The sequence below is a fragment of the Sciurus vulgaris genome, assembly GCF_902686455.1.
Source record: "Sciurus vulgaris genome assembly, chromosome: 15".
In the NCBI taxonomy this organism is placed as follows: Eukaryota; Metazoa; Chordata; class Mammalia; order Rodentia; family Sciuridae; genus Sciurus; species Sciurus vulgaris.
Window position 1 is genome coordinate 32,634,451 of NC_136476.1, and position 72,089 is coordinate 32,706,539.

Here is a 72,089-nt window from a genome sequence, read left to right on the forward strand (position 1 = left end):
AATGAGAGAAATGATGGATAAAATATAGCTGAAAACTTTTTTAAAATGCACGTTGGACTAATAAAAAGAAAGAAAGAAAAGTCCTTAGTATCAGAACTTAAGCATAATTTGAAGTCAGAGCTATAAACTCCTTGAAGACTTCCTAGTTGAAGAGGATAGTAGATCTGGAGGATAGTGAACCTGGATCTAGGCCTTGACAATTATGAAGTGTAGTTATCCACAAAGGAGATTATATGTGGCCTTGATCCCAAGTAAGTCCTAGGGCTGGAACTGAGCTTTTCATCAAACCAGGACACAATGGACTACACCTTCAGAGAAATTTCAAAAGAAGACACCCACCAAACAGACTTTAAGGAAGTTTTTTTTTTTTTTTTTTTTTTTTTTTTTTTCTTTATAGTCTGAAGCTCAGAATAGAAAACAAAACAAAGCACAAAGATTTCCAGAGGAAATTGAAACCCCCAAGTTTACTGCATGAGCAGGTACAGATTCTGAATTTGCTTTCTCCATACTGTGCGGGAAATTCTAAGACTTAAATTTGTTCTTGGATTGGAGAAATAAACCACTCATTAAGGAGAGAGGAATGAAATTACCATAAAATAAAACAACAACAATAAAAAATTATTAATGAAGAGGAGTTAACATACAAGAATTCCAAGCTATCTGAGATAATGATTCACTACAGGAAGAGTTAGCAAACTAAAACACAGTATAATTTAAATTCCAAGAACCTGAGATAATAAAAACTAAAGGTGACCATAAAAAGGTACAAAAGAAGTTATATAAATCATCACATAAGAATACCATATATTGTATTAAAAGAAATATAATTGGAAAAAGAACCAAAAAACTTTTGCAGAAGTAAAAATTAAACAATTGAAGTTAAAAAGCAAAACTCAAATGAATAACACAGTTCAGACCTACCTAATGAAAGAAATTCTTTTCTGTAAGAAAGGACTGAGGAGTCACCCAGATTAGGACCCAAAAGTATAAGGAGATAAAGATTGGAAATGTTAAGAGGTTAAAAGTCAGCAGAATGATTAGTCCAAGCATTTATATTTAGAAGGATTTAAAAAAGGAATAGAAAGAGTGGATAACCATATTCAAGCTGCCGAATGAGAAGTAGTTAATGGAGCAGATGAAAGACATGGACCTTTAGGTTCAAGGAGGACAAAATTCCTACATATTTCCAACTCTCACCATGAAGTAGTATTGTCCTCACATTTACACAAAAAATTACCATGAAGACTGAAAATACAGAAAAAAGTTCTGAAGACACTGAAAAATAAACAACAGAGGTGTAATTTAAGAGGCTATGATCCTAAAGGGAATGGAAGCTCTTGAAGTAAGCTCCAATTCCCTTCATATATATATATATATATAGAAGGGCATTTTCCAAGCCAAGCACGTAGAAAGAGACTTTCTATAGAAAGTGGAAGGTCTATTGTTCTGATGAGACAGTACAAAGAATCTGAAGCTGATAAAATGGATGAGATCTTAGGAATAAAATCCTCAAGAGCAGGATGTAATGTCTAGCTGTGTATTCAATTCACTTGGAGGGATTGGTCAACTTAGCTGGACATGACCATGCTAAGTATCCAAGAAAATAGCATGTGGGAGGCTGAAAAGTTGAGTAGGATTTCATCATTTTCATGTGCTAAGGAAGCACAGCTAAAACTCAAATCCCACTATGAGTAAAAACTCAAATCCTCAATGAATGACAAAAAACAAGAGAGTAAGAAGCATAGAGTGAACTGCAAAATTGTCTAACATGCATTTGAATAGCCTGGGCTATCAGATGAGAACCAGGGCAAGTGTCAAAAACAAGGGTCAGGCCTTAGGAATAAAGATTATGCTCAAAGGATAGAAATTGAAATAGGCCAGCCTTAACAAATTATTAACAAATTTAATATATTTCATGAATTTCTGATTTTTCTGTCAAAAGAAAAAAATAATTCTCCTTGGAATAAGACATCTCCAGCCAGAGTCTCAACAGTTATATTCAAAATATCCAAAATCCGATTCAAAATTTAAATGTATGCTGAAAACAGGATCAGATAAATGAAAATGAAGAGAAAAACTAGATAGCAAAGGCAAAACTGAAGGTGATCATGTTTCAGAGTTATGACAAATTTAAAAATAAATTTTTGATTATAATTTTCAAGGAAATAGCAGAAAGTTAAAAAAAAATTACTTTGTTCAACCAGTTATTTGAACTATTTAAAAGGGGAAAAGGACAATCTAGGACTGAGAAATTCAATCTCAAATTTAGAACTCATTGGATGACTTTAACAGATGAGAGGCAAAACAGAAAACAAAGTCAGCGAAAAGGAAAATTGTTCAATAAAAACAAACTGAAGCACAAAATAAAAATTAATGGAAAGAGATTAACAAAGAATAAGAAATATAGCATGAACAGATTAAAAGGTCTGACATGTTTTTGGAGGAGAGTTACCAAATAACAAGAGAAATTGGTACAAAAGTATTTCAAGAAATAATGACAAAAATTTTTCAATACAGATTAAAGTTATCAGGCAAGATTAAAAAAAATCTTACGAAACCCAGACAGTTTATACAGAGAAAATTACACTCTGGCACTTCATCAAACCACTAAGAATGAAATCAGAGAGAACTATCACAAAAATAGGCAAAGGAAAAAGACACGTTACTTTCAAAGGAATAAGACCAAATGGATTTTCAATAGAAAAATAAGAAAGGTACAAATTAAAAATTTAGTGTGCTCATATAAAAAATGAATATGCCAACTAGAATTCTATATGCAGCAAAAATATCTTTCAAAAAGAAAAATAAAAGGAACCAAATTTGAGACAAATAAAAATGAAATGAATTGATTGTATCCCCCTTGCCTCATTCCAATGCTAAAGGTCAAGTCTTTGGGAGAGAAGACCATCATCCGAAGTAGCACAGAACTGAAGGAAGGGAAGAAAAACAATGGACAGGACAACACAAGGGTAGATGCAAAATGATGTTGGCAACGTACAGTAAAAAGTAATATTTTTACGAGAATATACAGGAGTGAAATATATGTCAATGCCACAAACAAAGGAAGAGGGGAAATGGAAACATTCTTTGTAAGTTTCTTGCACTCATATAATGGTAGGATAATATTTGAAATAGAGCAGTGTGTCAGGGTTGCATACCATAAGTTGGGGACTAACAATTGAAAATATGAAAAACTGCAAATACAAATCTAGGAGGAAATCAATGAAAAGCAATTAAATAATCCAAAATTGAATTGTAAGAAAGAGAGAGTGAAAAAGACAGTCATAGGCTAAATGGAAAACAAATAGCTAGAAAGCAGATTTAAACTAAACTAGATAATTTAGTATGTTAAGTGAAGTGAAAGATATATGGCTGTATTAAAAAGAAAAAATAGACATATGTCCTGATTAAAAGAAATATTATTTACAAGGAAGAAAATATATAATGGAAATAGTAACCAAAATAAGTTTTATTATCTATAAAAATGTATATTATACTAAAATCAGATGAAGTTGACCTTTTCATTATTTTATTATAAAATGCATACAGCAAAATTCACTCATTTTACAGTACTATGTTATGCAAGTTATGACAAATACCTACAGATATGTAATCATCCTCACAATCAAGATAACAAGAGTTCCATCACCCCTGCCCTCTGCCAAACATGCCTAAGTTGCTATCTTGAGTTGGTCCATTTTTTCCACTCAGGTGGCAATCACTATTCATTGTATGTCTATACAAATTTTGACTGTTCCACAATGTCATATCTGTGGAATAATACAAGATGCAGTCTTTGAGTCTGACTTCTTTCACTTACACTAAAACACCCAAGATTCATTCAGACTATTTGTTGTTAGTTATTCGTTTGTTTCGTTCTGGTAGTATTTTATTGGATACATGTACAAAAGTATTTTTTCTTTTTTAACTAGTACCTAATTCAGATACCGAGATTGTTTCCATTAGGGACAATTACAAATAAAGCCACTGAAAACATTCACACATAATTTTTATGTGAACACATGATTGTCTTTCACTTGGAGTAAATACCTGGGAATGGGTTTGCACGTTTGGGTGGTAGGTGTAATTTTTTTAAATGCATCTACTTTATTTTTTAAACTATTTTTTTTTAATTTTTATAGACTACATTTTGATTCATTGTACACAAATTGGGTACATCTTTTCATTTCTATGGTTGTGCAAAATATAGATTCATACCATTCGTGCAATCATACATGTACATAGGCTAATGATGTCTGCCTAATTTCACCATTTTTCATACCCCCCTCCACTCCCTCTCATTTCCTTCTACGTAATCTAAAGTTCCTCCATTCTTCTCTTGCCCCCTACCCCCTAACCCCCATTATATATCATCATCTGCTTATCAGGGAAAACATTTGGCCTTTGGTTTTTTGGGGATTGGCTTATTTCACTTAGCATGATATTCTCCAATTCCATCCATTTATCTGCAAATGCCATAATATTATTCTTCTTTATGGCTGAATAATATTTGATTGTGCATATACACACCACAGTTTCTTTATCCATTCATCTGTTAAAGGGCATCTAGGTTGGTTCCACAATCTAGCTATTGTGAATTGAGCTGCTATAAACATTAATGTGGCTGCATTACTGTATTATGCTGATTTTAATTCCTTTGAATATAAATCAAAGAGTGGGATAATAGGTCAAAAGGTGGGTCCATTCCAAGTTTTCTAAGGAATCTCCACACTGCTTTCCAGAGTGGCTGCACCAACTTAAAACTCTACCAGCAATGTAAAAGTGTACCTTTCTAAAAAGAAACTGCCAAATCGTTTCTGAGTTTCTGCCTCAAATTGTAGTTCCACCAGTGATGTATGAAAGTTCTAGTAGTTGTGCATGCTTTCTGGGCAGCGATTACATAAAAACTTTGAAAGTTTATTCATTCATATAGGTGCACAGTAAAAAATCATCATGGCTTTAATTTGTATTTTCTTAATGACTAGCTTTCCTGATTTTCTCACCTGTCTCACTGCTACCCATAACTTTTTTCGCCTAATGTCTATTTTCTCCTTGTTTACATATTCTAGATACAGTCCCTTATCAGATATATGATTTATAAATGCTTTCTTGCAATCCATGGACTTTCTGTTATTCTCTTCATAGTATTTCTCAAGCAGTAGAAATTCTTAATCAAATTGATTTAGTTTTTCTTTTACAGCTTGTGTTTTTGTTGTCATACCTAAGAAATAATCGCAAATCCAAAACAAGAGTTGTTTTCGTAGATTTTTCTAGATTTTGGTTAGTAAAGATAATGTGGATAAGAAGATTCTAGGACTTTTAAAGTGCTACCATTATTCTGTTTCTTAACCTGGGTGGTAATTACATAGGTGTTTGCTTTATTATTATTCTTTTATTAACCATCTACCTGTGCATCTTTTTTTTATTGTAAACAAATGGGATACATGTTGTTTCTCTGTTTGTACATGGAGTCAAGGCATACCATTCGTGTAATCATAAATTTACACAGGGCAATGTTGTTTGATTCATTCTGCTATTTTGTCCCTTCCCCCCACCCCACCCATCCCTCTTTTCCCTCTATACAGTCCTTCCTTCCTCCATTCTTGCCCTCTTCCCTAACCCTTACACTAATCCTAAACCTAACCCTAACACTAACCCCTCCCACCCCCCATTATATGTCATCATCCGCTTATCAGCGAGATCATTCGTCCTTTGGTTTTTTGAGATTGGCTTATCTCACTTAGCATGATATTCTCCAATTTCATCCATTTGCCTGCAAATGCCATAAGTTCATCATTCTTTATACCTGAGTAATATTCCATTGTATATATATGCCACAGTTTCTTTATCCATTCATCAATTGAAAGACATCTAGGTTGGTTCCACAATCTGGCTATAGTGAATTGAGCAGCTATGAACATTGATGTGGCTGTATCTCTGTAGTATGCTGATTTTAAGTCCTTTGGGTATAGGCCGAGGAGGGGGATAGCTAGGTCAAATGGTGTTTCCATTCCAAGCTTTCTGAGGAATCTCCATACTGCTTTCCAGAGTGGCTGCACTAATTTGCAACCCCACCAGCAATGTATGAGTGTACCTTTTTCCCCACATCCTCGCCAACACCTATTGTTGCTTGTGTTCTTTTTTTTTTATTTTAATTAAAAATCATAAATTTACATAGGGCAATCTTGTTTGATTCATTCTGTTATTTTTTTCCCTTCCTCCCACCCCTCCCACCCCTCTTTTCCCTCTATACAGACCTTCCTTCCTCCATTCTTACCACCCTCCTTATCCCTAACCCTAAAACCAATCCTAACCCTAACGCTAACCCCTCCTACCCCCCCTTATATGTCCTCATCCACTTATCAGCGAGATCATTCATCCTTTAGTTTTTTGAGATTGGCTTAACTCACTTAGCATGATATTCTCCAATTTCATCCATTTGCCTGCAAATGCCATAATTTTATCGTTCTTCATGGCAGAGTAATATTCCATCGTATATATATATGCCACAGTTTCTTTATCCATTCATCAACTGAAGGGCATCTTGTGGTTCCACAATCTGGCTATAGTGAATTGAGCAGCTATGGACATTGATGTGGCTGTATCTCTGTAGTATGCTGATTTTAAGTCCTTTGGGTATAGGCCGAGGAGTGGGATAGCTGGGTCAAATGGTAGTTCCATTCCAAGCTTTCTGAGGAATCTCCATACTGCTTTCCAGAGTGGCTGCACTAATTTGCAACCCCACCATCAATGTATGAGTGTACCTTTTTCCCCACATCCTCGCCAACACCTATTTTGCTTGTGTTCTTGATAATCGCCATTCTAATTGGGGAGAGATGAAATCTTAGGGTAGTTTTGATTTGCATTTCTCTTATTACTAGAGATGTTGAACATTTTTTCATATATCTGTTGATTCCTTGTACATCTTCTTCTTTGAAGTGTCTGTTCATTTCCTTAGCCCACTTGTTGATTGGATTATTTGTATTCTTGGTGTAGAGTTTTTTGAGCTCTTTATATATTCTGGAAATTAGCGCTCTATCTGAAGTATGAGTGGCAAAGATATTCTCCCACTCTGTAGGCTCTTTCTTCGCATTGCTGATAGTTTCCTTTGCTGAGAGAAAGCTTTTTAGTTTGAATCTATCCCAGTGGTTGATTCTAGCTTTTATTTCTTGTGCTATGGGAGTCCTGTTAAGGAAGTCTGATCCTAGACCAACAAGGTGAAGATTTGGACCTACTTTTTCTTCTATAAGATGCAGGGTCTCTGGACTGATTCCGAGGTCCTTGATCCATTTTGAGTTGAGTTTTGTGCAGGGTGAGAGATAGGGGTTTAATTTCATTCTGTTGCATATGGATTTCATTTTCACAGCACCATTTGTTGAAGAGGCAATCTTTTCTCCATTGCATATTTTTGGCACCTTTGTCTAGTATGAGAAAATTGTATTTTTTGGGTTTGTGTCTATGTCCTCTATTCTATACCATTGATCTACCTGTCTATTTTGGTGCCAATACCATGCTGTTTTTGTTACTATTGCTTTGTAGTAGAGTTGAAGATCTGGTATTGTGATACCCCCTGCTACGCTCTTTCTGCTAAGGATTGCTTTAGCTATTCTGGGTTTCTTATTCTTCCAGATGAATTTCATGATTGCTTGCTCTATTTCTGTAAGATACACCATTGGGATTTTAATTGGAATTGCATTGAATCTGTATAGCACTTTTGGTAGTATGGCCAATTTGACAATATTAATTCTGCCTATCCAAGAACATGGGAGATCTTTCTATCTTCTAAGGTTTTCTTGAATTTCTTTCTTTAGTGTTCTGTAGTTCTCATTGTAGAGGTCTTTCACCTCTTTTGTGAGATTGATTCCCAAGTATTTTATTTTTTTTCAAGGTTATTGCGAATGGGGTAGTTTTCCTAATTACTCTTTCTGAATATTCATCACTTATGTATAAAAATACATTGGATTTATGAGCATTGATCTTGTAACCTGCTACTTTACTGAATTCACTTATGAGTTCTAAAAGTTTTCTGGTGGAATTTCCAGGTTTATCTAAATGTATAATCATGTCATCAGCGAACAGGGATAGTTTGAGTTCTTCTTTTCCTATTTGTATCCCTTTAATTTCTTTGGTCTGTCTAATTACTCTGGCTAGAGTTTCAAGGACAATGTTGAATAGAAGTGGTGAAAGAGGGCATCCCTGCCTTGTTCCAGTTTTTAGGGGGAATGCTTTCAGTTTTTCACCATTTAGAATGATATTGGCCATGGGCTTAACATAGATGGCCTTTACAATGTTAAGGAATGTTCCCACTATCCCTATTTCTTCTAGTGTTTTGAGCATGAAGGGATGCTGTATTTTATCGAATGCTTTTTCTGTGTCTATTCAAATAATCATGTGATTCTTAACTTTAAGTCTGTTGATATGGTGATTGACATTTATTGATTTCCGGATGTTGAACCAACCTTGCATTCCTGGGATAAAACCCACTTGATCCTGGTGCACTATCCTTTTAATATATTTTTTATGTGATTTGCTAAAATTTTGTTGAGAATTTTTGCATCGATGTTCATTAAGGATATTGGTCTGAAATTTTCTCTCCTCGATGTGTCTCTGGTTTAGGTGTCAGGGTGATATTGGCTTCATAGAATTAGTTTAGGAGGGTTCCCTCCTCTTCTATTTCATGGAATACTTTGAGAAGTATTGGAATGAGCTTTTCTTTAAAGATTTTGTAGAACTCGGCTGAGAATCTATCTGGTCCCGGACTTTTCTTTGTTGGTAGGCTTTTGATGACCACTTCTATTTCATTGCTTGAAATTGAATTTATTTAAGTTGTGTATTTCCTCCTTGTTCAGTTTAGGTAATTCATATGTCTCTAGAAACTTGTTGATGTCTTCGAGGTTTTCTGTTTTGTTGGAGTATAGATTTTCAAAATAGCTTCTAATTATGTTTTGTATTTCCCTCGTGTCTGTTGTGATATTTCCTTGTTCATTCTAAATTTTAGTAATTTGAGTTTTCTCTCTTTTTCTCTTTGTTAGTGTGGCTAAGGGTTTATCAATTTTGTTTATTTTTTTCAAAGAACCAAATATTTATTTTGTTAATTTTTCCGATTGTTTCTTTTGTTTCAATTTTGTTGATTTCGGCTCTGATTTTAACTATTTCCTGTCTTCTACTACTTTTGGTATTGGTCTGCTCTTCTTCTTCTAGGGCTTTTAGCTGTAGTGTTAAGTCATCTATTTGTTGATTTTTACTTCTTTTGTTGAATGTGCCCCATGAAATAAATCTTCCTCTAAGTACTGCTTTCATAGTGTCCCAGAGATTTTGATATGATGTGTCTTTGTTCTCGTTTACTTCTAAGAATTTTTTTATTTCCCTCCTGATGTCTTCTGTTATCCATTCATCATATAATAGCATATTATTTAATCTCCAGGTATTGGACAAATTTCTGTTTTTTATTCTGTCATTTATTTCTAATTTCAATCCATTACGATCTGATAGAATACAAGGTAGTATCTCTATCATCTTGTATTTGCTAACAGTAGCTTTGTGGCATAAAATATGGTCTATTTTAGAGAAGGATCCATGTGTTGCTGAGAAAAAAGTGTATTTGTTCTTTGTTGGATGGTATATTCTATATAAGTCGGTTAAGTCCAAAATGTTGATTGTGTTATTGAGATCTATGGTTTCTTTATTCAATTTTTGTTTGGACGATCTATACAGTGGTGAGAGAGGTGTGTTAAAATCGCCTATTATTATTGTGTGTGGTCTATTTGATTTCTGGAATTGAGAAGGATTTGTTTGACATACATGGATGAGCCAATGTTAGGGGCATAGATATTTATGATTGTTATGTCTTGCTGATTTATGGTTCCCTTAAGCAGTATGTAATGTCCTTCTTTATCCCTTCTGACTAGTTTTGGCTTGAAGTCCACATTATCTGAAATGAGGATGGATGTGTCCGTGTGCATGGTATTTTTTCCCCATCCTTTCACCTTTAGTCTATGGGTATCTCTTTCTATGAGATGAGTCTCTTGCAGGCAGCATATTGTTGGATTTTTCTTTTTAATCCAATCTGCCAGTCTATGTCTTTTGATTGATGAGTTCAGGCCATTAACATTCAGGGTTATTATTGTGATATGATTTGTATTCCCAGTCATTTGACTCATTTTGTTTTTTGACATGATTTGGTTTCTCCTTTATTTGGCTATTCCTTTAGGCTAGTTCCTCCCATTGCTGATTTGCATCATTGTTTTTCATCCCTTCCTCATGGAATATTTTGCTGAGAATGTTCTGTAATGCCAGATTTCTTTTTGTAAATTCTATTAGCTTTTGTTTATCATGGAAGGATTTTATTTCATCGTCAAATCTGAAAGTAAGTTTTGCTGGGTATGAGATTAATGGTTGGCATCCCTTTTCTTTCAGGGCTTGGTAAATGTTGTTCCAGGCCCTTCTAACTTTTAAGGTGTGAACTGAAAAATCTGCTGATATTCTTATTGGTTTCCCCCTGAATGTAATTTGATTCTTTTCTCTCGCGGCCTTAATAATTCTGTCTTTATTTTGTATGTTAGGTATTTTTATAATAATGTGCCTTGGTGTGAGTCTGTCGTAATTTTGTATATTTGGAGTCCTATGAGCCTCTTGTATCTGGTTTTCCATTTCATTCTTCAGATTTGGAAAATTTTCTGATATTATTTCATTGAATAGATTATTCATTCCTTTGGTTTATTTCTCTAAGCCTTCCTCAATCCCAATAATTCTTAAATTTGGCCTTTTCATGATATCCCATAATTCTTGTATATTCTGTTCATGATTTCTTACCATCTTCTCTGTTTGTTCAACTTTGTTTTCAAGATTAAATATTTTGTCTTCAATATCTGAGGTTCTGTGTTCCAGGTGTTCTATCCTATTGGTTATGCTTTCTGTGGAGTTTTTAACTTGGTTTATTGTTTCCTTCATTTCAAGGATTTCTGTTTGTTTTTTTTGTTTTTTTTTTTCAGTATCTCTAACTCTTTATTGAAATGATCTCTTGCTTCCTGTATTTGTTCTTTTAACTGTTGATTGGTGCGATCATTTAATGCCTGCATTTGCTCTTTCATCTCCTCATTTGCTTCCCTGATTGTTTTAATTATGTACATTCTGAACTCCCTTTCTGACATTTCTTCTGCTGTGCTGTCATTGGGTTTTATTGATTTAGTATCTAGGTTTTTTGGGGACATTTTCTTCCCTTGTTTTCTCATATTGGTCAGATATCAGTGGGACTCTGAGATATTGCAGATTTCCTCTTTGGCTTATAGTGTTCCTGTAGATTTCCAGTATATCACCTCCCAGCCTTCAGTAGCCTGATGTCTTGGAGGAACTTGATAATGCAGTGCTTCTGAAGAAAGCTGCCCCTAGCCCGCTACTGGTTCCAGGGCTGGGGGCTGGCTCTGTGTGGAAAAGCTCTCACTGGGCAGCCTGCTCCATGAAGCTGACTGTGGGTCCAGCCTGCCGCCCAAAGGAACAGGGCTGCTCGGGGAAGTCTCTGGCTGCCCTACCATGGTCCCAGAAGCCACCTGTGGGCTGGGGCCCTCCGCTGGGTCCAGGGCTTGGAGCTGACTATGTGCGGAAAGGCTCTCACTGGGCGACCTGCTCCAAGAAGCTGGCTGTGGGAGGAGCCTGCCGCCGGAGGGAGCAGGGCTGCTTGGGGAAGACTCTAGCTGCCCTATGCTGCTCCAAGGAGCTGCCCCTGTCTGGGCCTGCCACCTGGGCTGAGCTTCACCTGGTGGGAGAGACTCACCCTGCATCTCTGTGTTAGTCCATGTCTCTCATTGCCTCCCCTTCTTGAATCCTGGGTTCTGGAGCGACGGGAGATGCAGTCACCCTCTAGTCCGCCATCTTGGATCCTTACCTGTGCATCTTTAAGTATATTTATTTTGAATGAAAAGTTAAAAAGAGAAAGAATATGACCAAAATTTAATATTCATTCATAATGTAGCAAAAAAATCTACAACTATCCTATTAGTAGAGAAAGATTTTCAATACTCTTTTTAAAGTAAACTGGACAAGTATGCCCATCATTATCATTGTCTTCAGCATTGTTTCAGAGCTCCTAGACAAATTAGTACAAGTTGAAACCTTTAGCTGCTTACAATGATATGAAGGGATGATAAAAACAAAACAACATTCATTGACTGATAATCTACTGACAGACTATTAGAACTAATTTTTAAAATTCTGCACAGTACCTGGATATAAGATCAATATAAAAGATAAATGATACTATGCTATGTCTTGAATAATTTTAATAAATCACTCGAAATATAGTCAAAATACTCTAAAGTGTGACAAATATAACAAAACATGTACCAGTCCTTCTGTATGGAAGAATTTTAATCATGTAGAAAGACCTAACAAAATAATGTTCTTTTCACAAATAGAAAGACTCACTTGTTAAAGATAGCTTCAATGACCTTATTCTGAGAATAGTTTTGTAGAGTTGGATAAGTTGATGTTAAAATTTACATGAAGGCCAAAGACCAGAAAGTTCAAGACCATGTCAAAGACAATTGAGGGTGAGAAATTTTCACCAATAGAGTACGTAAAAATCATCCACTGTTTTGTGATACCTTCTTAAAGATTCTGTTGATGTATCTTCTGACATGTGGATCCTTTGTAGTGTATGGCAGTTTCCCACCCAGGTAATTCCACTGAATTCTGTACTTGTCTCTATCAAGGTGCTTATAGCATTTATCGTTATTGTACATGATTTTTGTTTACTCCATCAGCTCCTTTGAGCTGACTCTGGAGTTTATCTTTGTATACCCAGAGTGCCACATAGTGCCTGCCTCATAGTAGGCAGTTAACACATGCAAGTGAGCCTCTTGCTCTGCTGAACTGTCTTTATTATTTCTTTTTGAGAGCTGCTTATTGTTTCCATTAAGCTTCTCACCTAGTCCCTGGGCTTTGGCAGTGGACATAAGATTTGGTCACTATCTCTACTCAGCTTACCTGGGGTTCCATTTTAAAGCCATTTTTTTAACCTGGTGCTCCATTTAAAAGCCATTTCTGGAAGTAGTTACTACTATCCCTGGATTTCTCTGATATTGATTAGAGTCATGTTTAAGTATTCATTATAGAATTTTCTTACCTGAAAAATACCTTAGTTTATATGTGCTCACCTTTCCTACCTGACAAATAGGGAACTAGGGCACTCAGAGACTGGTATTTCATTTAAAAATACTATCTATTATATTTAATTTATTATGCTGTTTCTACTTCCTGACATGCGTTAAATTAAACAAATTGAAGTCTTCTCAAATTGATGATTCATAATTCTGGCAATGAAAAGAGCCAAGAAATTGATAATTCAGGAAAGTATGTAGAAGCTAAAGGGATAATCATATACCATATTTAATGTTTAAATAGTTGTAGCATATTATTATGCCTACAATATTCTCTTCATTCTCCTTCACAACTGCACTTACTTCATTAAGTTACTGGGAAATGGATGAACATACACAGGAGACTATTCAAGAATATTTCAGCTCATAATGTCAAAACCTAAAAAAAAAGTCAACATTTGTGCAAGCTATCCTAAGGCAGTTGTTTATGTTTAGCAAAAAGTTATATAACTTTTTAAATTTCAGTTACTTCTTTTATTTCAGGAACAATTCTGAATATCATTATTTATTTCCTTTTGGAAACTTACCAGATAAAAAGATAATTCTAATTCTATGTGTCTTGGCCTGCAGACAAGCTTGGCATTGGCTTTGCAATTTATACATCCTGTTTGCATTCTCTCACATTGTGAGCACATTTCCCATGCTCAAATGACAACTCTCTCCACACCTCCACCCCTCCTGGTCTTCCTTATGGAATTTCTTATGTCATCTCAGCTTATCTATTAAGCTTTCAATTAACACCACAGCACAGCCAATACAATTCATTTTTTGGCGATATTCTTTGGAGAAAGGCTTTTCATGAAAACATAAATAATCAACTGAGAAAGGATACTTACTTTGTTCAGGCCTATTTAATAAATAAAAAATATTGTGGTACAAGTGAGAAACCAACCTCAAAGGTGAAAGTTAAAAAGTTTTAACAAACACAGCTCAATAAAATTAAAGGACCTATCTATTGGAAATCAATTTATAAATTGTCCAAGTGTAAATTTTTATGTAGAATAAAAATGCCTGCTAACTTCTATCATGCCTGATCAAAATGAGTGTGGATGACCTATGCTGATGTGAATAGTGGTTGCAATTCGAGAAAATGTGAATGATACAATAAAAACTGATCGCTCCCAACAAACATGAGATGGGGATGCTTCCCACCTCAGCAGAGGCCAAGGGCAGATCATCTCTGGAGAAATGACTAATCATTTTGTTCTGTCAGAGGACTACTGCTTCTATTTTTTACTGCTTTCTAGCATGTAGAAATTTAGAAATTTTATTAGTTTTTAAGAAAGAATCCTCAGTACATTGAAAAGATGATTTAATGAGAATGCCTCCCATAAAAATTGAAATTATTAGGTGATGGTGATATGAAATTAAAAATACAAGAAAACAGAGGCGTGCTTCCATATGTAGAAGACTGTGGTTTCATTATTGTTCAGTTTTTCCAAAAAGTCTGCACAAAGCGTATTATAAATAAGAATGCATAAATAATTAATTTTAATCTATTTTCTTTGCCTCTCCTCAGCAGGCACAATTTTTTCCTGTAATTTAACATAACACCAAACACATAAAAAACATTTTTATAAAGCCAGGTCTTATTTTAAATTAAATATATGCTTACCTTCTTCCATTTCTGTCATTATTGTTGGTATCGTTTTTGTAAAGTCAGGCAGTAAAGTGCAAAAATACTGTTAGAAACTTGGTCTTGCCAGACATTAAACTTCCTCAAACGGATTTAAAAGCAAAACTAACACAAAAGAGGGGGTTATATTTAATAGGGAATGCAGTTCAATACTGAAACTTTTATGACAGGATGTAAATGACTTTGGTTGGAAGATCACAATGGATAGACCATTTCTTTTCTCTCTAGGATTTGTAGAATTTCAACTGTGCATCAATATTTTTGGATGAGATTAATAGTGAAAAAAATTAAAAGACTGATGATAGAAGTCCTACCACCCACAGTTTCATTTAATAAACCTTGCCAGAATCAGTGATTTTCAAATGAACTTTTGCTGGCCCATTACTGTTTTTCCTCAATAGTTATGTTCGGAGCAAATGCTTCAATAGTGTATTTTTATCATTAATTGCAAATTTTACATTGCTTCTAGGGGTCGATCTTATTCATGTTTTAAACTTCTTGATGCTTAAGGGTTTTAAATTATACTTCAAATTCCATGCAATATACATGATTTCAGATATTTTTAATGTTCTGAATAAAGGGATATGTTATTTTTCCCACCAACTTGTCCCCAAGGTGTGGCACTCCTCTTCTTTGCTTGGTGTGTTTGTCAACAGCAGCCAGCAGGACAAGGATGTGACTGCCCAGTAGGCAGCTGACAGCTGTGCTTTTTTGTTTGTTGCTTTGTTTTTCCTCCTACTCCTCCCCATTCCCTTCAGGTCTTCTTAGAAATTTTTCTAATTTTCTCACGTTATGCGATATACTCTGGTCTGAAGAAGCCACTGTGCAATCGTTTTAAAAAAACTACTTCACAAATTGTGCAAATCGGCTCTTCAAAGTGTTTTAGACTCCAAAAGAAAGAAAGAGAAAGGAAGTTAGTTGACCTAATTTAAATTGTGAAGAGCAGGGTCTGGTTTAGATCCTTGAACAAATCATTTCAGTATAAATGGGGCACTGATGATGGGGTTAGGCAAGAGCCAGACTTGTGGCTTCTTGTATTTTCCTTTATTTTTCTGTTCTAACCACAGAGGCAATACACAGGCTTAAAGAGAAGGTCTCTCTACGGGTGTGGTACAAGGACTCCGGTCCTTTGGTGTAGGAGGACACATGAGTAGATAAGTTTCTATTTAGAGTCATTAGAATAAGTAGCTAATTAAAGGCTTCTCCACCGAAGTGTTGAGAGCAGGCCGAAAGGGCTGTGCTGTCCACAAGCTTGAAGTACTGCCAATGTGAACAGTCCAGACAGTTTATGATGCTGGGAAGGTGGTCACACTGGGTTTTATTTAGGTCTGGGAAGTATAACTACACATTAAATAAGAATGAATAGCAATATTTCATTCATCCTGAGAGAATATAGTCTGTAGGTATTTAAATTTCTTCCAATCTTGCTCTAAATTGTATTTTTCTTTAGTAATATTTTAAAAGTTGGTGATTCAAAGTAATTTTAACTTATACAGGGTATATATGTTCCAGATGAATAAGGTCTATCTTTATAGTTTTAAATTCAAGACTCTTGACATCCGATTTGTCTTTCAGAACATTAGGCAGACTTTCCTGGAAACTAGTCATTGATCTACTTAGGAGAGACTGATGACTTTTGCCAGGTACTATGAAATTGTACACAAACAAAGTCTTTGTGGGGAATTTGTGACTTTACTTTGGTTCTGAATGCAAACACTATCTATGGGCAAAGGAGCCAAGTCATAAGTGGATGATCCCTTCTCTCTGTTTGATATCTCTGTGATTAGTTGTTTATTCTTTGCACTCATTTCTGCAAACCCTGTGGCTGCCTGGTGTTGTTCCCAATGACTCCATCTGCAAGGGTGGGCTTGACAGCGAGCAAGGAAAAAGAGATATGGAAAGAATCTCTCCCCTTCTCTAATATTGCATTTGACTTAACTTTAATAATTCCAGAAATTCAGAGTGTTCCCACAATGGATGGCAAGTCTCCTGACTGAAGATGATCTGAAGGGGAAATTTTGCTGAGAGATGATGCATGGGAGGAGACATAATTTCTGCAAGCTGGGGAAACAGACATGCCTATTCTTGGAAAAAACAGAGAAATAGTGAAACTTCCCAAGTCCAACTTGGCACTCAGTACTTCCTATGGCTGTTTGAATGTTCTTCTGAAATTCATGTTGGCATACTAACCTCTAAGGCAAAGGTGTTTGTAGGTAGGACCCTTGGGAGGTGATGAGGTCATGAGGGCAGAACCTTCATGAAAAGGATTAACGCCCTAATAAAAGAAACCCCAGAGAGCTTATTCACTCCTTTCACCATGTAAGAACATCGTGAAAAGGTCATGAAACAGAAAGTGGGCCCTCACCAAATGCAGAATCTGTTAACACTTGAATTTGATCTTGGGCATACCAGCCCCCAAACTGTGAGAAATGAGTTTCTGTTATTTATAAGTCACTCGTTTATAGTATTTTTATTTTAGCAGCCTGAAAAGACTAAGACAGCACTAAAGGAAAATCCATCACAGGACAGTGTAAACCATAGCTTTGTTGTGAAGCAGTTTTGTTCCATTTAGTGAAAAGAGGGGTAAACATATACCTCTAGCTAGCACTGTTGTCAAAGTAGATTCTAATGGGAGAAAGTGTAGCACTGTATTATCTTTATTGAGGGAGCATCAAGGTAGTGGTAGCAACATTTAAAACGGCAGGCCCAAAGCTGGCAGTAATTAGAAACAATATGGCAGAAGACATCATCACTGCATGGAGCTGGTGATACCATGTGAGTCGCCCCACTGCAGTGACTGGAGGGGCTGCCAAGGCCATGGTACAGCAACAGAACCATTATGTCCTTGCAGAAAGTTTGGCTGTTGACAAGGTTAATGGATGCCGTGATGAGCATCAGTGAGTACTCCCAACCTATCCCAACCTGATTGAATGCCCTTCTCAGCCTGCTGCCAAAAGGGATGCCAGCAAACAGGAGGCACTAAGAACTGGCCTTCCAATATTTATAATAATGCTTTGTTGGTCTTGCCTGGATTTTCTTATTCACGTCCATTCAATTGTACTGCTTCATCAGCATACAACTTATCTAATTTTCTTAGAAAGAAGCAGCAGATCACTGTCAATCCATTCATGAGCTCTCGAGTCTGAGAGATCTGAATTCAAATAAAATATGTGTGGGTCTGGGGCTGCAGCTGAGGAGCAGAGCACACGCATAGCATGCACAAGACCTGGATTTGATCCCCAGCACTGAAAAAATAATTCTTTTTTAACCTCTCAAGTCTTGATTGTGTCATTGTTAACTGACAATAATGAGTGGTGAGAATACCAATACCAACGTCATGGAAATGTGAGAATTAGGGGCCATAATATATAGGAGCTCAACATAAGTCAATGTTAGCTAAAATGGATTAGGTGCCTATTGTTTTGTCAAATTCATGTTATTTTATTTGTGTCTTTTCTCTTTGCCTACCAGTTGCAAGGAGGAAAAAAAAGGTAAAAAAAAGAGTAAGAATGTGTTGAAAAATGGCTGGATTGATTACTAATTGATAATAGCTGCAGAGGTGTTATAAGAAATAAGACCTTAGTCCCTAGTAGGTTTTCAGCAGTTTTATCTAAAGAAGGGCACCACTAAGACTTTTCATATAATTCACACAAACCAATACTCAGCAAAAAGTGTAATAGAATGGAATTATATTTGGCACAAATAGAAAATGACTTATGTAAGCCAAATTAGAATCATACTTACCAATAAAATAGATTTGCATTTTGAAAATGCACAGTGCAGCAATTCCAAGTACTATATTAAGCATTAAAAAGAGAAAACATATGCGAAGACTAATGGTAGAGTTGTGAATACAGATTTCTTTTTTTCCTACCAGATATGAACCAGGTATTAAAAATCTATTGACAAATAAAAAGTAATTTCAATCTGATTGGCAATACAATTGAGAATAATAAGTAAGGAGTGGAAGAACAGAGGAAATTTCTGCTAGATAAAACACTATAATGTTTTAAAATTATACATAATGATATAAATGAAAAAGTGTGGATTTTGGAGCCAACACACACCTAAGATTATATCCTGTGTGATGTTGAGGAATTTTAATATCTCTGAAACTCAGTTACATAATCTGAAAAATGGGATAATAACTAATAGTAAAACTGTCAAGAGGAGATACACACACACACACACACACACACACACACACACATAGCTTAGCAGAATGCAAGTTTCCATGGTGGGGACTGAATAAACATTAGTTTTCTTTTTCTCCCTCCCCCCCCCCCTCTCATACACTTTCTTTCTCTACTCTTTTTCAATTATCACATTTTAAAATTTTTTCTGAAGTTTATTATTTTGGTGCTGAGTATGCTCTATCTTAATTGACAAGTATACAGACTGAAATGTAGGTTATTTTTTATTAAATAATTTGTTCCTTAAGGGTGCAAGGTGGAATTATACAGAGGAGTGATCAGAACATGTTTTGTGTGTGCGTGTGTGTGTGTGTTAAGTTCTTCAGATTTCAGTGCAGATGGAATGGAAGGGTACATAGATATGCCAGGATGGAGACAGAACATAGTTAACATATAAAAGGGGTAATTTCTTCATACCTTGACAGATATTTGAGAATTTCTTACATACATATGAAAAGGAAGAAGATCATTGTTGATGTTAATTTAAGGAAGAGAATCCATCTGGTATGTGAGTCCACAGCATGTGCATGAACATGTATATATGGCATGTGCAGAGAGATACAGATGGACAGACAGACAAAAATAGTCTCCTCTTCCTCTTCCCACCACCAGATGTGGACCTTTCATTTTCTCCTTTCTCCATATTTCTTGGATTATCCCATCCATTCCTATATTTAGACTATTATGCTAATAAATTCATAGTTGTAATACAAACTGAATTCCATCATCCCTCTTTACTAGAATACTTTTACTTCAAAACTCAACATGCCTAATGGAGAACCCCTTCTATTTCCCATCAAACAAACTCTATTGACATTAAAACTACAAAGACTTGGAGATGGAAGGAAATTTCAGCTTATGTAGCCAACTTCCCATAAACTTCAATGTAATGCCACCCATAAAAATCCAAGAATTGTTCCTCTATTTGCATTTCAAAGCTGAGGTGCTCATTGCTTCACTAGTAACCTATTACATTAAAAAAGGCATTGTCTCATAAAACAATCCTTTCATAAATAGACAGTCACTAATTTATGGTGGTTCAATTGAGGATTTTTCAACTTATGATGGTATAAAAATGATATGTAGAAACAGACCTTTGAGCTTTGAGTGTTGATCTTTTTCTGGGCTGGCATTATGCAGCAGGATACACACTTGCAATGCTGGGCCGTGCAATGAGTCTCAGCTCCCCATCACTCATGTGATCACAAAGATGTATTCAATGAATTCTTAACTTACAGTATTTTCAATTAACTATGACTTTAGCAGAACATGATCCCTCCATAAGTCAAGAACATCTGAATGTTGGTAAGAGGTTAAGAGATCAGTACACACACTACTGCCTTTACATACTATTTAGATGACTAGACTTGAATTCCAGCCCTGCTCCTTACTTACTGGATGTGATCCTATTGGACATGTTATCTAAGATTTTCATGCTTCAATTGATTTTTATTTGTAAAATTAAGTTAGTAACAGTTCCTATCTAAAAGGACATAGTGAGGAAGAAATTAGTTAATGCTTATAAATTCCTTAACATAATGCCTGGTCCACAGTAAGTGCTAAGTAAGGTGTTATTATTATTGTTATTACTATGATGGTCATTATGTAGCAGTTTACACCCAGAGAAAAGCAGAAACTAGGACAGTTCTCCAGGACTGCTATAACAAAATACCCTGTGGGTGGGTAGCTTAAACAATAAAAATGCATAGCCTCACAGTTGTGTAGGCTAGAAGTCCCAGGTCCAGATATCAGCAGGGTTAATTTCTTCTCAGGTTTTTTTCTTTGGTTTATGGACTGATTTCTTCCTGCGTCTTTACATTATCTTCTCTTTCTGTTTGAGTGTGTTCTAATCTTCTCTTCTCATAAAGACACCAATCGCATGGGATTAGGGCCCACTCTAATAACATAGTTTTAACTTAATTACTTCTCTAAAGACCCAATTACGGCCCCATTCTGAAGTACAATTACAGACTTCAACATATGAAGGAGGAATGTCATGATTCAGCTCAATGCATGTAGTTATTGTTGAGTTTTAATACTGTGCATATGAGCTGAATATTAGCACATGTTTATCATGTGTAAGGGTTGCATTCTGCCTAGAAATTAATTCAAGAGTCTCATTTATCCAGTGGGTCCAAGATGGACTCAAGCTCATAACAGTTTTGGAATTATTGGGACTCACTTTCGCAGAGTTCACTTCTTTAATTCCCATAGTATTGTTTTCCTCTACGGTGAAGAGCAGATGTGTAATAGAGAATGAATAGATAGTGATTGTAAATGTGAAGTTACAAGAGTTTTGGTTACTTGAAAACCAGTATGTAGGAAAAATTTTAAATAGAGAAGAATTTGTGAATTTAAAATTATTTGACGATAGCAATTTAAAAACTTCTAGAATCATTTCCTAAAACACAAATAATATTATAAAATCTGAAAATATATGTGCTTCTTCAAATTATTTCCTGTGAAAGAAACTTTATCATATTGAAATTTAATAAAATGCTTTCTTTGATTAAATAGGAGTGAAAAAAGATTGGAAAATTTGCCTATTCTGTCCATTGAATGGGAACAAGTGAAGTTTAATTTTGACAGAGTCATCAACATGTTTGTATCACTTAGTGTTCTAAAAAAGAACAGGATGATGTTTTAGAAATGACCCAGTGTTAGTAGGAATGCAGTATCTACACCACGCCATGTGCTTCATCTTATCCACCTTTCTACTTGTATTTGTTGGCCATGGCTAGTTCTCAAACCCATTTTCTCCGTAGGATTTTATAATCAAAGTCCTAGGCCATGATATGGTCCAACAATATAGAGAAGACTAATTTTATTTCATCAAAGAAAATAATTTTTAAAGATTGCTGTAGTACTAAAAAAATCAAGTTAAAAAATCATCACACTTATGCTTAGTAGCAAAATACTATACTTATCCAGTGCTAAGCACTGAGTTAGACAGGGAAATACAAAGAAAGGTAGACACGGACTTTTTATTCTCTAGAACTTTCTAATCCAGTGAGGATTTCAACTAAGGACAATGAGAAAATTGGGGACAGTAGAGGACCATTTGATGCAGTGTCCTGGTGCCAATGGAGGATCTGGCTACAAGCTAGAGTTCTAGCATCTTCTAACTTTATGATCTAGGGGAAGGCACCTTTTCTGAGTCTACTTTCTCATACCTGTAAAATGAGAATAATATTAATATTTTGTTGTCACAGTATGTCTGAAATGTTTTTGGACATTCGATGATTATTAATTAAAAGTAAACAAGACATGATGAATTCAACATGGACAAGATGATAAAGTTTGATGCAACAGTAAATAATATAGCACTAGGGCAAGGGTTAGTTTCCTAACAGAGGATTCACTCAGGGTACGAGTTCAGAGAACATTTGCAGCTGAGAGGTCTTGACAAGTTTAGAACCACTGCTGGATTCAGAGCTCAGAGGTGGATATGAATAGGGCCTGGAGTCAACAAAACAAAGTCCTGATACGGCAAACTGCCTCCCATGAGGGTCTTAACTTGCTGTTAGTTCTTAGCTGGACCAATATATGTTCAATGTTGGATGGAAGAAGATTATATGTTGTAGGTTTGCTTTAGTTAAAGTACACAAAAGTCAAAATTAATTCTTGGTGTTACAGTTTTTCCCTTGTTGGAGATAGAGAACTGGAAGGAGAAGGAATGAGGCTCCAGGGCTGGTGATGTTCTGTTGCTTAATGTGGTTGCTGTTTACCTGGATGGCTTTAGCTTCCTAAAATTCTTCAAGATGTATTCTTATTTGTGCACTTTTCTACATATGGAATACTATTTAAAAAAAATAAGTTCAAAATATGTAAATTTTCATTTTCAAAATTTATGAAGAAAGATTACAGGGAATAATTTAAGAAAAAAATCACTTGTAATCCTAGAATTTGGAATAAATGTTGTAAACATTTTAGAGTAGTAGATGCTTCACACAGAATTTAAATCATCTGGTATACTATACTATTTTAGAACTTATTTTTTCACTATGCAAACATTGTAAGCGGTTTCCTATGTCCGTATAATTTTTCTAAAGAATGATTTATGTGTAGCCATAGTTTTCTTATATTTTGCTAATAAGGATGTTTCTATTTCAATATTTAAATGTTACCACAGCGAACTCCTTGTATTATGTCTTATATTTGACCAAGATAAAGTCTTATAAGTGAAAATGTCTAATTGATACACATTTTTTCAATTTCCCCTCCAGATTTGAGTTCATTTTCCTCAAATTCTCATACATTTTGAATATTCTTTGATATACACATTTCATACATGCAACTTCTTTTCCTATAAAATTTTAACTTTTTTTAGTCCTGAGATTGAAACTTCTTTTATACTATAAGCGTTCTCTGCTTCTTCTTCTTCTTCTTCTTTTTTTTTTTGTTCTGTTGAAATGCCGTTTGCAAGCATGTCAGTTTGGTTTGGTTAGGTCTCCCCCAGGTATTAGACGTCTTCTTCTCTCAGACATCTCAGCTTTGTAAGAGCCTGTGGTACAGCTCAATATTTCATTCAGACTAAAACCTAAACTCTACTTGCATTATTCATTTCATTCCTTTTTTCCACTTACTCATTAGGCATCTGATCCCATTTATATTTATTCTGAGTCTTTAAACTTTGTCCTGGATTTTAAAACCTTAAAATAAGCAAACCTACTGTGGACAGGACAGTAGCACTCTGTGGTAGAAGAGAGGGGACCGAATATCAACTACCCGCAGCATAATGCGATGGAACAAATCTAGTTCTCTCCACCATTCCTGGGAGTCACTATACATATCCACATCAAATTTTAATCAAAATCCTTGATGGCTAATTTTGGCATCATAGTTGTAATAGACTGAGTTTTGTCGAGTTTCTGCACAGCATCTGGTTCATTGATGAACTTTGTCATTTCTGTATTTTCTAAAGTCTGTAAAAACAAAGCAGAACATACTGTTTCTCCCATTGCAATAATGTCCATTAGAAAAAAAAAAAAAAAAAAAAAAAACGACCCAAGTACGTTTTCAACAAGCACAGATTGCCTGTAATTTCCTCTTCTCGGGTTTTGCTGTCCCTCTACCGCAGTGGTGAGAAGGCTGCATGCAATGGATGTTTTTGTCCCATCTCCGTGAGAGATGACATTCCCATTCTACAGTGTGCCAGGAGTTCGCTGATGAAGTCCGTGCTGGGAATGGCTCAGCCGCGCAGGCAGCAGAGGGGCAGATGTCTGCCTATTTTATTCTTGATTTTCACTGTGCCCTGTGGTGAACCTCAGTTCCCTCCCTCTGTTGGTGTGAACCTTTACCTTTACTCCTTTTTCCTTCTGCATACCCCATTGTTTTTCCCCCTGTGGTCACTTGTGGTGGGCTTGAGGAACAATGTTGCAGGAACACAGAGCTTTTGAGGGAAATGTAAATCGCAGGCGACACTGCATCCCGTCTGCTTTCTCATCGGAAAGCAGCATTTCAGAGAGCTGAACCGGCAGCAGTGCCTGGTGAAGACATGCGGAGTTCAGGAATATTCCCTGTTCCCAGGCCCTGCTTGTGCAGAAGTGGGACTTTCTGAAGAGGGGGCACTCTGGGAGGGAGGGGAGGAAAGGGGCACTTTGAGAAGCAGATGCTCCTGGCTTTGGAAGGAAAGCTGCTCTCATCGGAGTTCAGCAGGCTTGCAGACAATCCACAGCTTTGGAGAGAGACAAACAAAAAACAATCTCTTAGTCTAGTGCATAAATGTAAGAGGCTAGTCTTAAGTGTGTGTGCAGGATTCTAGCGGACTAAAAATGTGCTGCAGAGTTAAAGTGAGGCATTGTTTAGGTTTTAATGAAGGCAACCAATTTTTAACAACAGAAGTTCTGTTGCTGAGCCCTCCCCCCGCCCCCCACATTCAGTTCCTCTGCCCCTGCACCTGCTTTCATTTTTGGCTTCTTGGCACTGATGTTCACAGAGACATCAGCTGGCAGTGGCAAACTGCTAAAAGCTCCCCTGCAACGCAGCTCTGCAAATGCCAGCCATTTACCCACTGGTGCATGCCAGCTTAACGCGAGGTCTCCCTTTCTCCCTCCAACCCCAAGCCCCTCAGCCCCCCAGTTTTACTTCCAAATGACAGTAAATGATCCAAACCGGGCAGTGGTCTGGCCCTTTGAGTGTCCATTAAGTGTGGCCGCATCTATTTGTTGTGATTATAATATTTTGATCCAAAGAGTGTTGCAGAAAATTCAGATGACAATACTATTTCTTCTATTCAATAAAGAGCTATTGGCCCACAGGCTCATTTCTCTCTCTCCTCAGCAGATGGTGGGATCGTTTCTTGAGGTCTCTTTGACTTGAAACAGCCTTTTTGTTTTTGTTGCTTATTGAGAGCCAGTTGCCCCAAATTCATTGAATAAAGACATCCACTTTTCAGTTTAAGCTAAGCCCCAAGAGATAAATACTGACTTAGAGTTGGGGGCTGATGGACAAGCTGGAAAGCCAAAGGGGCTGTTGGAAGTTAAGTATTCAGCACAAGGCTTTGCAGTTTCAAAAACGGTGGCTTTAAGTTCCCATTCACCACAGTGATTCAGGCTGTATACTGAGAAAGTGTGAGAAATCTGTGAGAAATTCGACATATATTTATTTTTCTTGGAAATTAGAGAATATCTTCACAGTGTACACTCTGAAGGGCTTTTGTTTTGTTTTGTTGTGTTTTTAATGATCTAAACCATCTGGGGAGTTGATAAAGAATGTGATTTTCACAAGCTGAGCTAGCAAAGCCTATTGCTAAATCCCAAACCTTTATCCAGCCTCCAGATAAAACCAGGGTGGGAGAGCTCCCCTTCCAACCCTAAAATACTAAGATCCCACGTGTGCCAAATGCTGTAGTATCTGGGTGGTAAGAAAAATAGAACACTGACTGAGGAAGACTGGGCCAAGGATACAGAAATGTATGTTACTCTTTTATTTATTTTTTTCCTATTGTCTTTTCGATTTGTCAAAGTCACAAATTTCTAGATAATCCATTTGGGAACAAAGTCAGTATCATATTTTATCTGATGTCCTCGTGTTTTTGTTTATTTTGGTTTTTTTGTTTGTTTTGGTCCAGGAATGGGAATTAGACTTTGCATTATTTCTTACTCATCTATTCTCCAAGCTGGAGTACAAAGCTGATTTTCCTAGACTGAGCAGTACCCCCATACGAAACTGTAGTGACGGTCTCATAATAACCGTGATCGTATAGCAGAATGTATGTGTATGCAGGGTGTCTGACAAATCTCTAGTTAGGCTTCTCAGGATTGGCACTCAGCATTTGGTCCAGCCAGGTGAATGACACAGAGAAATCAGGGACTGTAGTTCCCAGGAGTCAACTGTATACTGCAGGTGTAATTATGTCATGGTTTTTGACTCAAACCTCTTTATCCCCTGACTTAACTTCTCTTTTTCTGTTTTTTTCCTATAAAGTGCACAAGATAAAACTGGAAATTGACCCTTTTTAACTCAAAACCCTACATGCTCTAAGTTATGATATGCTCATTATGTGCATAAATGTCTCTAACCAGAAGCTTAAAAATCTTTCTGAGGACTGCTTGTCAATTGCTATACTCTATGAGACCTACATGTTAATCAATCGTTATTTAATATCTACCATGTGCTGCTCAGTCTTTATTCAAACTTAGGTAAATTGTGTCAGAAAGATCATCTCAACATTCCTATTAAAGATGCTTTTAAAGTTAAGGCTACTTAAATGTTTGTTTAGGGCTGTTGTCCTTCTGCTATGTGCTGTCCTTTCCTAGGAGACTGAGAAACAGGTCGCCCTGAACAAACCCAGGAAGCTGGAGCTGGGGGCACTGAGGCAAGAAGTTCACTGGAAATAAAATTTAAATGATGGGGAAGACATTTACCAATAATGTCTACTTTCATCAGTGTTTTCTCATTTCAGAAAGCCAGAGAGTGTATGACGTGTGCTCCCCACTGTAACTCAGATGTGTTTCTAGTTTTTGATGAAGCACTATCAGCTGGGGACAGACCACCGGACAGAAAATGAAAAGCTCCCCACCTAAGACCACGTCCTTTGCCCCTCTGAAACTTGGCCTCCTCATCCACCAAATGAGAGTGAAATTGTATTATCGGCCCTTGCCAAATCACAGGCTCGTTGTTAGAAACAAATAATCTTTATAAAGTTTAGATCACCAGACAAATGTTCATTTTATGACTGTTATTTGGGTTAGCATGCTTTGCAAACCACACGGGGCTGAACGATGTCAGTTATAATGATTATTATTTACATTAGAATCGTGTTGGCAGTGCCTTTTCCAATCTGGCCTTCCTCCTCTTTTCCCTAATTCAGAGACTGGTACCATCCAAACAGTTGGACCAGCTTTGACACCTCCCCTTTCCCTTGCTTTTTCTTTCCCAAATTCCATTGATTTTTAGTTTTTCTGGGTCAAAGGAATGTAGGGCCACCTATTGTAAACAGTTCTGATTTGTCAATAGATCCTAAGTCAGTGTTGAATGGATGAATAAATTTAATTTACAGATATTTTGTGGGTATTTATTTGTTTATATCCCGCCTTATTCCAAAGAAATTATTCAAGGTAGGATGTATGACAGATAAATACACCAATAACATAGGCAAGGATTAGGCAGGAAATGCAAAGAATAATTAACAGGGGTGGGGGAATTCTGAAATGGAACCGATAGTAAGGCCAATACAAAGGCACGATACAGCCTTTTCTAAGGATTGGTCCAAAATATAACCGGAAATTTTATCAGACACAAAGCATAGTGTTCCTAAGATGAAGCAAATATATCCTCCAAGAGAAACACATGCATTCTGGGTGCAATTACAGAGAGAAGTTTCTGGAGATATGAAACAGGGCACTTTGAAATGTAATAAATAATGTTCTAGTGGGATCTTTATTGAACATATGCAGCTTTCAAGGAACTGTTTCTTTAAGCATTGAGGGCATTTGATATTGGAGATACTGAAATTATTTAAGAAAGGCCTTGTTCTCAGGAATCACTGAGAAAGCTAAGCGACAGCCAACAAATCAGTGTCATGTACTCAGATAAGTCCAATAAGAGAAGGAGAAGATGTGGTAAGAAGGGCAAAAAGAAGGAGAAATCAGTGCTATTGAGTAGGCCACGGAAAACTTCCTGAAGCAGATAGCATCTGAGCTCCTGCATAGGATGAGAAAGTGTATTTATCAATTGCCAGCTAGGATTAGGGTGAGGAGAATTTTGCCTTTGTAAGTGGACAAGGCCTGCAGGAGCATTTCAGTAAAAAGACTCGCTTACAGGCAAGTCATGGCCCCCACCTCTGATTGCGAACCTCAGTAACAGAGAGAGCCTTCGCTTTCTTTCCTCAGCATTCTGGAAAGGAACATGGAACAATATCAGGAACTGCATGAGATGCTATAGACATTAGGAAAGGCTGCCAGAGGCTTAGAGAAAGGAAGTAGATAAGAAAGAAATACACTTCTAGGAATGCCTGGGGATGACTCAACTCTGGACAGAGGGTATAGTGTCTAAACTTGGACAAAACAAAGCCCTAGGTATTGAACATCCAGGAGACAAGTAAATGCTATTGATTTCCAATGCATATAGCATGCTGGGAATTAGACCTGGGAAACACCAGTTCCAGGAAAGGAATGAACATGCAACTTCTTTTATTTCTTAAAAACAGAGAAAAGCCCAGGTACTCCTGTTGTCAAGGAAAGCTATCTTGATTTTTCTAGTGATGGAGCTTTGAAGGAACTTCCCACTGGTTGCAAACTCCCCAAAGAGTCAACATTAGTAAAAAGCATCTTTCGTTTCTGTCTATATAGATAATGTTCTGATGTATTTCCTTTACTTTTCACATACAATAATTTACCACGTACTATATAAAAGCAATAGTCTCAATCAGTCAACACTCCTCCAAGGATAAAAGCTCATGCTGTTTGCAAAGGACTTCTGGGCACTAAGGAGGACACACAGAGATTCAGTAGAGCCTTCATTAGTGTGATGCGCAAAAGAATTAGGGAGACAAGATGCACTCATAGAACCAGGAAGCAATATTAAAATATGATACGGCATATGATAAGTGTTAAATGCACAGTATAGTTAATGACTTAAAGACAAAATGAAAAGAAGAAATTCCTGGAGTAGGAGGGATCCAAGAAGATTTTATAAAATGTGGCACCAAAAGGATGGAAAACTTTAGATTGGAAGATCATCAGGCAGGGATGTTGCAGATCAGAATCATCATTAGCACAATTAATATGATTGCCAAAAGATGATCTCTCTCTCTCTCTCTTTCTCTCTCTCCCCCCGGAAATTTGAAACTTTTGAGAGAGTAAATGAGAGCAGATTCAGAAAGAGAAATATCCATTTTCATAAACAAACATCTACCTTTGTACACCCCTTCAAAAGCACAAATGTTACAGAAGCGAAACTCTTACAAATAATCTAGGAAAATGAAAAGCGACCTATTGCCAAATATGTCAGTGCTGGTGAGTCCATTCTAGAGAGATATGGTGTGAAAAAGTGATTATGAGGAAGACAAACCTGAACAAACCATATTAAATTGTTGAATCCAAACATGATTAGTAGTGCTAAATTTTAAAACGAATCAAAAGTTTAGTTAAAAATAAAACCTAGCACTTGTTTTCAGATGTTGGCTTTAAATACATACTGTAATATATTCTTTGCAGCAAATTGACATTTCCATCTATTCTGTACAGGATGAAAATTCTAACACAATTTTTAAAAAATTATAAATGCCTCCCCACAGATACATCCAGTCATGCCACATAAATATGTTTCAGTAAACAAAAGGCCTCATATGTGATGGTGGTCCCATATGGTCTGGTTTGAAGTAGAGTAGACCATGTAGGTTTGTGTAAGGACAGTCTGTGGTGTTTGCACAACAAATGAAATCATCTAAGGAGTCATTTTAAGAACATACCCTTGTTATTAAGAAATACATGCTTACATGCACACATGTATATATAATCTTCAGAGATGTTAAAAAACTTGCACAAAGTCACACTTCAAAACAAGTTTTCCCAGTTTCAGAGCCCTTTACTTAAAGTTATACAAAAGATTTTTATCTAAGGTTGTGCACCGAAGGGAAAGCTTTTTATATGGCAGAGACCGGAAATAGCACCAGGTCTAATGCCCTAGATAACCGGCATGATATGCAGGTCCAGTTACTCAGATTTAAAACAAAACAAAAAATAGACTGAGTATTTTAATTCAACGCCTTGGTTAAGGCGCTGATTACTGAAAAACTATAAAATTAATTAAGAAATGGAGTGGGGCCCCAAATTTGTCCCTGATATATAGCAAAATAAGATGGAGAAATATTAATCTTTGTACTTTTCTTCTTTCCCCTCTCTTCCCAGCCATCCTCTAATTAGTCACAACTATTTACAATGCCTTAGGCAGAGCATAGATTATAATAACAAGAATGTAAAGAAAATGGCTCAATTTATTTTCCATTTAACTTTCTCAACTAGAATTAGAAGGAAAGACCTGCAGGGGAGCAGACCACTGACTGGAAGAGAATGGAAAAGAGAGTATTCATGGGGGACACAGGCAAGGGTAGAGAAGGCCAGAGTAATGGATATCAGAATAATTCCTACCAATATTATGCAGAATGAAATAAAACATGGAGAGAAATGTGTCAGCATGTGAATGAAAAAGATATTAGCTCACTTGTGGTGAGTCACACACCCAGATATTAACTCTTCCTGGTGACATAGAGAAAATCTGATTTTACCATTGGATCTGAGTTGACTAATATTTCTGATTCAACACTCATAAGTCACTGAATTCTCAAAACTATTCTTGGTTTCTGGTGACTGAAGTCACTAAACTGAAAACACAAATCTCCATTGTAGTGTCTCATGCATCTTAACTGTGGAAGCATAGAGATGATGTTCCAATCAATGTGATACACTGTAGTCATGCCTCAGTGGTAGCTAATGGGGATAATTTCAAGACATGGAGAACAATTGAAGAACAGATTATAAAATAATCTAATCTTCTATGTTTATATACTATTGATATCAAGACTCAAATAGGTCCAAATTTGGAAGCTTCCAACGGTCAGAAGTAAAAGTTGAACCTAGATCTGAATTATCTCTCTCCAGTGCTTCTGAAGGAAAGGAGGGAAATATTAACCAGCAACAATAGGATAGACTTCATAGGATTTACCTTTCCAAAGGAAATAAAGACCATAATCCCATATACTAACTATATACTAAATATTACAGCAATTATTTATTTTTCTTGAGTTCAATATATTACAGCAGAAAATGACTGAAGAATTGGGTAGACCAGATGAGAGTGAGAGTAGATTATAATTAACCAATGTCACATTGAAAACTGTTTTGTAAAAGAAAGAATGATTCCTTCCCATTTTAGTGCACTTAGTGAGGACCATGAATAAGCCAAACAAAGAAATAATGAAATTTGCAAATCTGTTTTTACAAAACATGGTTATAGAAAGTCAGGATTCAAAAATCATAAATGACTTGGAAGACTCTCTTTAGAAATTTGAGCAACATGTCCAAAATACAAATGAATAGAAGCATAGGTTGAGGACCTTAAATATTATTAATACAAAAAATTGTGTCTGCCAAAAAAGGAATAATGTCAAACTAATCTTTGGTTGATTTATAATGTGATGCTGAGGAGAAGAATATACCATGCAATTTGGAATGAGGACAAGAAAATCATTTCTGGGAACTGAGTGTAAATTTCCAGAAAAATCTAGAAAAAGAGGAAGTAATTCAAAACAAGGGCAAGTGAGTGATTGTATCATTTGAGAACTAATGTACCTAAAGACAACAGGAACACTGTGATCAAAGATTTGGTTAGGCAATGACTAAAGTAATAAATTATTAACAGTCATGATAAACAGAAAGTGGAATGTGCAATAAAATAAACCTAAAATGACAACCTTTGAAGAAACCTAGAGAAATTTCTATAATAGTACGAAGAAAAAAAGGTAGACTGTCTCATAGTTGAAGATATTTTTCCAAACATGAATTAGAATCTTGAAATTTCTACTTTAAAGAAAAGGTAGCATTATAATTGAGATTGTTCTATTTATTTCTCAAAACAAGATAACAGACTAATCAGTGTATACAAATTTTTATAAATTCATATATGAACCTTTTTCATAGCATTTGTTCTGCCAAAAAAAGAACATAAGCAATAGAAAATGCCTAATATATTCTTTTTTATGATATTTGAAGAATATCATAAAATAATAAAATAATAAAAATTAACATGAATGCTTTTACTTACAGGTAACAACATTATGTTTGTCTGATTTCAACATCTAGCTGGTCAGCTCTACTTGACAGTGCTCAGGGTACCCAACTCTGTCCTTGTTCAGATCATGTTCCTCTACCAGGGAAAGGCCTCTGAGGGCACAATATTGTTTTTTGTTTGTTTGTTTGTTTTTGTTTGGGGGGGGTAAGGGGTCCCAGGGATTGAACTCAGGGGCACTCAACCACTGAGCCACATCTCCAGTCCTATTTTATATTTCATTTAGTGACAGTATCTCACTGAGTTGCTTAGTGCCTCACTTTTGCAAAGGCTGGCTTTGAACTCGTGATCCTCCTGTCTCAGACTCCCAAGTCGCTGGGATTACAGGTGTGTGCCACTGTGCTGGGCCCCAATATTGTTTTAGCCTATAGGTTAGGCCTCTCCCTTCTAGGCTGTCATGTATGTATCCTAGACCAGAAACCCCGCCCCCCCACCACCACAAGACCCTGGAATCCACTTCTAGGCCTTTGCTGACCTCTCCTTTGAAGTCTTCTTTCAGGAGGGTGGAATGTGCCCCAGGGCTTGAGGGAGGCTGAGGAGCAGCTGACTGCATTGTGCGTGTGAAAGAAGACAGTAGACAGAGCTGGTGAGCACAGGCTAGATTAGCCACTGGTGTCTGAGGCACTCACAGTGCAGACCTGGGCCTTGAATGTTCTGAGGCCCAGGTGTCACTTTGATACCATCATGTTCCTCTGCAGGACTCTAAGAAACCTAGGACTTGGTGGTGTGAACTTGGTCTTGCAGATTATTATATAGTATTGTATTCAAGGATGAAAAATAGAACATATTTAATTTAAATGTTGTTAGCTTGATTTACATATTTGAAATATTTGGATGTATTATTTGTGGTTTTATAATAGGCCTGCACATTCTAGACCTGTTACTTGGCCCCTCCCAAAATATGTGAAGCTCCAGGAAGTAGAGACTATAAATTATTTCACCAGTGACTTTTATCCTATCTTTATATCTGTCTGGAGACTCAAATTAAACTGAAATAGAAAAAATGCAAACACATAATTATATAAGTGTAAGTAGAAGATGGAGAAAATATTTCTAACAATTGGCATTATCACCAAACTGCTGCATTTCCCTGAATTTCTCAACACAAAGAGAAATATTCAGGAACATTATTCCAGACTTGGAATCAACACCCTCTGATGAGCAGGTTACCATGGTTGTACCTGGCATTTTGCAGGGAATGTTTTGTACATTGTCCAGGTCCCTGTGGAACCTTGCTTTCCATGTGGTTACAATAGCACGGGCAAAGGTAGCAGAGCTCCACTTAGCTATTTTTTTCCCCCTACAAGAAAATCAGCAGAGGTGTTAGAATTTTTAACTTCATGTATTTGGACATTGTATACTTCACAAAAAAAATTTATTGCTTTTTTATTGCATTTTAAGAGACTTAATAATATCCTTTCAATGTACAGTCTTTATACCGTACTAAAGAAAATGGACTTTCCCCGGAAAAGCTCCTGTATGACTATTGTCATTTCCTTCTCTTTTCTTTTTTCTCTTTTAACAGAAATTTCAACCAATCATCTCAATTCAGTTGGCATTCTTTTAGACCTCCAATTCAAAATTCACCTTGAATCCCTGTTTGACAAGAGTTTGTGGAAATTATGAGATCTCTCTGAGATTCAGTTTCCATAGCTATAAATGAAGTAGTCACACCTATGACACAGGGTTGTTTATGTGGGCCCTAGAGATGTCATTTAACATGCACAATATGCAACTGATCAACAGTGTGGTCCGCTTCACCTTAGCCACTTTTCTTCTCCCTGCAGTATAGTCTCCCTTGTAGTAGACTTTACTCTGAATTAGATTTTAAAGTTGAAGAATCAAACTTCAGTTCCCTCAAACCATTTATTTTCCCCCTAAATTGATTCCCTGGCAACAGGTTTAACTATTTGGTCATTAAGATTAATAGAGAAGTGCTTTTTCTTTTAGCAAATTATATATTATTTCTCCTGCTTTCATCAAAAAGAATAAAGATATTTCTTCTCTACAACAGATGGGAACAGCAATTAGAGGCAGTTATAATCCTGACCCCCAGTAGTCTTCAAGTCCCACTGTGTAGCAAACCTGGATGGAAGAAGATCTGGATGTTGCAACCAGCATGCACTTGCCCAAAGCAATCCCTTCTATAAGACAAAAATTTACCAGGTGTCTGCCCCAAAATTAACCTGGCAGAACAAAGAGGAAGAAATATCATTATATAGTGTTATCTCTTTATCCATTTCAAAATATTTTAACATTTAGATGCCATTCCTTTCCCCCATACACACACTATTTAAAGTTTCCCCAACAAAGCACTGCAATTGTACTATGATGGTCATTTTCCAAATCAGTCTTAACAATGAAAGGGAACGCCTATACAAGTCTATTGAAAGCTCACAATATTTCCCTGATATTTTACTGATATCTGACTATCAATGACATGAAAAGTTTCTTCTAAAATACTTTCTGATTATGAGTTCATCTGGAAATGGTGCCTTGGAATGCAGCCATTTTCTTTTGTGAATATTTCTCATCATATTAACATGAAATTATAGGCATTATCTAGGTCTAGTTTGGAAATCTTCTAATCTTAACCCCTAATTATTTTATTTGGTATGGATCACAAAAGATAAGGGCATAATGTTATTTTTAATTTTTAATGCACAATATTCCAGTTAATTTAGTTTAACTTTGTATTCAATACTGATCCAATAGAAGACTATGACTGATACTTTGTATCTTCTCATTTCTACTCACACTGTTAGTAGAGAAAGAGAAGTTCCCATTCTGTACCTTTTTGTACACTTACTATTTTTAGAAAATGGTACTTCATTTTATCACCTATATAATCCTTGTATTCATTATCTTACTGATTACGTGACTAATTTGTCTACATTGATGTTCTAAATAAAAATTTTATATGTTTAAGGTATACAATGATGTTTGGATACACGTATATTTATACCTATAAATATAAAATATATTTACCATTGTCGTTTCTTTTTATTACCTTTTTTTTTAAAGTGAGAACATTTAAGATCTACTCTCTTAGCACATTTCAAATGCGCAATATAGTTTTGTTAACTGGACTCATCATATGGTACATTAGGTCTCCAGAACTATTCATCTTGCATAGCCGACTCTGTACCCTTTGACTAACTGTTCCCCCTTTCTCCATCTCTCTGGCCTCTGACAACTACCATTCCACTCTCAGGTTCTATGAATTTGACTATTTCAGATCCCATACATTTTGTCTGGTTTATTTTGCCTAGCATGATGTTCTCTAGGTATATCCATGTCTTCCCAGATGGCAAGATGACAGGATTTCCTTTTTATTTTTAAGGCCAAATGATATTTCACTGTATATTTAGAAACATGTTATACCTTTAGTACTTTAAAAAAAAAAAAAAAACTTTTAGTTGTAGATGGACACAATACTTTTATTTTATTTATTTATTTTTATGTTGTGCCTCCCATGTGCTAGGCAAGCAGTCCACCATTGAGCTACAGTCTCAGTCCTTGTCCTTTTGATAATAGCCAATTTTTTATAGTTTTTAAATTATTTTTAAATTTTTATTCGTTGTACACAAATGGAGTATGACTATTATTTCTCTGGTTGTACATGAAGTAGAGTCATACCATTTGTGTCTTCATACATGTACATAGGGTAATGATATTTGTCTTGTTCTACTATCTTTCCTTCCCTCACCCCCACCCCACCCCTCATTTCTGTCTACACAACATCCTTCTTCCATTCTTCCCTTACCTTCCTCTTGCCCTCATTATGTATCATCAACCACTTATTAGAGAAATCATGTGGACTCTGTTTTTTTGGGATTGGCTTATTTCACTTAGCTAGTTTAGCAGGCATGAGGTGTTATTTGGTCCGTGTGAATGAGGGACCATAGTAAGTAATATAACTTGATGTCCTTTGATTTACTAGATTGGGAAAAATCATAATAATCTGAATCCCCAATTGACTGAATAAAAAAAAAATAAAAAATAAAAAAAAAAGCAGGTTTTTCTCATATTTCTTACCCCAAGGATTTCTGAGGTTCTTCACAAGAAATTCATATCCATTTTTCTAATCATTCTCTTTGGTTCTTGCCTATAAGACTTATGTGGATTCCCTGGGTCATCACAACTCCATTGGGGATTCAGCCTTCCCAATTTTCAGCCCGGTAAGAAACAAAGAAAATTTCTATTTCTTTTAGGATAATCTCTACCCCTTATTCACAAAGGTGGTCTTTCCTGGAGTTTCCACCAAATCAAATTTTCCAAACTCCACAATCAATTATCAGTGTAATTCCCAAAGAACAGGCTCTTTGGTCTTGAATAAGTCCATACAAAATAAGTCCTGATACTATAATCCGCCGTGGAATTTATACATGGAAAAGAGATGACCATATATCTCCACATCCTTCTGCTATGTTGAGTATGATGCTGTACAGCAAGAATAACACCTGCAACTCCTAAAAATAAAGATGAAAATTGAGAGAGTAATTATCTAAATTCATATTTAGGGAAAAAAACCATTTTCAGAATGTAACTTGGATTTTACAACCAATCCCTTACCTGCTGACTTTTCCAGCATAAGTCATACTGTGAGATGCCTGGTCCACTGGGGACCCTCCTGCCCTTCAGAGGAGACCTGGCAGGGAGTTCTGGCTGTTACTTCTACATATGATGCCCAGTTCATGAAATACGTTTCAATGTATTGCTTGCCTCCCTGTGATAAAAGGCATTTTGGCACTGGACTCTATAGAAAACTGGGCACCAAATGAGTCCTTGGAAATTCATGACCATTACAAAGGGCAGATTTTGCTTTTTCAAAGTGTAAGCTGCTTGTCCAGTAATTTTCCAATGGATCAGTCATTATAAGACTAAACAAACATATACTGCAATAGTTCAAATATGTACTGCTATTTTCAATGTTCTTATTTACTTTCTTATTAAAACAAAATCAAGAAATTCTGGTCACATGAGTAGATTGGATGCATTCTTCAGTCGAACTAGTTTGTTGACTATTTGTACTTAGTAAGCTCATTGTCAGGTACCTCTCATGCATCAGGCTACTGAACACTGGGAGGTTTCATTACTGTATGACTGTTATACTGTAGATTTTCTTTTTTCTACTAATTGAAAATTTTTAAGTTTTTATTTCTTTACTTTTCTTGCTCTCTTTTCCTTTTGTTTACCTGTTCCCTCAGAGTCTCTTTCTCCCTTTTTTGCATGCTAACATCCAATTTCTTTTGATTATACTCTCACCCTTTTTATTATCTAGAACTTCTGTATAATATTTTTTATCCCATTAACAGCCACATTCTACATCCCCTTTGTCCTCTATTTGAAACTCCAGACCTTACTGTAAATCTGTTTGTTTTACCAAAGATAATATTTTAACTCATTCTGTTTATTATGACAATTTTGTTATTGTCCTCATAGGGGCTATTTGGTCTAGGATTGCATAGTGTCTGAATTGGGCACTGCTAATATTGATCTCCCCTTAAAGAAAGGGTTTTGGAAACCTATAGGGCCACTATAAGCCTATAGGGGGGAATCTACAATATCCCGGATCTGCACTGCTAGAGGGGAAGATACATGAGCAACACGAAAAAACAAGGGAAGAAAATGATCCAAACAAATCTAGATTCTATAGTAATAGAATCCAATGACATTATGTTAGAAGAAATGTTAGAAAAGGACTTCAGATTATACATGATTAAGATGATTCTCGAAGCAAAGGATGAGATAAGAGAGCAAATGCAAGCAATGAATGATAATACCAATAAGCTGAAAGAGCAAGTGCAGGAAGCAAAAGATCATTTCAACAAAGAGATAGAGATTCTCAAAAAAAAAAAAAAAAAAACCAAACGGAAATCCTTGAAATGAAGGAGACAATAAACCAAATTAAAAACTCAATAGAAAGCATCACAAAAAGACTAGACCACTTGTACTTAGTAAGGTTGGGAACTGAAAGGAATAGTGTTGGAATAGTGACATTTTCTGAGCAAGTTATGGAGGGCCCCCCACCTATTCAGTCTGTGACACTTTGCAGAAGATAAATCCAGTAGAAAAGCTCAAAAGTACAGCTTATGAATCTAATGGACCTGTTGTTTTTTTTTAAATAAAGTTTTATTGAAACACAGCAATGCTCATTCATTTGCATGAATGACTTCTTTTATGCTACAATAGCAAAGTGTAGTTGTTGCTAGAGAGACTATATGAACCCCAAAGTTCAAAATATTTATTTCCTTTACAGAGAAAGTTTATTGATGACTAATCTAATGTACAGCTATCTTTCTTGTAAAACTATTTTATTAACCCTACAAGGTAGGAGATACATATGTAGATTTATGAAAAGAACACTAGGAGATTAAATCATCTTACTAAACTCATTCTGCAATGATCAATATGAGGATCTGTAAAGACTTCAGGAGTGATGCTGTCTGTGCTGACAGGGCAGTTGACTGTCCCTCTCGGGCACTTCTAGCAGTTACCCCAAAGAAATGTTCTTGGGTTCAGCCACACTGAAAGTGAAAGATATAGTTCCACTGCCTACTAATCACATTGCTTGGAAAAGAGAGCAAGGAAAGAAAAAAAAATGTTGTTTTTCTCTAATCACCTTTTCCTTTCCTTTAAGTGGATTGTCTGAGAGATACTAAAATAACTGAAGCAACCTAGAGAATCCAGCTCAAAAAACACAAACCCAGCATGCTTAAAGTTCAAAATGTCTATGGCGTAGTCGCTATTAATCTCTCTATACATATTTTATTTAACCTTCTGTAAATATTGTCATTGTAAAGTGCTTTGGACAGGCTAATGCATTGTGATGCTTTGTTAATGGAAACAGAGACAATTAGCAGAAGGCAATCAAAAGATGGGAAGAGGAGGAGGCTGATGAAGGCAGGAGCAGACTGAAAGCAGAGCCCGGGTCGCCTGGGAGAGGTGAGGCCGGGACACTGCGTGGAGCTGACTTCTTCATTAGCAGAACCTGGAGTCTTGCCAGAGCATTCCAAAGGACAACACTCGACCTTCGGGGCTCATCTGTCTCCCTCTGTCTCTTCCTTCTCTCTCTTTCTCCCTTTTGTAAGTTTGAAAAGAAAGCAGGAATGTTATTTTCCCCCACCTTAATGATCTCTTCCCATTAGAAAGTTGATATGCAAAAAAAAAAAGGCAAATCTCTTCATTCTGGATTATCAGAGAGTGACTTTCCATTTAGTCATTGACTGCCTTTCTAAATAAGAGTTACAGCTTTGAAGTGCTCCCTGTTTTATGATTTGTCCCTCTATGTTGCACACAATAGATTGCTCTGAAGGATGTGGATATCCATCTCCCTGTTTCCTGTCACATCTCAACAGCCCCCCAACGCTACTTCCCCAAGGTTTCTGGGGATACCAACTGTATGTCTTGTGGATGTATTAAAGAGCAGCACTACCATGGGTTAAACTGGTAGTGCAATTTCTTCCTTTTCTCTCTCCCTTTTTTCCTTTCCCTCCTCCATCTTTCTCTTTTTCTCTCTGTTCTTCTCCTTTTGTTGTTGTTGTTGTTGTGTTTCCCACAGCAAAAAGCTGCCTCCAGGACTGGCCGTGTCCACACTGAAGGGCTCCTGCCTGCAGTGCAGGTGTGCAGGAGCCCTCCTCCGTGTCGTCGCCACAGCAACCCGCCGCTCTAATCTGCTGAATATGAAAAGAAGAAACAGAAAGAGAAAAGCCATCCACCCCCTTCTGCTCCATCCATGAGTCCAAAAGAAGGATACCCGTCTCCAAGCATTCCTGATAATCCCCCAGCCATCACCCAGGCAACAGTCACAGGGAACTGGCGCAGCCTGGGGCAAGAAAGCAGTCCCTGTCTGGAGCCCAGACCTTCTCCTCCTTGTCCTCCTCCTTCTCCACATCTCCCACCCTGGGTCTCCTAATGGCCCCTCAGAAATTTCCATCCCACTTCTGGCCTCTCTGCCCTATACCCTGCAGCCAGACAGTGGGTCACTAATGCAAGGAGGGGGGGCTGGATGTAGAAATCCTCATCTTTTTCTTCTGATGTTACCTAAACAACACTCTTGTGTTTATGTGCATATGTGTGTGCACCTATACACATGTATGTGTACGTGTGTAGATTTAAGGAGATTTTCATCTCTAGTTACCGTTCAGATCAGCTGTGTTTATGTGGTAAAAGAATGAAAAGAAGGAGTTTTCCTTATCAAAGCTTGGAGTTTGAAAAAGCAGATCCTTGCAACTTCCATCCTTCAGCTGTGCCTGGGTTTGAGGAGGTCTTCGGCGCCCTTTGCTCTCTGGCCCCCATATCCAGCAGTGAAAGCACTCATTTGTCTTACCACCATCATGTTGATGCAGCTGGGTTTGACATTGCTTACCTCAGCAATTTTCTCTCTCTCTCTCTCTCTCTCTCTTTTTTTTTTTTTTTTTTTTAGGTTGAAAGACAGAAGGCTGCCTTGTGATCCCAGCCTTTTCCTATCAAATGACACTCAGCCATGGCTTGGGTGACTTATTTACTGGCAGTCAACCAGTAAAAACAAAAATGAACGTTCACAACTAATAAATCCTCCTGCTTAGATAGCTACAGCAACAGTGGTGGGATTACATCAAAATGTTCAGCCTGATACCACAGGGCTCCCAGGCAGTATGGAACCTAATAAGTCAGAGGTAGGAAAAGCAGCCGCACCACCATGAGGAACATGGGAATTTCTTATATTCTGAGTCTTAGTCTCACAAACTTTGAGCTTGAATCATATGACGTGCCTTCTTGGTTGGAGATTCTGAAAGGTGGACACTGTTTTTGAGTTGTTGGAATGAGAGATGGCTAAGCCTGGCAGCTTTTCTTTTCTCTTTGAAAGTTCAACCACACCCATCTTCAACGCTAGCCTTGATGGACTGGAGAGCAAAATCACAGCTTTTTCAGCTGCACTGAAAGAAACTATTTTTATAGAGGACATGAGGTCAAGAATGTTTAGCAAACAAAATTGAATGTCATCCACTTCTAGATAATTCTCCAAGGACCTTCCTCCTCCCAGGCCCTTATTGAAAGTAAGGGCATCTTTTTAAGGCTAGTGTGATAATATTTTTATTTGTTTAGGAATTGATCTTTTGGACAGAAGCACATTTTTTCATTAATATAAATCCAGAAAAATCCAACCACAAAACCATTGACTTTGGCTAATGTTTCCTGATTTTCTCCCCATATGACTACCTCTAATTCAATAAGTACTTATACTTTTTATCATGACTAACTCTGTTGATTCAACTTTGACAGGCTTATAGTTGAGGCTTTCCATACAGAGTTCAATATTTGGGTAGAAATATGAATAAAAAGTGGAGAAAAATTAATCATAGTCCAGATGTTTATTATATGTGTGTATATCATAGATATGTGTGTGTATTCTTCCTTTTAATTTTGCTTCTTGTTTCTTGTCTTAGAAAGACAGTGGTGGAAGACTCTTACTAGTGACAAATCAAACCACACCACTCAGTAGTTCAATTTGTTATAAGAGTAAAAGACACTAGTTTTTGTTGGTTTTTTGGTGGGTTTTGGTTTGCCAAAACCCACCTTGCACCTTGACTCTGATGTCAACCAAGTACATGGAAAATACCTATGGGAAGTTGGTGATGTGATCTATTTGCTTTCCAAACCACCTAAAAAAGGGCATGTTAAGAATGCTTCTGAGCTCTGTGCTGTTATTATCTTTGAAGGTCTTCTATTGCCACTCTTTTAAAAAATGGCTGGGATAAAACCAAATAAATGAAATATGCATAGACTAATTCTGCCATCTTAAAGTGTCTAGCATGCTTACTGTCTACCAATGTAATATCTGCTCCGATTTTTTTCACCAGGAAGGTAATTTAACCTCTCTGTAATTGAATCTAGTTATGTTATTCTGTCACAGAGATACTATCTATAGTCACCGTCTCCAAGGAGAATCAAGTGTTATCTGAATGTTATTTTGAAATCCTTAGAAAATAAGGCATCATATGTTCCAATAATCTGCAGATTCTATTTAATTCCTAGAATCCTTATTGTGATTCCTCTTTGTTCATTTTTATGACAATATTTTAGGAGTCCCTAATATGTGTCAGATACTATCTATGCTCCTGTAATTCAAGGAGCTTTGTGGTCTAGATGGGTGGACAAGAACAAAATAAATAATAACTTTTATTATGTGTTTACTTTGAGCCAGGTACTATTTTAGTGTTTGCATGAATTAATTCATTCAAGTCTTAAAACAACTCCATGAGGTAGGTCATAGTTCTTACCCTGAATTATGGAAAAGAAACCAAGGCACAGAAAGATTAAATTACTCACCCAAAATTACATGTTACATTATTTTAAAAGTAGTGTTTGGAAAACAAATGAGCATTTTGTGTTTATAACTAAGTTTAGTATTGTGGATAGACAGTAAGAAGAAACTTTCCAGATATAAAGGGGGAAGGAGAAGACACTAGCTCAGGGAACTTAGAACCCCAGGATTAAGCCCTTGCATCACTACAAGCTCTCATGGTTTCTGAGAACTCTTGCTTAGGTGATGGATAATATCTTACAGTAGCTGGATGCAGTGATTTGGGAGGTTGAGAAAGGAGGATCACAAGGTCATGGCCAGTCTTGGGAACTGAGTGAGACCCTGTCTCCAAAATTTAAAAAATTAATTCATTAATAAAAAGCTGAGGATGTAGCTCTGAATTTTAGGATCCCTGGATGCAATTTCCAGTACTATAGATAAATAAATAAATAAATAAATGTGTGTGTGTGTGTGTGTGTGTGTGTGTGTGTGTGTGTATACAGAGAGAGATCAGTAAAATTGTTTCTAGGTGTGTCTGCAAGTAATATCACTCATATATCCTTCAACTTAGTTGCACAAAATTTTGCTTTCGGCTGTTTTAAACTTAAATAATTTAATATTTCTGAAGTCTTAGTAGTAGAAGAACACATGGTATTTGGCACATTTAAAAAATAAAGATAAAATAAATGAACTTAGTTGGGAGTTGTATAATTGGGAAAAAAGAAAAAATAAATAAAAAAGAAAGAGTTATAATTCCAGTGGCACTATAAAGAACTGCAAGAGAAAAACCACCGTGGGTGAGAGGAATAGAAGATGTAAGACTAGTGGCAAGAGTCCTATATCAATTCATAAAGGGTTGCATCAACCATGTTTGGGTGACAAGGGCTACAGTGGTGATTTTAGGAACCACTGATTGAATAGCAAACAAAGTTGTAACAATCACATACAAGTTTCATTCAGCCAAGTAATTCCTCTAGCAATGCAAAGAATGAAAAAAGAGTTTAGACAGTTGTAGCAGACGCTCCAATTTAGATATCATTGCAAAATCCAGGTGAGAATTACTGCTGCTACCTGCTGACATGACATTGGGAATGTAGTTGGGAAAATTTGGAAAGATATTCAGGGAGTAGAATCCATGAAACATTGTCCCTGGTTTGATGACAGGTCAGGGTTCCTGATAGTGTGAGGAACAGGAAATGATACCTTGGTTTAGGGCCTGGGTGAATAGTGTATGATGGTATTTATTAGGAGAAGATATTTAGGAGAAAATGTGTTGAGTTAGTTTTAGGCATGCTGAGTTTATTGTACCTACCATGGTAGGGAGCATGCAATGGGCAGTTAAAGGCATAGTCTGAATCCCAGGAAAAGAGAAATTTTGGAGTTATGCACACATGGGGAAGTACTTAAAGAGTAGAAGTAAATGGGAGCACCAAGGGAAAAGAGTGTGAAAAGATATGGGTGCAAGGCAGAACTTGGGAAACTCAAGTCCCATAGGGTCACTTTAAAAAGATCGCAGACAATGACTGAAGCTAGGTCAATTTGCTGAAAACAGAGCTGAAAGCTTTTTCTTAACTCAGAAATACGGTTGCTCTATAATTTCTTCCTGTAGGTTCCAATCCATCATCAGAGCTAATCTACATTTTGAAACCATCAACCAATTCACTGATAATGTTGGTCCTAAAACTTCACAAGCTTAAAGACATCTTGGCACTGTCAAGCTTTTGAAACATAACTCAGTTCCTCAACTCTGTAGAGGTCACTGGGAACATTCTCCAGCCTGAAAGCTGTGCATGCTATCAATCACTGATTAAAAACGCCATCTCTTGCAAAGGCTTGCTCAGCAGAGGACCTGAGCAGTCTTGATGAGGAGAGAAAATGAATCCTAATTACTACCTTTGTTCTAGAGTTGGCTTCAAGAAACAGAAAGGTCATCTTCTGTCTATTTGCCTTCCTTATTAAACTCTAAGAGGGTCTTAAGGCAACTTAGGAAGAGAATCACCACTGGTGCAGAATATTCCCTTTGCAAGTGCTCAGCATTGAAAAGTGTATCCAACCTTCCAGGAAACAATGTTTAAAAATAAATCAATGCATGGAAACGTAACTTCTGTGTGATTCACGTATAATGGAACAAATTGAAAAAAGCACTAACTGGAATATGGTACTCAATAAAATGGTAATAAAATGAGGTACCTTGCCAGAGCTTATTTTATTTTTCCTTTCTCTCCTTATTAATAGGGGAAATTGTTTACTCTGTATTCAAGGCATGACTTTGGAGCAGATATTAAGTGACTTACCCTTCTTGGATTTGTAGATGAAAAGGAAACAGGCTGTTGATCCTGGAAAAAAAGATGTATGTGATCTTGATACTGTAACCTAGGAGGTATTTGACAGTGTTTCGAAACATTTTTGGTTATTGTAACTTGGGGCAGTGTTATTGGGATCTAGTGGGTAGAGGCCAGGGATGCTGCTCAACATCCCAACATGAACAGAAATCCTGCAAATGAAGAACAAAATTGCTTTAAAGTCCCATGAGGTTGAGATGGAAAACTGCCTTAAAAGTAAAAAGACACAGAACTCAGACTAATTCTGACTCTTTCAAGAGAAAGTTCATTCTCTGAAGCCAGTTTTGTCCCAGGGCTTTGTACCCCAAGAAGCATCACCTTTGGGATGAGAAATAAATGGTGATTAAGGGCTGCCACAGTGTATGTATGTATAAAGCTAATTTAATTACAACTCAAAGTGATCAGGCTTCCTCTGTGCTCTGCTCACAACCTTTGAAGATAATATGGAATCTTCATCCTGAGACCCAAACCTTCTACTCTGGAGTGCCCTATGAAAGTTGCTGGGTCACAGAACTGGTAGTTTGGGATTTGGAATGGATGCTGGAGAATCTTCACCACTGAAAGTTGTCCTAGAAAGTAGAGCTTACCCAGCATCAGATATTAGGTATCAAGACCCTGCCCAAGAAACTAAAAGGTGTCACTTTGCTTCAGGTACTGCCCACAAAGCCATTTTTATTCAGCAACTAGTTCCTCTCTTGTTTTAGCTCACCCAGAGACGACTTAATCAACCTGTAGTCTTTTGCTGCTTCTCCTCTGACTTCACTTTCACATCCACCCACCTGTCCCCATGGAGGTATATAAAGGAAAGGTGAGCTCTAGCATCTGTTGCCTATAAGAACCCAGACATACCCCAGGTCCTGAAAGAGACATGATGCTTTTTCCTGGTAGTATAAAGAAAGCCAGGACAATTACAGTAGGTGTGACATTCTCCACTTTCACAGGAACAGAAAGACCAGAACATGATTTTAAGAAAGTGGTGTCAGAAGGAACTCTGGGGAATATTTGGCCCAGTGTTTCTCAGAGTGGTATAAGTAACTGTGGAGATATAAAAGAAGATATTCAGGGGCAACATAGTTATGACTTTATATGATATTATATCCTGTAAGAATCTATGGATATGTTAATTAACTTGATCATAGTAATCAGTGCACAATGTATACATATATCCAAATACCACATTGCAAGCCATAAACATATATAATTTTTGTCAATTTTCTTCCTTAATAAATCTGGGAAAAACAAATTATATTCGATCCATAGGAGAATTAGTACATTTCAATTCCGTTTCAATCTTTTTGATTGCAATTGAAGCTCAGAATACCGAATGGCAATATGGAGATTAAAAGCAAAATTCTGCGGTTGGGTTTGTGTTCTGATGCTGCTAGTTATAAACTAACTCCGTGATTCTTGACCAAAGAGAAGTGGAAGACTTGAGGAATTCTTAGAAAGATTTTTCAACTCTGAAGCTCGTATTTTAATCTTATTACATAGATATCCTGACCAAACAAGCTGTGAAAGCCAACACTCCATCTTGTCCTTCACTGGTGCCCAGGTCTAGGCATTCCCAGCAGTGCAGCCAACCTCGGGTACTTGATATGTATGTGTCAAATGAACACATCAAAAAAATCATAATTGACCAAAGATATTTTTCATCTTAGTGATAGCTTCATAATGCAAAATTTCCTCCCAGGCTAAATGTTCAGTCGCAGAACAGACGAAGTCATCTTCCCACTACATTTTTGTTTTTAATAGATTTATTGAGGTATAATTGACATTAAGTGTGCAATTTGGTAATCTTTAACAGATGTGTGCACTTATGAAACCATCACCACAATTAAGATAATGAACATATCCATCATTCCCCAAATTTACTTGTCCCCCTTTGTCACCCCTCCCTCTCTGGTAGGGTATTCGTTCAAATTTTTGTTTATTTCTTTACTGGAACTTTTTTTTTTTTTTTCAAGTTAAGTTTTTAGAGTTCCTTATTATTCCATATACAGATTTTTTTCTCCCAGCCTCTAAGGGTTTGTCCTTTCATTCTTTTAACATACTGTTTGAAAAATAGAATTTCTTAACTTTGATGAGATCCAGTTAATCATGCTTTTGTTTTATGGATTATACTTTTGGTGTTATTATCTAAGGAATCTTTGCCAAACCTATTTTGACAAAGATTTCCTCGGTTTTGTCCTAGAAGTTTTATAGTTTTGGTTTTGTATATAGCATGAGGGGTGAATCAAATGTCTCATTTTTTATTTTTGCTCATAGATATCCAGTTGTTCCAGTGGCATTTGTTGTAAGTACTATACTTTCTCCACTGCAGTATTTTTGCACCTTGGTGAAAAATCAGTTCTGAGTATATACAAACCTGTGTATGAGTATACATATATAAGTGGCTTTATTTCTTATGTTTCCATTACTGTGAAAAAAAGTATTTGAGCTAACCATCTTAAAAAGGAGAAAAGTTTTCGGCTCACAGTCTTAGCGGTTTCAGTCCATGGTTGCCTGACTCCATTGATTTTGGGTCTGTGGCTCAGCAAGAGAGATCATTACAGGAGTGTGTAGCAGAAGAAATCTCTTCACTTCCAGGCCAAGAAACAAAGAGAAAGAGAAGAAGGGTTTGGGATGAGGTGACCTTAATATTTCCCTTAAGAGCATGTTCCCACTGAACTAATTTTCTTCTATTAGACTTCAGCTCCTAAAGATAGCACCCTCTCCCAACAGTGCCCAGGTTGGCAATCAAGACTTGTACCTTTAGGGGACACCTCAGACCCAAATTAAAGCATTTCTGGACTCCCTATTGTATTTGTCTGTCTTGATGCAACTATCACAATGTGTTTATTATTAGAGCATCACAATAAATCTTCCAGTCAAAACCTTGCTGTTTCATCTAATAGGCATTATTACCTGGACACTATTTTCCTTTTCTGCCCCACTTAGCAAGGCTATATCCCTTGAGGCCTGCGTCATAGACAAACAAAATTACTCTATCCTCCAAATATTCCATACTATTGGGTTCTTTGTGCCTTTTTTGATATACTGTTTCCACTTCCTGGAAACAGTCCTTCTCTCTGTTTTGTAATTCAACTCATCCTTCCAAACCCACATGAAGAAACATTGTCTCCCCTATGAAATTATTTTAAGGGCATTGAGGTGTTAATCTTTCTGAGTTCCAATTTGTGTGTGTGTGTGTGTGTGTGTGTGTGTGTATACTTTTGTATTTTCATATCTGTCTTCTCCCTGTACCCATTTTCCAGGAGAAAGTATAAATACCTTTAGAATAGCACCAAGTGTTATTTATTTTTATAGTGTTCACTCCTAAACATAGGATCTAGTACATAGTATGTGCCTAAAACAATATATTGAAAAATATATAAAGTACAATTCCGCATGAAGTACAATTGGCTATCTGCATTGGTACTGCCACTTTTTAAATAAAAGCACCAATATTTCTGTTTGGGTAATATGTGTGAATTTTGGTTTTGTTTTGACCATTAAAGTTTGAACTTGAATAGCAGTTCTTTGAGACAATAGAAACTCTTAATTTCTGCCCAGTTGGAAAACAAAAACAAGACAGAACTGTGAAAGCATCTGGCACAAAGCTAAAAGGGATTCCCTCTCTTCTGCTCACTTGGCTGCAGCAAACTTGGAGGATGAGACAGGAGGCAGTTTAGCAATAGCTCACCCTAGGGCATTTCCAAAGAAGCCCTCTGCAAGAGAATGGGCTACTTGTCATGGCAATGCAGAGGGGAAGTGAGTAAAACTGTAAGGAGGCACTCGAGTCATTCTCAAGGCAACCTCAAAGGGCCACCACAAGTCCCCTGTGTTTAAGAGGACCCCCACATTCAGGAAAAAAAAGAAAAGATTTCAACATGTGGAACAACCCCTAGCCAAAGGCAAGAGTCTCCCCAGGGAAGTGCCCAGGAGGAAATGCCTCTTTGCCTTATAGTACAGTTCTGCACTTGAAGTTCTCAGAGATGTGTGTTTGTGGTTTACCTAAAGGTGGGGAAATTCTACTTTGAATCCACACCTTAAATAATTATCTTTCCCAGTGGTAAATTTTGCAATTAGACCAAAATGTTTACCATCAAGTATATGGCATAAAATTTTGACAAGAGAAATTTTCCATAATTCGGGTCTAGAAAAATTATCCCTAATCCAGATGGAGTGAAAATAAATTGAGAACATAAAATAGTTTAAGTCTAGTCCCATGATAGGCCAAACCCAATATTATGGTGAGCCAGGGCCCCTCTTTGGAGCAAAGTACTTTCCTGCATGAAGTAAATAACTTCTTCCTAAGCATGAAATGTTACTCTCCAGAGGGTATTTTAGTTGCCTGGCGTTTCTGTAAGATTGAGATTGTTTAGCAAGTTTGAATCTTGTTTCTTTTTCCATCTCCCAGGCTCCCGTTTAAATAATATTTATCCAATGCCTTTTTATTTTTAATAAGAAATCTCCTGTTTGATTATTTGATTCTTCAGGAATGATGCAAATTATTTAACTAAAGAAAAATAAAAAAGCAAAAATGGTCATATTTTTAAAGATAGTTGACTTAGGGGAACACATCCAAACTTTAAAGCAGGAATTATAAACAGGAATCTTTGCAAGTATTTTAACATTTAACAAATTTGAGTTTATTTCCACCTGCTGTGCCTCGCTGGAAGATTAAACCAAGTCTGGAAGGTTAAGAAAGGGCTCTGCTATGTTAGAAATCTCCCACCAGACAGGACCTTCCTTGCTCTTTAAAGAAAGCACTATATACTCATTTGGTCATGCTGTATAGCTAAAGGACATACAAACTAAAAGTTTATGATTTCATATTTATGTGATTATATAAATCCCAAAATTAATAATTCATGTCAAATTAAATTACAGGTTTTAAAAACAACAGTGTGTGAATGGAAGGTAGGAAACAAGTAATTGAACAAATATATGTTTCATCATGATTCCTCAACTATAACTAACATAGGAAACCTAAAAGATAGCATTATTTTCCCTCTGGGATTAAAAATTACTCAAACTGAGATGTTTTCATATTTGTAATAGATGTCAAGACTCTCAGATTAAGATTCGAAGAACACCAACTTTAAAGTTTATCAAGGCACATTAATCACATTCATTTATTCAATTTTTTTTAAAAAATTTTTTTGTCTATTTGTCAATCATTGGGAGATGGGTCAAGCTCTTGAACTAAGGTTGAGGCTTTATCAACTCCCTTCACATAATTTTGCCAATTTTGCTTTACATATTTGGAACCCACCTTATCTGATACATACAAGTTCAGAAGTATTATATTTTCCTAATGAATTAATAATATCTGACACAACCTACTAACCATGCGATAAACATAATCTATGCTGCATATATTAATTTATTTTAGTCCTTACAATAACTCTAAGAGGGAGAGATTTTTATCCCCAATTTATGGTGGAGAATTTAAGTCTGGAGAGTTTAAGTAATTTGCACAAGATCATAGTACATGGCCACTTCAGCATTTATCCCTAGATACATGGCTCCTAAAATTATGCTCTTCACCAACATCCTGTACTGTCTTTCCATTTTCTGCCATTATCTAGTGGCACTCTTTACCACTATGAAATGACATTTATATTGTCTGATATAATTACAGCTATGTCAAAAACATCCGGAATTTGGCAACCTATGACTACTAAGTGAAGTCAGATTTCTTTGATCTTTCCCTTAGGCCTTTCTCTACTCTTGCCACTATCATAATGGTCTCCAGTTCGAAAAACTCAAAAGCTGGAAAATGACTATTCCTCTGACTTCCCATAGCTTACCTAGCACAAGCCTGTAACATTCAATGAAACTTTACTGAAGACTTGAAGATTGCAAAAGGAGCAAAGTGGGCTACCAAATAGGGGTTACTAGTTGAAGCCAGATGTCCACTATTATAGAATCTTTCCTTGTTGGGGTTCTTTAAAGGATAGATATACATTTAGAGTTCCATAATAAAAAGAATTCCTACTTAGATATATAGACTCTTCAAGATGGAGACCAAGAGAAGATGACGTTTTCTCCCAGTTCCATAGATTTGCCCTTCATGTGCAATTATTTTGGAGTCTCCATCCCCTCCATCCCTTCTTGAGGCTGAGAACCACCTCACTCTACAGGAAATTGAAATTATCCTACCACAGGAGTGTTCCCTATCTTAATAAAGTAGCTCGAACATTCCTAAAGGGGGAATTATTTCCCCATACTATTGCAGACAACCACTACTTTGGAACTAAGATTTTCAAGGCTCAGTTCTTGTCCTCAAGGAATTTTTAATGTAGTTAAAGATTAAAAAGAGGTGCATTAAAAAATAAACCAATAATCCAAAGTATGTTGTTTTGTAAAACCTCTAAAAAAAGGAGAGATCATTATGGAAGAAGATAGGGCTCAACATTGACCTTGCGCTATCAAATTGAAGGAAGGGATTACCAAGCAGAAGAAGCAGGCAAAAACAAACAAACAACAAAAAACACCCCCCCCCCAAAAAAAACAGTGAAAGTAGTAGAACATGAAAGATTATAAAGGATAGTTTATAGAGAGTTGGGTTAGAGAAGTACATATAAAATTGGAGCAAGAGAAGAGAGACAGGTGAAATAGTTTGAGTTTGCTCCTTCAGGAAATGGGGTGCCGACATAAATTCTAAGGGAGGATTTAATGTTGTAAAAGCATGGATAAAATGATTGATCCAGAAGTGGATGGTGGGATATAGTGATGCAAAGAGGTTAAAGCAGTTGAACCATTTAGGAGGTTGTTGCTGTCCAGACAAAATTCTGGAAAAAAAAAAGAAAAAAATCTGATCTAGGATGACGACACAAATTAAAAAAAAAAAAAGACAGAAACCAAAGAAACTGGTAGAAAAACTGACGAAAATTCTTTAAAATGTAAGTACTTGACTGTTAGAAAGTTAGATCATTGTTGATATTAAAATTTTAATTATTAAATGTCCACCAAAGAAGATCTTTGTGTTCCATAATAATTTCATAAGTTCTCTGCATTTAACTATCAAGTGCATATAAGTATGTCATCTAAATACATAAATGAGATCACTTCAAAACTAAAACAGATAAATGACAATGCTCTCACAATGAATAACACCGAAAGGATGGATCTACCCAACTCTTCCCCACCCCACCCCACTCTTTTCCTTATTCATCTCACTAAATTCTTCTCACGAAAATGCAGTAATTGAAGTTCCAAAAGTACACTTTAAATCTATAAATTTCCTCCAGATTGTCAAAAAGTCAAAAACTCAAGCTATCTCACAGCACTAAGGGGTCAGTAATACCCTGGTCAAATGTTAAGTCTGAGGTACATCCTGTTATTGACAACTGTAAACTTCACCACTAGAAGTCAGAGGTTGAACAGGCCAAGAAGTGTGTCATACAAGACCTAGGCTTCAGTCAGAGCATGATAATATTCAAACTGGGCATAAAATTCCCTCAATGTCCTTTTCCTCTTTTCATCACTCTTTAAAGTCCTTAGAATGCCAGGTAGGTTGGTTTTCTCCTGGTATTTCAAAGGGCACCACTTAATTCCCCTTCAGGTGGGACTTTTTCTCTACTTGGTTTTATTTTGTTTTAACTGTGAGTTTTGCTGAAAGTGCTTTTATGCTGGTGCAAATCTAGACAAAGAAAACTTTTATGCAAAATAAACAAAATAGAATACACTGAGCCAGGATTTCTTTGCAGGACATGTTCCTTAGGCTATTTCTGAGAGGTTATTTATGGACGGCTGTTTATCCCCTGGAGCCTGACTTCATCTCTTGGTGGAGTGAAATGACTCTGTGTTTAGTGTATTGGTCTGCCACCCCTGGGAATGGCTGGATGTCAAATATTTACCCCTGTGGGATTGAACAGAAATCAGAGATGCACAGGGAAAAGAGAAGTCCAATGCAGTGTCCTCAGAAATTACCAAATTTCAAAGGAACTAGATTTTAAAAAGAATGAAATAAAGCACTAGCACCGTGTATCTTTCTTTATTGGAATAGAGGGGAAACTCTCTAAAATATAAAGTTACTCCAAGCAGAAGAGTATTTTCATATTATTGCTTTCTCAGTGACCACACCCATCCCATTCCCTCACCTGGCTCTGTACCAGGCCCAGAGGGAGAGGTTTAACATTTTGATTCTTTTAATTGAAAACGGATGCTGCACCTTGTTTTTGAGGCCTGCATTTTTCATCAGGAAAAAAAGAAAAAAAACACTTAGCCAAGTATTAGTTTGGTACCTATGCAACTTCATTAAATTCAGGAATCAAAACTTGGTGATGAATTTTGTAGATAATCACATTGAAAAAATCAAGAAAGTCCCTAATAAGTTTACTGTCTTCCCAGACTTCTCATTTCGAGTTATATGTCTGCCTCCCTCATCAATCCCCCACACAAAGTTTTCCTTTCGTGTTGTACTTCCTGCATTGTCAGAAAGCAAGCTACATTTAAAAGGTTAAATCAAATAAACCCAGCTACAAAAGGGCTTATAAAATAATCATAGTCGTGAACAGCAAGGAAAGAGGACAGCCACTAAAACCATAAAGGGAATAGTTCATGGATGGCTATGCTTTAAATGAAGTTCACATGAGCCGTGTAACATTAGATGCTTTTAAAATCCAGAGGACAAAGTACAGGCATGTTTGTGCATTTCTCTTTCACTGGACAAGTTTCTTCCTTTTTTTTTTTTTTTTTTTTTTTTTGCGTTAGGTCTGGACTTTCACACACGCCATTGGGGAGTTTGCTTTGCTGGACTTTTTTTATTTCCAAGCTCGTGCACTATTTAGAGGCAAAGACAAAGTGACACCAAATTCCCGCTCGATCTGTTCTATCCCAGAACCGCTTCCATTTGTAATATTGTCGTCGGAGCAGCTTAATAGTACCTTGAGAAGCCGCTAATCACAGACAGCCCTGTGACAGCATTGGACGAAGGCTGGGCACACCGCATTTAAAAGCAAATGTTTGGCAGCTTCACGGACCTCAAGTTTGGCGAGGACAGTATAATCAACAAAAGGAGCATTACTTTAAATTGTATTTAAAAATACAAGTCCCTGCAGACTTGAGAGCTGTGTGCCCCGTGAGGCCCTTGCGCCGTGTGCCCCTTTGCACCAGCGGGGGATGCCGTTTACACAAGCAGGCTTTGTTTTAATTAGTGCAGCAAGCAGCCCTCCCCCTCCTCCTTCGCAGTGCTTCAAGTTTACAATTGTCGGTAACCCCCTCAGCCAAAAATTGTTACTAAGAAAAATTCCACTGAAACCAAAAGAAAAGGGCCAGGAAGAGACTGTGCTTTTAAAAGAGCTTTTCCAAACCGTCTCTCTGTGCAGAGCTGTCTGCAGGAGTGAAACGCTCAGCTATTATTGCTTGAATGCGTTTCTGCTCCAGGGATGTCCCCCAAGGTTAACAAGATAGTTCAGTTAAAAATAACAGTAAATTCTTCTCCCTACCCCTCACCCCAAAGGGGGAAAAAATAACACATCCACATTTAAATAACATTAAGGATCTGGCTTAAAGTGACAAAAGGCAGGAAATTCAAAATTAAGAGAGGCTAGAGCTTTATCTCCAAGCCAGTTTTTGAAAGCAAATAAAATACAGACTCAATAGAGTTGGCTGGGGTGAAGTGCCAGCTTTAACCCAGCATTACAGAGCCTTGTGTCTTCTGAGGCAGACTCTTCTGGGTACTGAAGCGGTAGATAGGAGGAAAAGTGTTTACAGGAAAACACAAGTTAAGATGGGCAGAGGAAGTGCATTGTAGGAAATCATAGCTTCTGACAAACGATTATTTGGATTTAGTCAAGAAAAAGCATTTGGTTCTCCTGCATTTAGTAAGAGCTTTGTCATTTGATTCCTTGTGCTTGGGATGTTCTGTTTCATTCTTTTCCTTTTCATTTTCAACACTGCACACAGCCACAGATTCAATTCTTCACTTTCACTGAAATCAAGCTGAACAATCACTCCTTTTTTCTTTAATTAAAATAAACATTTAGGTGGATGCAGATTTTGTAGAGCATTGAGACCCGTGACTTATTGGGTAACTAGAATTATAACAGGTGTGAAGGCATCAGTAGAGGCAGAACCAATGGCTGGGCATAGCTCAATACCACTTGTTTCTAGAAGCAAAGAGGCTGGCTTTGGACCCATATCCATGGTTTCCTTCAAGATGAACAATTATTTGGATTAAGTACTTCTCAAATAAGAATGATAAGCTGAACTATTTTCAAAAGAAAACTTGTAAAATGTCAAATTATTTTGATTTCATTATATTTGTGCATATTTTAAATATTAAATATAAAATTTAAAGGTTTTGAGAAGAAATGTTATGTGGTAGTGTTATGACATTCTCATGTGATATCATATAGGCTACAGTTGTTTCCTTCAAACTAGTATAAATTTTAGACAATTGCCTAAAATTTTATCTCCATATTAATTTTACAAATGAATTCCTTATTTGCATCATTCTAACTTTGGTTTGTTATAAACACCTGAAATTGGCTGATAGACTCTCTGATCTTATGCTGAAATTAGTAATCCCATATTCCCCACACTGATTTCTTATCTATGGAACTCAAGGGAAAAAGTTTGCTTCCTACATATTTCTAGTTGAACATTTTAAGAAATCATTCCATTTCTCTCAGTGGATGAGCAGCATATTGGTGCTTTTCTAAAGCAGGACTTAACATCTACAAGAAGCAAGCTGCTCCACCATGGCACGGCTCTGTGCTGAACCCTCTAGACACTTTGTATATTTCAGTCCTTCTTATGCAGAGAATGGCATGGACCATCAATAGCAAGCAGTTCTTGCACTTGAAGTTGTTTTTGTACTTCTGTGCTGGATTTCACAGTCATCTATAGTATGCTGCTATCCAGTCTCTTCAGAGTTCATTTTAAATGGCAGCCAGATGGCTGAAATTAAAGACCAAATTTGTGTTCAGAAAAGACAAGAACTAGACCTCCCATACCTGGCTTAATGGATGCCATTTCTTAAAGGATTTATATAGAAGAATTTAAAAACAAACAAACCTAAAAAGTAGAAAGGAGATCAAATGAAAAGAGCTATTAGAGTTTTAATCTAATAGCTGTATGCCTTATGCTAAAGTTTTGCCTACCACCTTTTTCTCAGGCCAATCACTCCCAAATTTCTGGGAAATCTGTTAATTTTAAAGTTACTGTAAATTCATCCACTTATAAAAATTACAGTATGCACTCTTAATTAGCTCATGTAATGAATAGATTAAGCAAAGGGAGATGCAATATTTCAAGAAACCTATAATCTAGGGTACTTTCCAACATTATCTACTGATCAGACAATAGAGACCACATCAGCTTAAGGATCCTGAGGACAACTAGACCACCATAAACCATTTGGGATCATCAGACAGATTTTATCCTTACATATCTTCCCAGGCCCACCTGTCACCAAATTTCTTACAGAAGAGCCTGAGCATTCCCAAAGCATCTCTCGCTCCTGAGGCAGCCCGCATTCTCCCTTGAATGTGTATTTCTTGCTTTCCTAAATAAATCTCTGTGCCTCTAACTGACATGCCCTTAAATTCATTTCTGTGACATTTGTTCAAGAACCCCACTTGTCCAGAGTCGAGGTCTCTCCCAGACCTCCTCTGGTGACATGATTTATCAGCTTTGTTGATATGAAACACACTGCCATCCTACAATCTGAAGAAAGAATTCCATTCCAAATTTCTGGAAGATAATAATATGGTCACTAAGTGTGTAGATTCGGAGGGAGAGAAAGGAGGTGGGCTTTAATACCTGGTATTGCCACTACTAGCTGTGATCTAGATAGGGCTAGATTTCTTTCTTAAAGCTTCATATATGTCATCCATAAAATGGGGGTGATAATATCAGCTTTATGAGAGAGAATTACATGAAATAGTGAAAAATTATTTATCAATAATAGTGATAAATTATTTATTTATCAGGAAGCACTGAGTATGCAAGCTATGATTATTGGTGCTTTTATTATTATTATTTTATTTTACATATTTTCCTCCCTGTAATTTAGAGCAGTATTCAAGCATTTTAATTCCCTAAGCATTTTTGGACAGTTTGAAAGCAAAAGGAGTCATAAGACAGTAGTTATTCCTATTTGTGGGAAGCCTGGATTCTTTCAAGAAATCATTCAGGTTCCCTGATGAGGATAGCAGGAAGAAGATTCCTGTTTAGAAGCTACAAGTTGCCAAAGGAGGGTCCAAGCAGTTTTGATAATTATTCTACTCATGCATGCCTCTGACCTGGAAAAGAGAGATAGCTCTAAGGGTAAGGGCAAAAGAACATTCTTTCTCTACCCCCTGAAGGTTTGATAATTTGAGTCTATGAAGCAAACGAACAATAGATTCAGAGAAGAAGCATAAACATTTAATGTACAGGGGAGTCACATAAAATATGAAATGTAAAAAAAAATCCCAAACTGCCAGATGGTTGAAGCTTAAATAGCATTCTGACCTACAGAAGGAAGTAGAGGCTTGGGGCTACTGTGGGAGTTGGTGACAGGAAGGAATGATGGTGGTGGAGTGTTCCCAGTGGGAGGTGGGTTGGTCCAGGGAGGGTGAGGGGAGGAAGTGTATGTCAAACAAAGGCTGTCTTGCAATGCGAATAAAGTCTCTCAGGTAAGGGGCCACAGAATAGGTGGGTCACTAGTGGTGAAGTCTCCCTGGGTGAGGTTTCAGTTCTCTGGTCTCCTTTCATAAGAGCTAATCTCTGTTTAGTGACATAAGAAGGAGGGGGTCCAAGACAATTCCATTCCTTTTGAAGAACTCTCCCTTAGTTAGATAAGAGAACTTTACAGAAAGTTCCTTACTGCAGGTGAATGAGAGACCTGGGTCGCAGGGTGAGGGGTAGGGGTTAGAGAACCCTTGAGGCTGCTTTTTAGTTCAAATCTCTCAGCATGTCACATGCCATGTTTTGGAGTTTTAGTTTCTGATTTACAGCATACACTTCAAATGGGGAGGTGAGATGCCTGGATATGGCTAACTTCACACTTATCTTGGTTCTATTTGTTTTCTTCAGTTATTTATATCTTGATTTTAATAACAAAACATTGTTAAAATACTAATTCTAAGGACAAAGAACTACAAAGGATTGTGGAAAACTGGGTTTGAGTTCCATATCTTTGGAATGTGACTTTGGGTTCCCATGGGTGAACACAGAGTCAGGATGACTGAACATGAGATGTCCTCCAGGGACTGGTAGCTGGCTGTTCCCCAAGCCCCATTGCCTCAGATAGCCACCTCCATTTCTTTCTTTCTTTCTTTCTTTCTTTCTTTCTTTCTTTCTTTCTTTCTTTCTTTCTTTCTTTCTTTCTTTCTTTCTTTCTTTCTTTCTTTCTTTCTCTCTCTCTCTCTCTCTCTCTCTCTCTCTCTCTCTCTCTCTCTCTCTCTCTCTCTCTCTTTCTTTCTTTCTTTCTTTCTTTCTTTCTTTCTTTCTTTCTTTCTTTCTTTTTTCAGAAGCAATGATCCAAGTAATCTTGAATGAAGACAGTACCATAGCTGTGTGACCCTGAGCACATCACTTGACCTCTTTGCTTTTTGTTTGAGAATGGAGTTAACAACACACAGCCTTCTGAGGACACAGGGGTTGAAACAAAGACCACTTTAAGGTCTTTTTCAATGACAAAATCATTAAAAAATTAAATGAGGTCTGTGTCTTTCTTGCTATAGTTAGAAGAGGGCTAGAAATATATATATATTTCAATATACTCATCCTATCAACAACTCTATCACTAATTTAAGTGCATAGAGAAGGTGAAGTTCTAACTTCCTACAAAGTATCTTTCCTCTAAAACACAGTGCAATCAAATTCATGGAATTAAATAGAATCCCTCTGATTGTGCAGAGCGCACCAACAGCCCTAATCTGATCTTCTGAGATTAGGTTTCTTATGGAAGAACAAAAGAAACATGAAGTTAGGTCATGGTTGTACTTTTCACCATAACTTGATAGGTTTAATCTTGATTCTGAAACATTTCCTCCAAGCATTCTGTTTTCTGAAACATTTTTTTATGAATTTGTCATTCTCAAATGTCCCTAATTCTGTGCTTCATAAAGAGAGTTCCACGGAACTCTAGTTCTGAAGAATGTTAAAGGAAGGTATGTGAAGAAAAACAATCAAAAAAGCTTTCTTTTGTCAAGATTGAAATATATTGACTGTCTTAGTCCATTTATGCTGCTATAAGAAAGCACCCAGAACTGAGTGATTTATTAGTAGTAGAAATTTATTGCTCATAGTTCTAGAGGCTGAATTTCAAGATCGAGGTGCTAGCAGATTCAGTGTCTGGTAAGGGCGTCTTACTTACAGATGGTATTGTTTCTTTGTTCCTGCATGATGAAAAAAAACGAAAAAAGCTTCCTTAAGGCTTTTTCTTCTTCCCTTTTTATTTAATTTTTTTATATTTATTTATTTTGGCACATATGAGGTAACAGCTCCAACACTGAACTACATTCCCAGTCCCCTCAAGTGTCTTTTATAAGGGTATTAATCCTATTCCTAGTCACTAATCACTTCCCAAAGGCCCCAATCAGTATTGGCCTCCTATTAGTATTTCATTGGAGATTAGGTTTAAATATGAATTTTGAAGTGTGGGACTCATATATTTAGATCATACCATCTTAGTAAACAAGTTCAGTTTTCCATATGATAGTATATCTTAGAAAATTTAGCACTTTAATATGCATTGTAGATTTTATGAAAGGGATCTAGTATGTAATTATTTGCCAAATTTATTTTACCATGGAATTATTCATTTCAAATAAAATAATAATAATAATAATAATAAAAATAATAAAAACACAGCTAGTCACCATGTGGGGAACTGTGGTTTGGACCTAAGCATTTTAAAATTTGAATTCTTAGCTGGATGATTTGTGCTTCCATATTATAAAGTCATCAATCCTTGTGTTAATCGTAATAATGACTGGACACAAAAAGCAGCATATGTAGAAAGAAGGAGATGAGTAAGGTGCTGGGCAGTGCACAGATTCTTAGATGAGCATATTGGAAATTAGCTGTCTGTTGAGGAAGCCATAGATATTTTAGAAGGGAAACTGAGATCACATCTGATGGAGGTAAGACCAACCCCTGGGCCCAGAAATCAGCAAGAAATGTATCTGAATGATTTTTTTTTTTTTTAGAAGATTCAAAGTCTTAAGAGAAATAGCCAATTTTCTCCTATTGAAGATAAGCTATACAAGGAAGCCATATCTTGAGATTCTCCTCCCTAATATATAGAAATAATGTTCTCATTGTGGAAAATTTGAAAAAAAAAATGTAGACTAGCAATGATTTGTCTCTCCACTATTTAGCTATTCAATGTTGTATTTGTTTAGCCTCTTTCCCCATTTATATATGTATGTATTCATATATATGCATATATGAATCTAATTTATATGAATTATATATACACATATGTACATGTATATTTTATGTATATTTTGTATATGTAACTTTCCAACTGCTTTTCCACTTTATTTTGTCTAATTAGAATGTTTCCTTCCTATTAAAACTCTCTGATGTCACATTTCCCAATAGTTATAAAATATTCCATTGTATAGCTAAATGGTCATTTCTATTGTTGAACATTCAGTTTCCTTGTAAATTTTCACTATTATAAATAGAGCAATCATAAATATCTGAACATAAATCTCTGTCTGTATTTGTTTATTTCCTTGGTATGGATTCCTAGAAGTGGAATTATTGCATCTAATGGCATAGATTTTTTCAAAGCTCTTTATACACTAAAGCCTAATAGCTTGCCAGAATATTTATATCAATCTACACTCCCAAGGCATATAAAAGTGAACAATGGAGTAATGACTGGTAGTTTTGGAATCTGTAAATAAAAGTATACAAAAAAATCTTTACCTTAAATTTTGTAAAAATAAAAAAAAGATTTTCAAGCATTTTATACACACTCTACTAAAAATTCTATACATTTTATCACATGTGTCTATATCTGATATCAATTTATAATTCTGCCACATAAAGAAGCATTTCTAACCTGTAAGTAATGAAGTTGAATAACTACTTTAAATTCTTGTATTCCTCATCTTGCCTTCATGAAACTTGTTTCCCTACCATTCACTCTAAACTGAATTTCTGCTTTGAGGACCTTACCACTAATGCATATTTCCCTTCAAATACAGTCTTTATTTTAATTAACTGAGCACTTGGCACCTTCTCCTTTGTTCATTTTCTAGAACACACTTTTGCCTATATTGTTTTTGCTTCCAAAAATTCTTTCCTTTTATATTTGATCTTACTTCATTTAGATCCATTTCAATCTCACCTCTATATGAGCATACATCCTCCTTCACTCTTTCTTTACACTGCTTGACTTTTTCCTAGCAATTATTACTTAATTTCACATTCTATATTTATTTGTTATATTGTCCTCCCCCACAAGAATTAAAACTTCAAGAGGGTTGAACTATGTGTGCTTGATATCCTACCACATCTCTAACATGTCCCAAGTGTCTGGCACAAAGTAACAGCTCAACAAAGATTTAATGAATAAATGAGCAAAATGAATTCCCCACCTTTAACTGCTTTTGTGGGGGTAAAAGAAAAAGAAAAACCTGTTTACCATCAAACTTGCTAATGAAAACACTGTGTGATGGTGCAGTTGTGCCTTTTTCTACATCCAACACTGTGCTGCTTTCTTCCTGTACTGTGTATTTTTTCCTGTGGGATCAGAGGGTTTAGTCACAGGCAATGCTGAAAGGAAGAGCACTTAAACACCATTTAATGAGAGGAGTCATTTCCTGCCTAACATCTAATCTGTAAATTGATCTCCCATGGAGCAGAAATATGGATACTACAATGCTTTCTGTTCAACACGTTTTATATCTGCCTGGGCTCAGGGGTCCCATTATTTACTTATGTTGTATCTGATATCATGAAGCTGGACAAGAAGCTTGCTCCAGCGTGGGTCTGTGGTGACAGGTATGCTGGGGGGCAGACATGGGGGTCTGCTTAGTATGACTAATAGTGAACACAGAAAAAAACCCTAACCCTTTCTCCCCTGTAATGGCTCTTGAAAAAAAAAAAAAAAGATTACCACTCATATTTTCCTTGTTCAGAATAAATATTCCTAAGTCCTTACCTCAGAGTTAACAAATAGACTGGCTCATGTTTGGAGGCAATTATTTTTATTTGTTGTAGTGATTTCTTTTGTTATTATTTTTTTTGTATTATTAAACTAGCCAAGACATGAAAATGGAGAGATTTCACAAGAATATCTAAATGTTAATTTTTTGCTTGGAAAACTAAGGAGTTCTGGTAACTCTGGGTAAACATTCAATCAACAATAGCTGCTGGAGGTAAGTGGTGCCACCTTCTTTGGAATACATAGGCACCTTTCGTGGGGTGCTGTGGTCCCTTTGCTCCTGACGCTGTGGCACCTCCTGAGGCAGGCTGCTGTTTCTGCTTATCAGACTTTACCCTAATATTCACCCTTCTTATAGAGAAATACTTCTGATCCTATTCTCTTTGTTATTTATATTAGTGGCTGGGGTGCTGTAAGTTCCAGAGTGCACAACTCCTGCTTTAAAACGTACAGAGACCATGTGACTTCAAATTTTCTCAATTCTGGGTTTTTACTTCTGAAAGAGGTTTGTAACCTCTCTTTGTCCTATGATGTACCCAGAAATGAATAGTGTTCCTGAGGTTGTGTCACCAAAATATATTAGAACATGTTGCCGCGGATTGGATCATGTCCCACTCTTGCCACATACCTCAAAAATCTACATATTGAAGTTCTAACCCCAAATGTGACTGTGCCAGTGTTTCAAGATGGGGCATCTGGAGTATACTTAAGTTTAGAATAGGACCCTCATGAGGGCATTTGTTCCCATATAAATAGGGACACCACTCACTTCCTCTCTCTCTCTCTCTCTACCATATGAGAAGATGGCAAGAAGGAGGCCAAGAAGAGGGTACTTGTCAGGAAATGAAGTGATTGGTATCTTGACCTCCAGAACTATAGAAACTAAACTTTTGTTGTTTATATCTCCCAGTTCATGGTATTTGTTGTGGTAACCCAAACTGATCAATATGAAAGTACAGTCAAAGATGATTTCTTTGTATGCCAATTTTGAGACAAGAGAATAAAAGTTGACTGAAAAAGCTAAGCTAGATTTAGCTGGGAATGGGGGCCCATGTATGTAATCCCAGTGGCTCCTGAGGCTGAGACAGGAGGATTGTGAGTTCAAAGACAGCTTCATCAAAAGCCAGGTGCTAAGCAACTCAGTGAGATCCTGTCTCCAAATAAAATACAAAACAGGACTGGGGATGTGACTCAGTGGTCTTAAGCCAGGACTCCCCTATCCAGTAATTGTTTAGTTGGTTTTCAGCCCTAATAACACCTTATACATCTCAGGTTAAGAGACATCTCAAGTCAAAAACATCACAAGATGTTCTTCAGAGATAGAAGAGCGCAGGACCTGCTTCTAGAAGGACTGGGATGTGTGGTCTGTACTCTCTTTGTTATCAGCCATTTGCTATTGGTTATCTCTTGGTCCTCTGGGTCTCAATTTTCACATTTAATGAAAGTAATTTCACTATATTCTTATGATCCAAAATAAACAACTTTATACTAGAGAGCTTGTTTGGGGGCTGAAAATAATTTTGTTGGTGTAAATCATTTTTCTGTGATTTATTTTCTCTAATTTTTCCAAGGCTTAAGCACATTACCAAATTTAGCCTGACAATCTTAAAGGTTTATGCTCTTCTAAAGTCTTCCTGATTAGAGACCTTGCTGCTCACTTTTGCACATATCCTTTTTCTGTTAAGATACCAGATAAAGTTTATAGGATTCTTCTTTTCGTCTGCATTGAGCTCAGGTATTAAAAAAGAGTATCTAATTTTTGATATCTTTTCACTGTCATCTGCAAGATTTTTTTTCTGAGATGTTTTTTAAGGCCATGAAATTAGCCCTTTTTATGTTGACTTGTGTTTCTTTTGACCTTCGTACTCCCATTATCCTAATATCGAGCTTGCTCCATTCAAGTATGCTTAGCATTTCTGTCTCTCAGTTTCAAGTTACTAAAGACTACAAGGAAACATTATTTCAATCTACTTTTGAAAAGAAGATCTAAACATTAATTTAGGACCATTGTACTTTCTTTACCTTTTGGGACTAAAAATCTTAAGCTAAGGGAGTCAGAAACTGGCCGGACGTTTTGCTTTTAACCAAATTAGATTTCCAGTAAATACTCCTAATCTTTCCTAGATACTCCGATTTTAGTGAAATGCTATTACATACTCAACAGCCGATCAATATAGGCTTTAATAATAGTTAAGAGAAAGGGTAATTACAATCTGAAATTGTAAGTCAACGTTTCCGTTTAAAGAAGAGATTCAGCATGCAGGAAAATGGAATGTCCACTTTCTTTATTCTCATTCATTCTAAGTTCTTGCCAAAGGAATGGTGATTTCAATTGTGTCTGACGATGGATGCCACAGTTGATTTCATGAAACCCTGGAATGACCATTGCCCAAATGCTTTGACCACATCTTGAGTTCTTTCCTATTCCTGCCGACCACACATGTTCTTTCCTAGGAGGACTAAGCCAAGTACAAGAGCCTCCTGGGAGGTAATTTAGTGACAGCGACACCTGCACCAGAGCAGAAGCACAGAAGCTGGGCATCGCTCAGGAAGTCACTGAATCAGAGATCTTCTACACCGACAAATGGTGTAGTCTTGGTGCTTAAAAGTGGACTTTGCAAACTATTCTTCTCCGCCTCTGCAAGTGGCGATGCTTGCCTGAGGCAGAGAAAGGGTCCGCAGCTGAGAGAGAATCCTAAAAAATAAAGTTCCATCCTGGAAAATAGCTATGAATTTTAAAATCAAAGACATGGAAGAGAAGGCAGGGTAACCCTAAAACATATGTCTGACTGATTTTGTATCTTCTCATTGTTATATATTTTCTTACTATATTCAATCTAGCTTCCTTTCTAATGCTTCGGAGTTTCCAGCCAAGGACCTACTACTACTGTTACTAGTCCATGGGATAAACATTTGGCTTCAGATCTCCAAGTTCTTGCTCTTCTCTAAGGCAATTATGCAAATACTTCTTGGAAGAGAATGATGTGGCCCCGTGGCCTTGACCTAGTGTCAGGTTAAAATCAAGACAAAGCAAGACAAAGTAGTAAAGCTCCTATAATGTTTGGCCATGTCATAGTAGGGATCTCAAGAATGAAAGTGGGGAACTCTATAATTCCCGCTTTGAAAATAATGCAATAAGCAGCTATATTGTGAAGCATCCTCATGTGTTAATTTTTCATTGTCTTTAGTTTTACCACATGAAAGAAATTGCCTAGAGTAATTTAAATGTATTTTAGATGTTGTATATAAAGAAATATAAAATTTTATTGCTCAACAGTATTGCTCTATTAGATTTCAAAGCAAGTTTCTCTATTCCTTAAGCCCGTGAGTGTGACATGGTACATGTGTATCTACTAGGTAAAAAAATTGAGTGTTCATGTTACTTTGATTGAATCACTACTCAGAGTTGAAACTAATCTCTTATCTCACATTTATTTTCTTTACAAGTATATTTTACTCTTATTATGAGCCAATGGAAGTTAGAATATTTATAAATTTTAAATTACATTTGCTATTACATTATGCTATAGTTTTCTACAATCTGATGAGTTTTTTAAAGTTTGATTAGGAAAAAATTGTATTTGAAGACCATCTTGAATATATGCACTGATTAAATATGATTAATACATTGACTTCTTAGTTTTCATTAGATATCAAGACAAGACATCTTTAGATCAGAGATTTCAGAAACACAATTTGGACTAAATTTAACATTGGATTAGTGGGTCATTTGTTGTTCCACAATGTAAAGTTTCGGTAAAAGTAATGACTCAGGGTACCTTAAAATAAACTTAACACAACATTTTGAAAGGTACAAATCTTATTTTCCTTCATGGGCACTTAGAAATTATGAATGAGTATGTGAGTATAAATAGACCTTTCCTCCTAACTAGAGGTGTGACCATCCACTTGGTGCACTTCCTTCTCAGGTAATTATGCCAGGTCTGTGGAAATTACCCCTGAAGTCCTAATTAGACACCATATTCTTTGCTTGCTGTTGTAAACCTCAGCCTTGAGTCTTGGTCTGAGGTGCTTTTCAAATCCGTGCCCCTTCCCCATCTTCCTGACTTTTCTTGTGGCTTTGCTAGTTGATACTCTAACACCATGTGATTCAGAAGGGGCGGTGGAAGTGCGATCTCTCATTGTCATCTCCATCACTGACATTTCACCAGTCTTCTGTAGTTAAGCAAAAGTGAACTTGAGAAGGAAACAATAAATGTGCCCTGCCGCTGAGGTACCACCAGGGGTGTTGCTCCCCTGCCCCCCAGTGTTTCTCTAGCACCTATTGGGCCTGTGTAAGAGGGTGCCTGGAACCACATTCTGAATCACATGGCAAGTGTGATGTTACTAGCAGTTCACTGTATGAGGATAATTCCTGCAGCAGTCAACCGTCTTCTTCTGCTTGATGTATTATTTTAAAATTTGCCTCATTGAAACAACAAAACCAAGAGAAAATTTCCCTTGAAATGAAACAATGTGGAGCAGAACCAAAAAACACACATTCACAAATTTATAATGATTTTCATGCAATATTTTTTTCATCAGAGTTATTCAGACATAGACTATACCATTCTGGAAGGTCATATAAAATTTCCTGGTAATGTACAAAAACTAGTGTATAATTCTGGTGTTGAGGCTGTTTTAAAGTCATTACCTAAAATACATACATATCTTATATACATATCAGCATATATCTTATATAAGGCAAAGTCCCACAGATTCTCTCCCTCCCTTCTCTCTCCTTCTCTTTGCTGCCTCAAGATTTCCCTGCTCCCATCAACCCTCTTTACTTCTCTAAGACCTGTAAGTAATGCATTTCTTCCATTTCACACATTTTAATTTTAATTCCTTATGGCTCCCTGGATACACACATACCTTGAGCCTAACTCAAGGCCTGACTTCTTTCTGGTCAAGGTTCTCTCTTAGCAAGTGACTGTCTTGATAGGAATAAACTAGATATAGATCGGACAAGAGTCACAAGGGCATCTTCCAATGTAAACAAGATTCCTATAAGAGGGACACGGGGTCATAGCATGATACTTAGGCATTAGGTCTTCCAAGAGGAAAAAGAAAGGCACACAAGAAACAGTCACAACCCAATCCCTTGAATTTCTACTTGGGGCTGGGCTAAAACTTACTGTGACTCTCAAAATAGAGAATTTTCTGGGTGTGATGGCACATTCCCAAAATCTCAACTACTTGGAGGCCAAGGCAGGAGGATTGCAAGTTGGAGGACAGCCTGGGCAACTTATCAAGATCCTATTTCAAAATTAAAAAAATAAATGAAGAACGATCTGGGGGATGTAGCTTAGTGATGGAGTACTTGCCTAGCATGTGTGAGGTCCTGCATTCAGTCCTCAGTACCACTACAACAAGAAAGGGATTTCAAGACCAAATTAGATAGAAACTATAATGTAGGATTCATAACAATATCCATCAAAGATATTAAAAATTTTTATTTTTAATTAGAAAAAATAAAAAATTTAATTTCATTAAAAATAAAAATTCTGCCCATGTAGTAATGCCCTCTCTCTGACAGGCTAAGAAAATAACTTATTTTGTAAAATCCTATGTCCAGTAAGAAAAATTAAAGGAAACTGCACCAGAATATGTTCTCATTGAAATGAGTTCTTTTGGGGAACGTTTAAAAATGACTTAAGTTATACTTTTGAGATAGGGAGAACAGGAATATTTTTTATAAGAGTGATCTCTGTTTTCAGTTAGGGGCAAGTGTTTGCATTGTTTTCAACTGCTTTTTAATAAATGCCCCATTTTGGACTCTGAGTATTTCTCTATAACATTACTGACAGAATTAAACAGACATACCACAGAAAAAGGTTATTCAGCAGTTTGAACTCCTTTACAGGGAAAATGAAGTGAGGGTTTCTGGAGAAAATATTTTGTGGATTATTTCTTTTCCAGAAATCCCCTCTAGCTTGGAAAAATATCACAACTACTAAAAGTTTTGGCTTTTCTACCAATATGTGTCTATTTTTCTTATTTTCTGCTAGTATCAACAACAACAAAAATAAGACAAGCACAGAAAAGTGCTATTTCTTAATCTGCAAAGGTGGCCAGTTTAGGATTAGAGATCGGTGAGGTTGAAGCCAGGCCCCTGAAAAGAGGAGAGTAGAAAATTATAGATGTGGACTCTGAGAGGCTGGGGATGGGTATTGCAATGTTATTTTCAATTTTAGTCTGGTCAGGAAAGTAAGCCCATGGAAAGACAAAAGGGGTGGGGACTTCTGAGCCATGTTGTGCTGTCACCAAACACAAGAAGCTTGTTTTACCTTCTCCTTCTGTCTTCAGAGCTGCTTAAGATTCCAAAACCAGGACAAGAACTGAATGGTTACTCTGGTGATCTGGCATATACTTTGTAAATATTTACATCATAAAATTTAGAGTCTCACATTTAGCTATGCTATTGACACTCCTGTATGACACTTCCAAAAGTTCCTTCACATTGGATCAAGAAAAATAATAAAAAAAATTTGAAAAATATTTAAAGAAGAGAAATATGATTATGATAAATTAAATGCTTCCCAATACCTACATCAAGTAGGCTTTTCATTCACAATATTAAAATATCTGGGCAGTTAAAGATCCCACATTTCCATGGAGAAGACACTCATCTACTTGGGAGGCAGTCTGAGGTAGTGGAAAGAACCTGATTTAGAAGCTCATAGACCTGGATTCACATCCTAGCTCATACACTTAATAGTTCCATAAACTTAGGTGGATTACTTTCACTCAGTTACCATTTTCTCATTTTAAAAACATCTACTTTTCAGTGTCTTATGAGGACTAGACATGATGATAGAAAATGCTTGCAGAGTACCTACTGTTCTGTGGGCAATCAAGAATGACACTAACACGGATGTTCTCTCTTTATTAAAACTATAAGTTTTGAGGGCAGGGATTATGTTGATGGTGTTCACCAACTTAGCATGATGCATTAATGAGTACTTTTCATTAAACAAATAAGCGAAGGAAAGAAAGGAAAGTATAGGAAGAAAGAAAGGAAGGCTCTCACTGACACCATGCAGCACAGTAGCTTAAAAATGTGTGTGTGTGTGTGTGTGTGTGTGTGTGTGTGAGAGAGAGAGAGAGAGAGAGAGAGAGAGAGAGAGAGAGAGAGAGAGAGAAGGAGAGGGAGAGGGAGAGAGAGAGAGAGAAACAAAACTACCTAGGAAATCAAAATAATGTTTTCAAGTTTTTTTAATTTTTAAATTGACATAAAATCATATGTGTTACATAAAATATATGCTACATGATGGTTTGAAATATATATACATTGTGGAATGGTTAAATCTATATAATTAACAAATGTGATACCTTACAAAATTACAATTTTTGTGGTATGAACACTTAATACCCACTTTCTTAGCATTTTCCAAGAGTGTAATATATCATCATTAACTATAATCATCATGCTGAAAATTAATTTTCTTGAGATAATTGACAAAATTATTTTATTCAAAAAGTTTAAATATACACAAAAATAAAGGGAAATGAATAATAATGTCTAAGTATCCATGACCCAGCTTCTTCCTATCTGTTTGTATTATGCACACCTTCAAACATGAAATACAAAACCTCTTTGGAGAATGCATCCTCAACTAAATTAGTCCAGGAATAAGTCCCACTTTTAAATTATAAGACACACAGGAATCCAATGAACCTGCACATGTGTTGACAGATACAAAGAAATCAGGTTCAGATGCCAAGAACGTCAATGAACACAAGTCACGCTGAAAGATTATGACAAAACTACATTAAAATTATTAAAGACATGAATTAAGGAATTGAGGAAAACTGTTTGCAGCAGTCAGCCATTCTAGGATACAGGGTAAAGCCAAGGACTGTAAGACATTGCTTTGAAGGAAAAAGGCCTATGAATGACATAATGATAGTGATTGAGAGTTTTCTAGAATGAATGAAAAGCAGGATTTCTCACATTTAACGGGCACAATAAGTTATATAGAATAAGTAAAAGGAATCCATTTTTAAAATTTTATGAACATTAAGATAAAATCTAAGTACAAGAAGAATAGAAAGAAAAAAATGTAAAGGGATATAAATTACAAAAACAAATTTCTTAAATGCAACAATGGAGGCCAGATAACAATGGAATCTTTGTGTGTGTGTGTGTATGTGTATCTAGGGCCTTGCACTTGATAGGCAAGTGCTTTACAACTGAGCCACAAACCCAATAGAATTATTTTTTATTGAGTTGAGAGAAAATAGTTATCAATGTGGCATCCCTAGATCAACCCTCATTTAAGAGAGAAGGTGAAATGAAAATGTTTTCATACAAAAACTGGAAAGGAGACCTGCAAACCCTTGCCAAAAGAACTATAATACCATTTAATTCAGAAAGGAGGAATTTAAACCCAGAAAGGTATGTGACCCATGAAACAATACTAACAGAAGATCAAATATTGACAAACACAAATAAAAATAAATAAGCAGTGTCTCTATATAAAATAATTGGAATGGCTAATTTGGTGAAATAAAATCTAAATACAACTAAAATAATGGACAAAAATAATCAACAAGGTATCCAGAGGGAGGTCATTGGTGTTGATGTATTTAAGTGATGGCTGTGTTGATGGGGAGGCCTCTTTTGTTGACCTCACTTGATAAAATCTCCACTCCTCTCTACCTGCCCTCTGCCCTGGAAGGCTGACCTGAGTGGATTAGGTATTCATGATCCAGAGTCCTCTGGCTTCTGGTTGGGAGTCCTGGCAGATTACTTTCATTTTGACCCTTGACTAAAACAAAAAGTGTTTTAAGTTTGTGTTTTCAAAGTTAAAAATGAAAAACTGACCAGTCACTAAAGGGATAGAAAGCAAATTATCAACTTGCAAAGGAAAAGTAGGACATCAAGGAGTTTAAAGAAATAAAACTCAATCCAATAAAATGCAGGAAAGAAATTAAAAAATGGCAAATTAAAAATACAAAATAATACTATAGAAAGGAATGAAGCATGAATCCCAGTGCTGGTCATGGTGAATAGGATTTATAAGACTCACCCTTTCACAGATAAAAATATAAAAGTTGGACAAAAAAATGAAACAAAAACAAAACACAAATCTAAAACAAGAGGAAACCACAACACAACAAAACAAAAACCTCTGCTTCCTGAAGTCACTAGAGAACATCCAGTGTAGACAGTGTAGGAAATGGGGTTCTAGAGACAAGGAAGTTCACCAGGTGGGCTGCACAATTATCTGGCCTTTCCTGTGAGGGCCCTTCCTAGTGCCCAGGGAGTAAGCACAGGAAGGGCTGTGGATTTGGGGCTGCCAGAGTGACTTGAAACACAAAGACTCATCAGAGATTGCCATGGAAAATCATATGCCAACAATCCGGAAACCCAGAAGAAATGGATACACTTCTGGAAAAGTATAGCCTAACTAAGACTGAATAAAGAAGAAAGAGAAAATCTGAATATACCAATAATGGGTAAGGAGATTGAATCAGCAATCAAAACTTGAAATAAGGTAGAGAAATTGCTCTTGAGGGAACTCTAACATGTTTGTATTACTGCCCTCAAATTGTTGACAGAATCTTGAGCTGTCTCAGGGGAGGACAGAGGAACTGAAAGGAAAGCTGTAACCAGGAAGCTAAAGAGCAAAGAAGAGGTTTCAGAAGTTGGGGAAACAGAGTGTACATTTCCAATTCTGATGAACTTCAGGAACATGGCAACCATTTCCAGTTTTTAACTGGTATTCCAGAAGGGACATGCACTAGAAGTAAGGGAAAAATTAGAATACACCAGTTAATTTTGAATTCTCTACAGTAAGATTTGCAAGTTTGAAAAACTAAAAATAGAATTACCATGTGATCCTGCAATCCTACTACTAGATACACAGCCAAAGGAACTGGAATCACTATGTTGAAGAGATGTCTACACTCTTGCATTCCATGTTCATTTCTGCTTTATTCACAGTAGCCAAGTTAGGGAATAAATATCATTAACTGATGAATGGATAAAGAAAATATGATATATACATATAACAAACACTATTCATCTCAAAAAAAGAAGTAAATCCTGCCATTTGAAACAACATAGATGA

General features: G+C 36.6%; 1 long non-coding RNA gene across 1 annotated transcript; it reads right to left on the reverse strand.

The window, feature by feature from the left end:
* Positions 1-23,120: 23,120 nt before the first annotated feature.
* LOC306645396 lies at positions 23,121-37,291 on the reverse strand. Its single transcript, XR_013759637.1, has 3 exons — positions 36,849-37,291; positions 36,312-36,745; positions 23,121-24,660 (listed from the first exon to the last, which is right to left on the reverse strand). It is a non-coding gene; the product is annotated as an uncharacterized lncRNA (long non-coding RNA).
* Positions 37,292-72,089: the final 34,798 nt, after the last annotated feature.